The sequence below is a fragment of the Pipistrellus kuhlii genome, unplaced genomic scaffold (genome assembly GCF_014108245.1).
Source record: "Pipistrellus kuhlii isolate mPipKuh1 unplaced genomic scaffold, mPipKuh1.p scaffold_m20_p_1, whole genome shotgun sequence".
NCBI lineage: Eukaryota > Metazoa > Chordata > Mammalia > Chiroptera > Vespertilionidae > Pipistrellus > Pipistrellus kuhlii.
In genome coordinates this window covers 114,025,359-114,084,855 of record NW_023425404.1, presented here as the reverse complement: position 1 = coordinate 114,084,855, position 59,497 = coordinate 114,025,359, and the positions used below count along the sequence as shown (strand labels likewise).

Here is a 59,497-nt window from a genome sequence, read left to right as displayed (position 1 = left end):
GTTTATTTGTTTTTTCTTGCTGTAGCCTTCCACAATTTATGAGAATCACCTGGTAATTAACCCCCAAGATTGTTAGCTCCTCTGATTCAAAAAGCCCTCTGTTCAAATGCTGGCAAGACAAGATAAGCTACTTTCAAGGCTACATTCTTGCATACCCATCATCCCTGCCATTTTTACAACTTGGGGATAATTTGCACCAAGAAGTCTCTAGTTAACAAGTTCCCTTTCCTGCACCTCTTCAAACAAACCTCTTTTAAACTCTTCATAATTTTCACTCTAAACATGTTTTACTGGCTTAGGAAAAACACTGACAAGACACCTCCCTAGGACATCTGCAGACTATCTCAGCCCCAAATCTCCCTCCCTTCCTTGTCGCCTAGCAACAGCAGCCATTAACCTTTAAAAGAGCAGACCACTATTATTACTTGCCCTTGTATTGATTAGCAATGCAAGGGCCCTTTCCCTTCAAGAAAAGTAAAATAAACTTCCTTTCTGCATCTCTTCTATTTGTGAGTTCAAACAGGTCTTAGAGAAGGAGAAGGAGAAGGAGAAGGAGAAGGAGAAGGAGAAGGAGAAGGAGAAGGAGAAGGAGAAGGAGAAGGAGAAGGAGAAGGAGAAGGAGAAGGAGAAGGAGAAGGAGAAGGAGGAGAAGAAGGAGAAGGAGAAGAACAAAAAATATGAACAATAAAATGCAAATAAACTCCTATTGTCAACAATTGAATCTAAAAAACAAAATATTAGGTCTAGTAATACTTAATGTCGTTTTCTAATACTTTTTTTAAATCGAATTTATTTAAACAATACAACAAAATTTAATCAACAATATAGTTGCCGCTGTTTTCTACTACTTGTGCCCAACACTCAGGAAGCATTTTAATCCCTCTGTTGAAAAATTATTGTGATTTTGATGCAAAAAATTCAATACATTTTTGAGGCATTCTTCATTATTAAATTTTTTTCCAAGAAGAAAGTTTTGCAAAGAACAAAACAAATGGTAATCGGAAGGGGCAATATCAGGAGAATATGCAGGTTGAGGGAGAACTTCCCATTCCAACTGGCGCAGTTTTTCAGCAGTGATTCTTGCAGTATGCGGTCGTGCATTATCGTGGTGAAGAATTACGCCCTTCTGATTAATCAGCACGGGTTCTTTTTCTCTTAAAGCTTAGGCTAACCTTTCCAATTGGGCACTATACACTGCACTTGTAATGGTTTGGTTAGATGGTAAAAGTTCATAATGAAGAATTCCTTTAAAATTCCACCAAACACACAACATCACTTTTTTCGCATGCAAGTCAGGTTTTGGCATGGGCTGCGGAGCCTCATTTTTGTCCAACCATTGAGGCCTCCTTTTCAAATTAACATACAGCACCCATTGTTCATCTCCGGTAACAATTTGCTCTAAAAACGGCAAACGGTTTTGACGAGAGAGGAGCGAACTGCAAATTGTGACTCTTTGATTACGGTTGTTGTCGGTCAACTCATGAGGAACCCATTTTCCAAACTTTTGGACTTTGCCAAGTGCACGCAATTGATTGGAAATTGTTTTTTGTGAACAATTTAAAGTTGTCGCAAGCTCTTGTTGGGTAATTTGAGGATTTTGCACCAAAAGAGCTTGAAGAGCTTCTTGATCAAAATTGGACACACGGCCTCGACCACTCTTGTCATCTAACGAAAAATTTCCCTCGCGAAATTTCTCAAACCAACACTGGCATTTTCTGGCGCTAACTGCATCTTGACCAAGAGCACTACAGATGTTTTTTGCAGCCTCACTTGCTTTTCTTCCTAATTGGAACTCGTAAAGCATGCAGTGCCGAATATGCTCTTCATCCGCCATCTTCTTAGCCCTAGTTTTGCAACAAAAAAACAAACCAAACACAAACTTTTTCAAGCAAAACTTGTTAATTGCACTTCACACGTTCTGTAGATACCACGTGTTTGAAGGTTATGTCAATACAAGTCAACGCCAAGCAAGATTTTAAACGAATGTTTAAAAATGACATTAATTATTACCAGACCCGATATACAAGGAGAACAGAAACAGATTCATAGATATAGAGAATATTTGGACACTTGCCAGATGGAAAGGAGTTTGGGATATGGGTGAGAAAGGTAAAGGGGTTAAGAAGTACAAATTTGTTGGTACAGAATAGTCATGGGGATGTAAAGTACAGCATAGAGAACATAGTCAATAACATTCTTATAACTATGTGTAGTGTCAGTTGGTATGAGATTTACTGTACCTTACATTTTACATTTTGTAAGGTATATAATGTCTAATCACTGGGGTGTGCACCTGAACCTAATATAGTATTGTATATCAACTATAATGGAAAAATAAAAAATTTTTAAAAAGAAATACCATAAATAATATTGAAAAATAAAAATAAATATCCTGTAATAATCTGTACCTTAGAAAGTGACCGTTAAGTTAAAATGTTCCTACATAAAGAAGGCTGTCCAATAAGCTTAATATTCAATATTTCATTGTGGGACCAAGTTTATTGCTAATGATCAGAATGAAATATACCAAGAAGTCAATTAATTTAAGAATGTATCCTTTAGGCAGCAAAATATTGATACCTTGGCAGGTATCAAATAATTTGAACTTTTAAGAAAATTTATAATTAAGTTTTTAAATGATAAACATTTGTAAGAAAGTCGGGATTTTAACCAGTTAACTATGGAGGATTTTAAATGGCAAAGAAGTACTATGAATAGACAGGTGGATTCTCAGGGAACAATGAAACAAAGTAAATCCTGATTTCAATGTGGTAATGTTGACAAATAGATGAGCAGGATTGAGGAAATTATTTTTTGTAAGACATGATAAGGAAAGGCAGGAGGAAAGAAGAGCAAGAAAAGAAATTAGAGAGGAAATAAGCATTTGTTTAGAGGAAAAAGTTCTCGGAATCCCCGATGCTTTCATATATTATTGAGTCATTTTACTTTCTCTTCTTTGAAGAGGATTTAGAGAGTATTTTAAGATGTGATGGCAAATTAAAGTGAAAATTGTATGTTCAAAGAATTAGGCATACAAAACAACCACCTCCTCTCCATTTATCACCATATCTACACATCCTTCTATATTCTTGATCTTTGTGAATGATAAAACCACCCATCTACCCTGTTTCCCCCAAAATAAGACAATGTCTTATATTAATTTTTGCTCCCAAAGATGTGCTAAGTCTTATTTTCAGGGGATGTCTTATTTTTCCATGAAGAAGAATATGGTACACATTTATTGTTAAATGAAAATAAAGGAAATTTATTACCTGTCTACAGTACGGTAGTATGGTAGTTGTCTACACAAACCAGACAAACTATGAATCCTACAGTATTAAGAATTTACTCATTTATTCAATGACAATCATGTCATCATCTTCTGGAACATCATCATAACAATCCAATTCCTGAATTTCCTGGTGAATTTCTTGTGACTCCATTTCTTTCAGAATTAGTGGACCAAATCTCTCATGTTTAGCAATAGCACTGTCTTTAAATGAGTACTTCTTGTCAAGGTAGCCTGCTTGCAGGGCATTTGCAATGCAACTGTCAATGATTTTCTCCCATGAATTCTTCACCCAAGTCGCAACTTCTTGCAGTTTAGGTTTCACAAAGTTTCCACGCTGATTTCTCTCCATTCTATTTTCAATGTAGTAATTAATTTCCATGTGCAAATTGTCTTTGAATGGCGTTTTTATTGCAATATCAAGAGTCTGGAGATAGGCATTCCTGCGGGAATCATTATCTGATCTATTTTTCTTTCGTGAAAAAATGTCTTCATGTCTTTAGCTCAGTGAGTGCTGGCTGCATCCCAGACTAGTAGACCTCTTTGGCTCCCTCGCATAACAAGCAGCAGCATTAAATCGACCCACTTCCTTTTAACTGCTTGTGTGGCCCAGGCTTTTTCAGTTTCAAGAATAAAAAAGGCCAAAACACGTTCAATCTTTTCCTTCTTGCTCTTACAAATGATTAAAGGTGGGATTTTAGTGCCTTCCAGACGAATTGCCAAAATACAGGAAACACATGCACTTTCATAAGCAGTGGAGGGAATGTACACTAAGGAGGCACCCTGCTGTTCAATTGTTGTTTGAGATGATTGGCCCATAAACACTGTAGTTTCATCCATAGCAATCATGTTGGAAAGATTGTATTTAGAGAAGTCAGCATCATCAATAAAGGACTTGAATGCAAGTGCTCACTTAATAACTTGGGTATCTTCCAACCTAAACAATGTTGTAGATCTTCTTAAAGACAGTTCACTCCGCTGAAGGAAATTATCCAGCCAGTGTTGTGATGCTTTGAAGTCTTGGGGGACTATGTCAAACTGTGGTGCCATTGCAAGAGCAAATTCTTGAATCTGAGCCCTATTCACAACCAAAGCCTCTGCTCTCCTGTCAACAACCCATTCACAGATCAGGTCTTCCAGCTCAGAAAATAATGGTTGCCGACCTGATCCACACTTGCGCTTTTTAGCATTTCCCTTGTCCACTTGTTCAATGAGGTTACCATACTCTGCTCGCCATTTTCAGACCAATCAGATACTCAACATCTTCTCTTTGCAGAAAGCAGTAAGATTTTGGCCCCAAGAGTCTTCCACGATTCTTTCTTGTACTCCACAGAGTAGCTTTTTCTTTTTGCGCTCATTTCTAGGGGTAAAAAAAGGAAATGGGGTATCAAGGTGGTGGGACGGGGATCACTTAAAATGACACAGGGGGGATCAGAGGGGGGAATCAAGATGGCACAGGAGAATCAGAGGGGGGATTAGCATTTTAGTAACCCCTTTTGATTCTCCTGTGTCATTTTGATTGCCCCCTCTGATCCTCCTGTGTCATTTTAAGTGATCTCCCTACCCTCATCCCTGTGCCACTGAACACCTTCACCAGACATCCCCCCTACCCCTTTATCAAACATTTACCCCCTGGGGCCTGCCTAGGGACTGTCACTGGGCTTGCTGGGGCCTGGATCTGGGCTGGAGCAGGGTCTGCCACTGACTGATAACCTTCAGTCATCATGAGGGTGGCCACAAGCATCAGGTAATGTCACCAGAGACAGACCAGCACTCAGCACCTTCGCCACGTCCTGTCTGCTCTAATCCTCCTGTTCTTCTATATACATCTGTGAAAGTCTCCTCCTCTCTCCAGCCCCTCGCTCACAGCTCACTCCCACCTCTGCTCCGCCTCCACACAGCAGTGACTTCAGGACTTCCCTTAACGTCACTGGTTGCTAGACGCCAGTCGGCGAACCTAGCAACCAGTTTACGATAAATTAATTTTCATTCTGAGACAGAGCCTAGAGGGGCCTTATTTTCGGGGGGATGCCTTATATTTCACTCAGAAGGAAACCTGTAAGTAGGTCTTATTTTTGGAGGATGTTTTATTTTTGGGGAAACAGGGTAGTTCCTAACCCAGAATCCTCTCCACACCCTTCTCATCTAATCTGTCATCAAATCTTGTAAAGCAATTTTCTAAATATTTCTTAATATTGCCTACTCTTCTAGTTCCTCCCCTCCAGTCCATGCTGTGGCCTCCTAAAAGGTTTTGGCTCCAAAAGAGTCTAATGCTCCACCCCCATCTACTTGCCACCATGATCTTTTTAAAGTAAAACATTGATCTTGGCACTCTACTTAAAATCTCTCAGTGACACCTCATAGCTTTAGAAAAGTTTAGACTCATGGATCCTGCCTGGTTTTCTAGCTTCATCTTGACAACCCCATACCTACACATTTTGTTCCTGGCAGGCTGAAGAATACATACTCTACTCCATGCCATAGAATTCCCTCTGCCAACCAACTTACCTATGTACTTATCACTTGTCTTTTAAACTTCAGTTCACATGCAATCATCTCCTCTAGAATGCCTTCTTTAGTCCCTCAGCCTGATTTTCATACCTATCTTTTTGGCTCCCATCTTATAGCTTCAGGTCTAAAACATAATCCTGGCCCAGCCCAAGAGGTCATGGTTCAATTCCTGGTCAGGGTATATGCCCAGGTTGTGGGCTTGATCCCCAGTGTGGGGCAGCCAATCAATGATTATCATCATCATCATCATCATCATCATCCTTCTTTCTCTCTCTCTCTTCCTCTCTGAAATCAATTTTCAAAACCACAATCCTGGTGGATTAGGGGAGAGCCACCCAGGCAATTGTCCTGGAGACTTAATCTTTAAGAAAACATATAGCATTAGGAACATTGCAAAGAGAAAAAAATTGTGTTTATCAATACTAAATATGGTTAGAAGAACTGCTTTGACAAGCTTCTAGAAATCAGGAATATGCTTGAATAGTAATAAATGATTTCTAAAAACACCTGGAAAGAGGGTGTTTGGTTAACTTCTGTGCTTTTGTTTTGCTGGTTAGGTATACAAGTTCATAGTCAGAGCTGAACTGCTTAGGACAACACGGGAGAGGGTATCATTTGCCCTTAGAGGTCCCTCCAGCTTGCTTCCCTTCACTGTGCTAATGTTGTGGTGATCTTTGCAAAAATGTGGTCTCCCCTTTCCCCCAAAGCAGAACAAATGCTTAAGGAACACCAGTTTGAAGTGGAACCAAATATCTAGTTATCTTTCTCAAAGGTACACCATGTTTCTGTCTGGTTCTGATTAGTATATTTATAACATGATCTTGTAACAAGTCAGATTTCTTATCTAGATTCTCCATATGCTTCCCAAATACTAAGACTAAGACTATGACCTTTTAAAAAAATGTTTTTTGTAATAAATCTGAAAAAGGAGCATGTTTAGCCAAAGTGTGTGATTTTGAAGTATAATGAACTGACACCCAAAGTTCAAGATTTAGCAATATTTATCTAGCACTGTCCAGAGAATAATGACTCAAATCAAATAGATAAGAATATTCTGTTTGCTAACGAGGCATTCTTTATTGTGGAATAAGTACGGATAATTTTGAGTTAAAGAGCCTTTAAAACTATCCTTCTCTCTTTGGTTTGACATCATGTTTACCAAGTAAACTATAGATTATTCATTTCTTAGATATTAAGGTATAAAGATTAATAGATGAAAAAGACAAAATCTGTAGTCACTGGAAAAATATATTAGCCATTATGTCAATAAATTTACATTCTAGTTTATATATTACACTTTTTAAGTGTGATTAGCAGAGGATAGGATCTCTAAAACTGATCAGTTGGATGTATATGAACAAAATTGAACCTCCGGACCTCTCACTCTGGTGACTTCATTACAGTACTATCACCCTTTCAGAGATCTTGGGAAAATAAAATTATATTTTATAATTTTCAAAATTATAAAGTTCCTACACATATTTTTATTCCTTTTTGACAAGAATAACCTGTATATTTCAAAGGATGTTTTAGCTTTGATTTTGTCTCTAAAATATCATTTCATTTTGGTACTACTTCTGGCCAGTAGAAAGTTCATGGTTCTGTCCTGATTTAAACTAATATTTTCCTTCCCTCTGCTGCCAGTAAAATATTATTATATTCAACTTTTCTCAAGAGAAAGATGTCCTGTATTTCTTCATAGTAGCCTACAATACTAAAGGGGGAAAGGAGTACCTTTGACCTGATGACTCTTTTTTCTGGAAAATATACAAAATATTATTTAAAATGCTATTAAGGTCTTTCAGGATCAAGTTACATTACTTTATTAGAGAAGAACCCTACACAGATGTGCCATTACAAGAAATTATGTATTTTCTGAAAATGACCCATGTTGACTTGGCAGTTGTTTAAATATTATGTCAACCAATTATATTTAAACTCTCAAGCAGATTGGAAAGTTCAGGAAAAATGTTAATATCAAGGGCAAGTAAAATTATTTTTTGGAAACTTCTGCTTCTTTACTTGAGCTTGTAAAATTTAAAACAAATATAAATTACCTTAAATTTTTTTAAACAGGGATATTGAGTCATGCTCCTTGCTTCATGTTGAAATTCAAGAATTTTCAGATTTTAGAAAGGTAATATTATGTATTGCCATATATTCAGTGTAATAGCAGTAAATGGCTCTCTGAAAAAAAGTTGTATTCGTAAGTTTATTATGACTTTTGCTGATTAAACAATGTATCACAAAATCCTATCTAATAAAAGAGTAATATGCAGATTGACCATCACTCCAACACACAATAGCTGCCCTCATATGGTCAAAGATGGCTGCTCCCATGTGGACAGAAGATGGCCACCACAAGATGGCCAGCAAAAGAGGGCAGTTGGGAGGCACTAGGCCTGCAAGGGAGGGCAGTTGGAGGCAATCAACCCTGCAGGGGAGGACAGTTAGGGGTGACCAGGCTGGCAGAGGAGGGAAGTTGGGGGCAAAAAAAGACTGTCAGGGGAGCAGTTAGACATCAATTAGGCTGGCATAGGAGTGGTTAGGGGATGATCAGGCTTGAGGGCAGAAGCGGTTAGGGGCAATCAGGAAGGCAGGCAGGCGAGCAGTTGGGAGCCAGCAGTCCTGGATTGGGACCCTCGAAGGGTCCCAGATTGGAGAGGGTGCAGGCTGGGCTGAGGGACAGGCGGGACCCCCACCTTGTGCACGAATTTCATGCACTGGGGATCTAGTTATGGACAATGATAAAAATATAATATTCTTTCCTGTAATTCTATATAGCCAATTGATATTCACAGAATGCATTAATTTTGCCTCTTATATCCATAGCCAGCCTATGATTATAATTGATGAAGGAATGTATTTCAATCATGAATGTTGATTGGTATTTTCTTTTACTTAAAATTGTGTGTGGGGGGAATTGGGGCATTGGAGGTAATTGTTCTTTTTTTTTTTTAGCTTCTTTAATTGTTCATTTCTTTTCATATGTATGTATTCATAGATGCATAGAGACATATAAATAAACATATAAATACATATTAAATATATCAGGCCTTACATTTCTAAGTTTTACTGTAGCTGAAAATTTTATGTTGTATTCTCTTATTGTTTAGTTTTTATTTGTCTCTAAAATAGGTTGGATTGTTTGATTTTTAGGAAAAAAAATCGTGCTAAGACACTACTTTTGGACCCATCAAACCTCTCCAAATTCCCCAGCTTATATTTACTTATTTCAACATTTTTAAAGCATATCCAGCAAAATATTTACAAGTTTTATTTCAATTTAAAAGTAAGTTTGGGAAGACAGGATTGAACAAATTTCTTTAAAGCAGGATTAATATGCTAATATGCACTGTAAATCTAAAAAATGAGACATAGGATGTGACATTTCCTAAAACTATTTGACCACATTTTTTCTTTCTTGGCTAAAATACTTAGGTCTTATGAAACAATTTAGAGCAGGGGTGAAGAATGTCCGGCCTGAGAGCTATATAAGGCTCGAGAAATCATTTGGTCTGGCCTTGCCAAGGTATTAGGGATGGGTTAATTAAATGTTTGGCCAAATATAGCAGGCTAATTTTTAAGTTGATAATCTTGTGTGGCCCAGGAATGATGTTATAAATATCCAAATGGCCCTTGGCATAAAAAGGTTCCCCACCCCTGATTTAAAGAGATATTAACTACTCTATAGAACTTGGTATCAGTATCACAAATTCTAGCTATTATTATCACTTAGTACCATATTGGGCAAAGTTGTTAACTGCAAATAATAAGTCACCTGCCGAAACTGGTTTGGCTCAGTGGACAGAGCGTCGGCCTGCGGACTGAAAGTTGCCAGGTTCAATTCTAATCAAGGGCATGTACCTTGGTTGTGGACACATCTCCAGAAGGGGGTGTGCAAGAGGCAGATGATCAATGTTTCTCTCTTATCGATGTTTCTAACTCTCCCTCTCCCTTCCTCTCTGTGAAAAATCAATAAAATAAAAATTAATAAGTCACAATATCCTAACTGGTTTGGCTCAGTGGATAAAGCGTCGGCCTATGGAATGAAGGGTCCCAGGTTTGATACTGGTCAAGGGCATGTCCCTTGGTTGCAGGCACATCCCCCATAGGGAGTGTGCAGGAGGCAGCTGAATCAATGTTTCTCTCTCATTGATGTTTCTAACTCTCTATCCCTCTCCCTTCCTCTGTAAAAACTCAATTAAACATATATTTAAAAAAAAAATAAAAGTCACTGCTAAGCAAGTTTAAGCTTAAAATAAATTTATTAAAAGATAATTAGACAAAAAATTCTCCAAGAAAGCTCGAGAATCGACTTTAGAGACTAGCATCAGGAATACCCAGGTCACACCAGTGGGTTGCTTTTTGGCACAATTAAATTCAAAGTGTTATTTTTTTTTAAGTCACAAACTGACAAAAAAGCAGGTTAAAGACCACCAGCAACAGTACAGTTTGAAACCCAAAAACCAAGTGAATTAGTGCTTACTACTTTAAGAGACTAGGGAATGTTAAATATGTGTTTCAGGCTAACTAGCACATAAGGACCCCAAAAAGTTCAAAAGTTAGAAGCACCATTTATCTCTGAAACTGGGGGTAGATTTAGGGGGAAGTAATATGGAGCTAAAAATAAGATAATTCATTAAAAATCTGTATACAAAGCAATTTGGTCTTAAAAACTGTCATTCATACCATATAGCAGGGTGATTGCTAATTAAGACTATAAATTTATTCTAGGGTGTCTTCAAATGCTGGCATACCAGGCCCAGGTGATGGCAGAAATACAATACTAAAAATAGGGAGAGGTTCCTAAATGAAAAATCTACATTTTGAACAACAACCCATATAGCCTCTTTCTTTCTATTTCTAATCTGATTACAGTATTTTATTTTTTATGGATTTTTTTCTTTATTGAAAAGCTTAAAGACTTTGATACATCAAATAAAACCTATTTCTCGGGGACCAGGAAAGATCAAAACCCACAATGGGGTTGGGGGGGTAGTTAACATGTCCAAGCCATAGCAGAACCCAGAGAATATATTATTTTTAATGAAAAATTCTAGGTGCTTCATAATTGACCTTTTGATACAAAATGACCTATTAAATTTGCAATTTGTGGTTCTTAGTATTGACTTCCATAAGGCAAGCTAGGAAGTCTTCAAACCTTGAGCTGAATTTCATGAGGGGTTATTTGGTTTTTGAATCGTTTTTTTCCTTGCCTAAGAGGTAGCAGCAGCAAGGAGACCCGAGAGGCTGCAGACGAGGCCATCGAGAAGATAAATGGCATGTTCCTCAATGACCACACAGGGTTTGTGGGCAGATTCAAGTCTCAAAAAGAGCGGGAAGCCAAACTTGGGGCCAAAGCCAAGGAGTTCACTAATGTGTATATCAAAAACTTTGGGGAAGAGGTGGGTGATGAGTCTGAAAGAGCTATTCAGCCAGTTTGGTAAGACCTTAAATGTCAAGATGATGAGAGATCCCACTGGGAAATCCAAAGGCTTTGACTTTGTGAGTTATGAAAAACACTGGGATGCCAAGAAGGCTGTGGAAGAGATGAATGGAAAAGAAATCAGTGGGAAAGTCATTTTTGTAGGTTGTGCACAGAAGAAAGTGGAACAGCAGGCCTAGTTAAAACTGAAATTTGAACAGCTGAAGCAAGAGAGAATTAGTCAGTTTCAGGGGATGAATCTCTAAGTTAAGAAGTTGGATGACACCATTGCAATGAGAAGGAAAGTTTTCTCCTTTTGGATCTATCACCAGTGCTAAGGGAATGCAGCGGAATGAGAGAAGCAAAGGGTTTGGCTTTGTCTGCTTCTTAGCTGCTGAAGAGACCACCAGGGCAGTAGCTGAGATGAATGGATGCATCGTGGGCTCCAAGCCACTGTATGTCACCCTGGCCTGGCGGAAGGAAGAGGGAAAGACTCACTTGGCCAACCCTGGGCTATGGACTTTGGTGGGGGCTGGTGCTGCCCAGCAAGAGCTGACTGACAGCTGCCAGTCTGAAGGTTTTCCCACAGCTGTACAGAACTTAGCACCTTGTGCTGCTGTGGCTGCTGCTGCTCCTCAGGCTGTTGCACCTTACAAGTATGCCTTCAGTGTCCGCAGCCCTCACCCTGCTATATCACCTCTGTAGGCACTCCAGCCTGTAGTACATGTGCAGAAGAGGAGCCCCTGTGCACCTCCATGCTGGCTGCAGCATCCAACCCCCATCCTTCCGCCCCGCCCCACCCCTCCCAGGAACAGAAGCAGATGCTGGGCGAATGTTTGTTCCCTCTCATCCAAACCTTGCATTCAAACCTGGCTGGAAAGATTACGGGAATGCTTCTAGAGTACGGTATTTTTCCCTCTAGGATTCCTTTCCAGGAAATCTAATTAGGCCCCCAAAAAAGCCCTATAGATAGAGTTTAGAGTATCCACTATAATGACCAAGCCAAGTGAAGTCCAATAAATGAAAAGTTTCATCAAGGAAATAATTTTTGGTCAGTTTCTCACTACTTGAAAATTAAAAATAAATGGATCACCAAACACTTAAGAAATGTATCGATGGAAAAACAGAAACCAAAACAATCCAAAAGTGTACTTCAAGAGAAACAAAAACAGATTTCAAAAGCACTTTTAAACTGTAATTTAATTTCTTTTAAAAAAATGAGATGTTTACATCCTTGAAATAAGAACACTAGTAGAAAGCTATTAAAATTTTTCAAAGAAAAAATAGCTTTTGAATATTAAAAACATGATAATGTAAATTAAATTTTTAATAGAAGAATTAAAGAGAAATATAAAACCCAGAAAGTGGAATCTTCCTAAAAAAGAAGTATGAATAAATTTAAATATAGAAAAGAAATGGGAAATGGGATAGAAGGTATTAGAGAATGAGATAATGTATCACTTATTTATTATTTCATAACAAATCACCCCCAAACTTAGTGAATTAAAACAATTTATTATTTTTCATACATTTGTTGGTTGACTGGGCTTAGCATATAGGTATTTTCCTCTTTTGCTTAAGGCAGTGACATAATTATATTCTGACTTATAACTTCTTGAGGCTCTAATCCAAGATGCCCTCTCACTCTCCAATGCCTCTTTCCACATCACCTCTCACTACTGAGTAATCTACTTTAAGCTAATTTACAGAAGAAAAAGAATAAAAGGGACATGTCTTATACCCTAGGCCTATATGTCTCAAACATCACTCTGCCACTTTCTATTGGAAAAACAACTCAAAAGACAAACCCAGATTCTATGAGAAAGATAATAGAGTTCACCTGTTAATGTGAGGATCACAGTGTGAATAAAGAGTTTGGAGGGGTTATTGGCCATTGTCTTTATGATCAATCTTCCACACCACATAAGATGACTTCAGTATTTCCAACATTCCCAAGATAGAAGTTTGAGGGGAAAAAGAACAGAAAAGTGGCTGAAACCGGTTTGGCTCAGTGGTAGAGCATCAGTCTATGGGCTGAAAGGTCCCAGGTTCAATTCCTGTCAGGGGCATGTACGTTGGTTGTGGGCACATCCCCGGTAGGGGGTGTGCAAGAGGCAGCTGGTCGGTGTTTTTCTCTCATTGACATTTCTATCTCTCTATCTCTCTCCCTTCCTCTCTGTAAAAAAATCAATAAAAATATAAAAAATTTAAAAAAGAACAGAAAAGTGAAGAAGGGATGGAAAGTTAGAAGATAATATTCTTTTATTTTATTTTATTTTATTTTATTTTATTTTATTTTATTTTTAAAAGAATGAAACTAGATCACCAACTTACACCATACACAAAAATAAACTCAAAATAGATACAGGACTTAAACATAAGACAGAAAACCATAAAAATACTAGAGGCATCCACAGGCAGCAAAATCTCAGACGTATGCAGAAAGAACTTTTTCACCGATACTGCCCCTAGGGCAATGGAAGCTAAAGAGAAAATAAACAAATGGGACCTCATCAAAAGAAAAAGCTTTTTTACAGTAAAAGAAACCATCAACAAAACAACAAGAAAGCCCACTGTATAGGAGAATATATTTGCAAATGTTATCACTGATAAAGGTTTAATCTCCAACATCTACAGACAGCTTATACAACTAAATAAAAGGAAGATAAATGACCCAATTAAAAAATGGACAATGGACCTAAATAGAATACTTTCAAAAGAAGACAGAAGGAAAGCCAAGAGGCACATGAAAACATGCTTAAAGCCACTAATTATCCAAGAGATGCAAATCAAAACGACAATGCGGTACCATCTCACACCTGTAAGAATGGCCAACATCAACAAATCAGCAAATGACAAGTGCTGGCGAGGTTGCGGAGAAAAAGGAACCCTCGTGCACTGCTGGTGGGAATGCAGACTGGTGCAACCACTGTGGAGAACAGTATGGAGCTTCCTCAAAAAACTGAAAATGGAACTTCCATTTGACCCAGTAATCCCACTCCTAGGAATATATCCTAAGAAACTAGAAACACCAATCAAAAAGGATATATGCACCCCTATGTTCATAGCAGCACAATTTACAATAGCTAGGATTTGGAAACAGCCTAGGTGCCCATCAGCAGATGATTAGATAAAAAAAACTATGATACATCTATGCGATGGAATACTATGCTATCATAAAAATAAAAAAAAAAAAGGAATTCTTATCATTTGCAGTGACCTGGATGGAACTGGAGAACATTATGCTGAGTGAAATAAGCCAGTCAATGAAAGAAAAACACCACATGATCTCACTCATTTGTGGATAATAAGGAACATTATAAACTGATGAACAAAAAGATAGATACAGAGACAGTAAAAGAAACAGACTGTCAAGTTACAGAGGGGAGGGGAGGGAGATATGGGGGATATAATAGATCAGCCGAAGGACTTGTGTGCATGCATATGAGCATAACCAATGGACGAAAAACTCTGGGGAGGAAGGGCATGTATGGGAGTGGGGGTGGGGTGGGGATTGGTAAGGTATGACACATATAATACCATAATAAAAAAAAATGAGGGGGAAAAAAGATAATATACTTTTAAATTATCAGAACTGAATGATGTGAAGTTCTAGATGGAAAAGGCCTACCAGAGCTCCAATAGCAAAATAAACAAGCAAAAAGAAACATACTAATAAACACTGTCATGAAATGTTAGACCATAAAGAGAACATCCTAAAAGCTTCTTTTAAAAAGGGTACATTTTAAAAATTAAGAATCAAAATAACAGTAGACTTATCTAAAACAAAAATAGAACATAGAATATGGTAAAACAATAGCTTCAAAATTCCAAGAGGGAAAAATGACTTCTAACCTATAATTCTATACCTAGAAAAACTATCAATCTTGTTTAAAATGGAATATAGTCCTGACCAGTTTGGCTTGGTGGATAGAGCATCAGCCTGCAGACTGAAAGGTCCCAGGTTTGATTCTGCTCAAGGGCATGTACCTTGCTTGTGGGCACTTCCTCAGTAGGAGGTGTGCAGGAGGCAGCTGATAGATGTTTCTCTCTCATTGATGTTTCTAACTCTCTATTCCTCTCTCTTCCTCTCTGCAAAAAATCAATAAAATATTTTTTTAAAAAGTAAAAATAAAAATAAAATGGAATACACTTTTAGACAAGCAATTTCTCAAATAATTACAATCCCATGCATACTATCTCAGAACTACTAGAGGATGGATTCTACCAAAATTAGTAAGTAAACTAAGACAGAGTAAGAAATTAGATCCAACTCAGGATAAAAATGAAAAGACAATGTGAACAGAAAGGAGATAACTAGAGATCCATGGTTTATAGTTGTGTAACAGCCCAAGATCAAACAATTTGCATTGGAATAGGAAAACAGATGGCTCCAAAAGGGACATATTTGAGAAGCTAAGCAAATGAAATAAATATAATTATGAACTCCAAAAATAATACAAAATAAAAAATTATAATACATAATGTAATTTAGCTGTGAATAATATAGTTGTAATAATGCAAACACTAATACTGTTCTAACCCAAAATGATAACATATCAATATTGAGAGGCTAGATGGTAAGGAAATGAATGGTTAGTGGGGCAGGACAGTGGAAGTAGCAGAAATATCTTTCATACAAGAATGTAAATAAATAATATCTAAAGCAAAAATTCAGATTAGCAGTTAAGCGTGTTATCAAAAAATAAGAAAAGAAAAAAACAGAGCAAAAGCTGATTTGAAAATAGTTACCTTTGGGAAGTGGGTATAAGAAGGATAAATACAGAGGATCACTGATTCATTTTAGCTTTTAAAACTATTGGATTTTTAAAATTAGATGTATATATAATTTTTTTTAAACAAAATTTTAAAATAACACAAGTTTCCATTGATGGTAATATTAGTGAGTTGCTATAGAAAACAAAATTAAAATAGAATTATATAATCCAGCAACTCTTCTGGGTATATATTTAGATAAAAGAATTGAAAGCACGGTCCTGAGGAGATATTTGTACACCCAAGTTTATAGCAATAGCCAAAATGTAGAGACAACCCAAATGACCATCAATGGATGAATGCGTAAACAAAATGTGGTACAACATGAATGGTAACTTGAGGACATTGTGCTGAGAGTCACAAAAAGTTAAATACTGTATGACTTCACTAATATGAGTTATCTAGAGTAGTCAAACAGTAATAAAGCATTAGTTTAAAAAAAAAAAAAAAAAAAAAAAAAAAAACTCTCACAAAGCCCAGGCTGGGTAGGTCATTTAGTAGAGCATCATCCTGGTACACCAAGGTTATGAGTTTGATCCCCAGTCAGGGCACATCCAGAAAACAATCAATGAATACATAAATAAGTAGAACAAGTCAATATTTCTCTCTCCCTCAAATAAAAAACAAATACTCTCACAAGGATACCACTGACTACTTTTAGGACTTACCAAATATGAGGATTTATTTAAAATTCATTATGAATTATGTAATTTAAAATTATAATTTCCCCTAATATTTACCTAAAAGATTTAATCCATATTAGTAACTCTGAATTTTATAACCACTAAAGCATCTTAATGAAGTCTATAATGATAACTGAAAAAGTAATGCCACATCTGCATAGTAATTTCAGTGCAGTGACATCTCTAGACAATTGTTATTTAGATGAAGAAAGTCACAAGAACTCAGAATGAGAGCTTAAAAAGAAAAATAGCTAACTTGAGCAATGCAACCTTCTCTAGGATATAAATTCAAATTTTGTATGTAGGGCTTCAGTCAAAATATTGCCAATTGATCAGAACATTGTTATACATTATACAATTTGATTGTTTTTGACAGGTACCTTTCCCAAGACACTGACAATTTTTTTGACTTGGTGTTTTTTTTTTTGTTTTTTTTTTAATCAGAGGAGCTTATTCTAACATTGATTTTTGAAGGAGGCTGTTTTCAAAGTTTCAAAGAGTTAAAACTAATAATTTTATGGTTGTGGAGTACACAGATGAGGCTTACACAAATAATTATTTCATAGGCTTTACTCATGTTCCTTGATTGGGACAAAATCTGTATTATTTATGTTTCTATGAAGTTCACATAAAAAAACAGCTCTTTTTCACTAACATTAAATAGTTTAAATTATAAAATATTTATAAAGGATTTCATGGATTGAAACAGTATTTGCTATAACTATTTTTGAAAGTGAATTTCTGTTAAAACCTAACAAAAATTTCATATGAAACAATTTATCAATTTCAAAACTCTATTTTGATAGAAGCATATATTACAATTTTAATATGTAATATAAAAATCTAATTTCTTCTAAAAAATCTTACAAATTCACTATATTTATGACATTTTAAAATAATTTCAAATATAGTAAAAGCTAGAAATTATAACTGTAGCCTAAAAATTGATAATTTTCATTTCATAAACCATAAATTTTATTTTAATAATGCCATGTTATGATATCCATTCTTACATGTCATCAGAAAGATAACAAATGTTTGGAAGTCCATATTCATTAGCCTTCAATACAAATTTTAAAAAACAGTATAGCCTATTGGATATAAGAACAGATAAAAATCAGATAATCTGAATGTCCATTAACTGTCAAATGAATAGATTGTGCTACTCATACAATAGAATATTACATAGTAATAAAAAATTAATGAACTCTGGCTTCATTCATCTGGATGGATTTTAAAGTTTTTCAGCAAAAGGTGATGGAAGCATACATATAGTATGACTCCATTTATATAACACTTAAAAGGAGGCAAAACTAAGCAGTGCAAAAATACAAATACAAACAAGGGAATGATGAACAGAAAACCTAGAATAGTAGTACCTCTGGAGGAGGGAAGTGAATGTATCAAAGAGGAGCTATAATGAGTATCAAAGTTATGAGTAATATTTTATTCTTAAAGAGAGGTGATGACTACATGGGTATTAATTATTCATCCTTAAATGTATACTTTGTACATACCCTGAAGAAAATTGGAGGAAAGTAGAGACCTGTATGTAGACAACTCTTTTTGAAGAGGCTTCACCTTGATTGGGACAAAAATAAAAAATAGTGAAAAGATGTGAAAGTTTAGATTTTGTTGTGCTCTTACACTTTTTAAGTTAGGAAACAAGAGCTGAATAGTGTAGAAAGGTTACATTGGAGAGAAGTTGAAGAAACAAGAAAGGAGAAAACTGATGTAACAAGTTAACTTAAATAATTGGAAGGAGAGTCCAAAACACACCTGAAGAGATCAATCTTTGAAAGGAGGTGGGATTCTACCTAATTTCAATCAAAGTGGAATAAAGAAGAATAGAAACAGGTGAGCAGATTTATACATTTGGTGATGGGAAACCAAGGTATATCATATCTGATGGCTTGTTCCTCCTCTTGAATGAGGAAAGATCATTAGCTGAAAGGAAAGGATCAAAGTGGTTTTCAGAAAAAGTGAAAGTACCTGAAAACAAACTGACCGCAGGTAAATGCAGGTGCTTTCTTGGACATTTTACCTTACCTATTTCCTTTGTCTCTGCCTGCAATGTATTTCCTCTTCACTTTTTTCCAGAGAGTCTTCCCATCCTTCAATACACACCACATCTTCTGTCCTCTGAAAACTTTTCTGACTATTGCATGGTAATCCTTTCCTTAAATCTTACAATTGACTATATCACTCATGTTTCACTTACTCACAGAATGTCTCGCAATAACTCTTTTGTATTGTACATGATTTTTTATATTGTCTCCTTAACTACAATTCTTTCATTATAGCAAAAATGAGAGCAGAAATTGTCTTTCATTAAACATTGTCCCTCCTTTCAGAAAAAATGTATTCTCATACACAGTGAACATCTGGATGTATTTTCTAAATATGCCATCTACTGAAACAAATATCCTTAAAGGAAATAAAATAACTGAAAGTGAATTTTGAAACCTCTATTATTTTTTTGAGGTTTCATGGAAGGTTTTATTTTAATTTAATAAATCTTTATTTTTCACTTTATTACAATTGTTTTTCCCCCTCATAGCTCACCTCCATCAGGTTCCTACCCCACCCTCTGCCCTTACCTCCCCCTCACTGTCCTCATCGTTAGTTGTATGCTTTTTGTCCAGTCTCTTCCTGCATCCCCACTGCCCTTTTCCCCTTAGAATTGTCAGTCCACTCCCTTTCTATGTCCCTGATTCAATTATATTCACCAGTTTATTCTGTTCATCAGATTTTTTATTCCCTTGAGCTTTTTTTATTCACTTGTTTATAGATACATATTTGTTGTTCATAATTTTTATCTTTGCCTTTTTCTTCTTTATCCTATTTTTAAAGAATACCTTTCAGCATTTCATATAATTCTAGTTTGGTGGTGGTGAACTCCTTTAGCTTTTTCTTACCTGTGAAGCTCTTTATCTGCCCTTCAATTCTGAATGAGAGCTTTGCTGGGTAATCTTGGTTGTAGTTTCTTGCTATTCATCACCTTGAATATTTCTTGCCATTCCCGTCTGGCCTGCATAGTTACTGTTGAGAAATCAGCTGACAATCATATCGGTGCTCCTTTGTAGGTAACTTTTTTTCTCTTGCTGCTTTTAATATTCTCTCTTTGTCTTTTGCTCTTGGAATTTTAATTATGATGTGTCTTGGTGAGGTAGTCTTTGGATTCCTTTTGTTTGGGGTTCTCTGCGCTTCCTGGACTTGTATTTCTTTCATCAGGTGGGGGAAGTTTTCAGTCACTATTTTTTCAAATAGGTTTTCAGTATCTTGCTCTCTCTTTTCTTCTGGGACCCCCATAACTCTGATGTTGGTATGCTTGAAGTTGTCCCAGAGGCTTCTTACACTATTTTAAACTTTTTGGATTCTTTTTTCTTTTTGCTTTTCCAGTTGGGTGTTTTTTACTTCTTTGTATTCCAAATCTTTGACTTGGTTTTTGCAATCCTCTAGTCTGCTTTTAGGTCTCTGTATAATATTTTTTATTTCAGTCAGTGTATGCTTAATTTCTAGTTGATCCTTTTTTTAATTCTCTAGGGTAGGAGTGTCGAACTCAATCAGAGAAGGGACCAAAATCTAAAATCCAGCCTAAATCACGGGCCGAATGGTTTACTGAACAGTCATAAACTGTCATTGTGATGGAAACGCAGCGGAGTGCAGTGATGACAGCGCGGTGCGGGCCACATTGCAAGGCCTGGCGGGATGGATTTGGCCCGAGGGCCTTGTGTTTGACACATGTGCTCTAGGGTCTCATTAAATTTATCAGCCTTTTCTAGGAAATTCTTGAAAAACCTTATAACTGTGGTTTTGAACTCTATATCCAGTCATTTACTTTCCTCCATTTCCTTCATTTGTGACCTGCCTCTTTTGTTACCACATTTTGGCTGCTTCCCTGAGTTGATGGAGTGGCTTTGTGTGCTAGGTGTCCTAGCAGGGCCCAGTGGCTCAGCCTCCCCAGTTACCTGAGGTGGACACGCTTTGTGAGCTGTGAGTGCAATCTTATTATAGTTAAGCCTAGATTGTTAGTATTACTGGGGGGAGTTGACCTCCAGGCCAATTGGCTGTGATGATCAGCTGTGACTCCGCTGGGAGAGCTTCTGTGCTCAGCGGAGTCTCAGGGCAGAGCAGATAGCCTTGGTTTCCCATCAGCCCTGCCCTATGAGGCCCCTGTGTCTCCGTGTCCCGTGGCAATGGCTGCACGCACCTCTGAGAGAAGGCTGCCCTTGAGATTCGTCCTCTGCCAAACAGTCCAGTTTCTCCCCGAATGAGTCTGGGTATCCAAAGTCTCACTCAGAACTGGATTTCAGTGCAGTCGGGAGGTTTTGTTTCCCTCCTGAAAGAAAAAGCTAGCTGCGCTTGTTGCCTGCCCTTTCTGCATGCCGTGAGTAAGCCAGCCACGTATTCGGCCACCCACCCTTTCTGCATGCAGGACTCCATGCCTCTGTCCTCCACAGCTCCTCTGGGTCTCAGTGTCCTTTTATCTTTCTTTCTAGTTGTAGAATTTGCACTCAGCCAGTTTTCCAGTGGTTCTGGATGATGTCCACTCTGTCTTACAGTTACATTTTTTAAAATTGTTGAATGAGACAGCAGTATAGGTGTTTAGCTATGCCACCATCTTGGTTTCTTTCTCAAAACCTCTATTATTCTTATAACTGCTCCTGGTTTTCAGTTTTTGGTTCTAGAACTTTGTTTTATTGTTGACAGCATTACAGATGTCCTTAATTTACACACATCCTTTGCCTACCTCCACCAAATCTCTGCCTTTTTAGAAGTTAAGACAGAAAGCCAAGGTTAACACATAATTGGTTTGCATGTTTTAAAAAATTCATGCTCATTAAGCTATTACTTTTTCTTACAATTTTCTGTCTAAAGTTATACATATGTCTCCTTTTTCCCCAGTTGACCCCCTCCCCCATCCCTTCCCAGCTCATGCAAGCCCCCACCACCTCAGTGTCTGTGTCCATTGGTTATGCTAATGTGCATGCATATTAGTCCTTTGGTTTCTCTCTCACCCTCCCCCCCTCTCCCCTTTGTCTATAGATCGATCTATTCTTGTTTATCAAATTATGTTGATCATTATAACCCACATATCAGTGACATCATGTGATATTTATCTTTCTCCGACTGGCTTATTTCACTTAGCATAACACTCTCCAGTCCATCCATGCTGTTGCAATTGGTAAAAGTTTTTACAATTTTTATTTGAGCTAGTTCTACCAAAAAATGAGGTGAAATGTTAATCAGCGAAGACAAATTCTGTTAGGAAATCCATCTTGTGGTTGAAAGTAGTTCCTTATGCTAACAGTTCCTTTCAGTGACCATCTTTAATTCAGAAATAGAACATCCAGCAAATTCACAAATTTATGGTTAAAATGTATTACTACTAGAAAGAAAAATTAAATATGTGCATCAACTGAGTGTGGTTTTAGTTGTCAAAAAAAAAGAATACTCATCAAAAAGGGAGACAATATGCATAGAAGAATGGACTCCACATAATATAGGGAACTGGTACCTACAACTATAGACATACTTGTAATAAAACTATTCAAATACACTGAATTTTGGAAAAAATTTCTCTTGAAATAGGTAAGCCATTTTATTTCTGAATCCACTTCAAAGTAGGTCTGTTGATTATTACTTCCTGGATTTAAATCAAGTGTCCTGATCCCTTCCATGCTGGCTATACTACCTCACTCTAACTATAAACATCCAACAGAGAATAGAAAACAAAATACTTATTTAATTTGAATGGTGTCACTTACACATAATTATTTGTAGCCCAAATGGATTCTGAGTTAAAAACACTGGCTCTATCTTAGCAGATAACCTACTTCCTCCATACAAATTAGCCATTTGAGCAGTAAATTATGTTTCTCATCAGAAGAGAACTAGTAATGGTTACAAATGTAGTTGTGAATCACTGTGTTTAAATATTTTAATTGCCAAATTAAATACCAGGAATTTTGGTCCACCTAAAAGTGGGAGTAGGAAGTGAAAACTGATGTATCCCTCGTGAGTAAACAGAACAGCACAATAGCACAAGGGTCTGTGCACTATGCTACCTTTTTGCCACTTCTAGATTAAGTGACAGGTACCTTTTAAGGATCCAAGGAGCATGTAGAGGTAGAAAGGTCAGTCCTAGAGTTAGGATATTGAAATTCCAAAAGATAATAATATAGACATAGCTAAATTAAAAAAACAAAAACAAAAACTATTGTACTCCAAATAAATTTTTTGTGATTTATTATTGCATGGTTATTAACAAAAAATTATTTTACTCAGAAAACTTACATGAATTGATTTTGTATTAGTTTTTCCACATGACTCTTCAGGACAATCTCATCAGCTGCACAAACCTGATACTCTATCTTCTCTTGCTGTTTTGTCCTCTCCAATAATGCCTCGTGTAGTGGAGGTAATGCATTGTATGAACTCAATAAATAAAGCCGACTTGACAAAGTTTGGTTTATTTCTTGAATCTTTAAGGCCTTCATGATAGCAGGTGCAAACTTGGAGTAATGAGCTGTCGATGTGACAATCACTGGGCACGTTTTGTCTTGCATTCTATCTGCAACCACTTTTGCAATGGCAGTGTGTGGATCCAAAATATACCTGGAATTGTTGTAGGTGGAGTGAATAGCTGCTAGGCACTCTCCCTCAGAGCACCAGTCGGCTACAAAATCCTGCTGAAGTTTCTCAACTAGATTCTTTTCTATCTGAAAGTGATGCTGCTCTTCTAATTGATTAAATAATTTTGTCACTAATTGTCCATCTTTATTAGCAAGCAAGTGTAAATGTCGTTCCAGGTTTGAAGATTTAAGAATATCTATTGCTGGTGAGAAAGTTTGTGCTAATTTCCTTTCTCTTAGGTCATAATGTCCTGTTTTTATAAAATCAGTCAAAACGTGGTTCTCATTCGAGGCACAAATAAATTTTCGAATAGGGATTCCCATCATTTTGGCATACACTGCGGCTAAAATGTTACCGAAGTTTCCTGTGGGAATACAGACATCCACTGGGCTTCCAAAGGAAATAAAGCCTTGGCTAACAAGATCGAGATATGCAGAAGCATGATAAACTACTTGGGGAAGCAATCGGCCCCAGTTTATGGAATTCGCTGAACTTAAGATTGTTCCATATTCCACAGTAAGAAAGCCAGTAAAGTCAGAATCTTTAAAAATTCTTTTTATAGCTGTCTGGCAAAAATCAAAATTCGACTTGACACCTATTGCCCATCCATTTTCTTCCTGACTGCCAATTATCTGTGCTTTTTGAAAATCACTTATCCCATTCTCAGGGAAAAAGGTGGCCACAGCTATTCTTTGCTTGTCATTTTTATTAAGATTACTAAAACCATTTAAGACAGCACTCCCTGTGTCTCCTGAAGTTGCTACAAGTATCATATAATTGCAACTGGGTGGAATACAGTGTGCAAAAAGATGAGGCATAAGCTGTAAAGACAAATCTTTAAATGATCCTGTTGGTCCATAAAACAACTCCAGGATGAACTGGTTGCCTGAAAGATGCCTGACAGGGGCAATTTTTGAGCAGACAAAGTTTTCCCCATAAGCACTTTCAATCATTTCTCCCAATCTGGCAGCAGGTATGTCAGCAGGATGTATACACTTTTCCAACAGTATTTGTGCTCTTTCTATGTAGGTTGCTCCTACTAATCTTTTCCACTCCCCACAACTTAATTTTGGAAATTCCTTCTCAGGAACAAAGAGTCCACCATCAGATGCTAAACCTTCAATCACAGCTTCACTAAAGAATTTTGTCAAAACCTTCTGTTCACAGTCTTTAGGCCAAATGTGTCTTGTTGAAATGAATGTTTCTGAGTCCACATCTTGGTATCTTTTAACTTCATTAAGCACTTTGTCAGCTACCTCCTCTGGGGTAGCCCCAATTTCACAAAAAACACGGGTATCATACCACTTCTTATAATACTGCTTTCTAAATTTAAGTAAGTCTATCATAGTTGTCCCAGAATTCTGACCTACAATCCTATCTATTTTCATTAACTTTAGACGATTAACTATATCTATTAGAGGTACATCCAGGTATACAATTATTCCATTTTTCTTCAGATGCCACATGCTAGTATCATGCATTGGGTTAGACCCAGTAAGGGAAATCACACTTCCAGATGTAGAGAAGTTTAACACAGCTTTTCCTTCCTCTTCTAAAAATTGTTCATTACCAACATCCTGTAATTTTTCAGACACACTCATATTCCAGGTTTTTTCAAGGATATCATCATCCACATCTATGACACAACAGCCTAGTTTCAGCCCTATTATTCTGCCTACTGTTGTTTTCCCAGCTCCAGGCAATCCCATCAGGATAATATTTTTGTCTCCAACAAGAGAGTGAATTGAGTGACATGACTTCCTTAATTCTGCAAGTGCAAAGGTTCTTGAAAGATATAGCTGTGCATGTTTATCCGTTTTAGCATGTATAAAGGAAAAACATTTCTGGGTTATTTGTTTCAGATGTTGACATCGGTTAAAGTGGAGCATTCTCTTTTCACTTTATTCTTTTGCCAAAGCCAATCTAAAAACTGGCTTTAATCCTTTTTAAAACATAAAAACAAGAAAGGACATTTGGTTACTAATTTCAACAGACTTAAAATCCTCACAGGAGTGAATATAACCATGTCCAGAGTACATAAACTATTTTAAAATCTTCCAAATTTATGGGATATTTTTTAAAAGTATTTGAATCCAGCCGAAACCGGTTTGGCTCAGTGGTAGAGCGTTGGTCTGCGGACTGAGGGTCCCAGGTTCGATTTCGGTCAAGGGCATGTACGTTGGTTACGGGCACATCCCCGGTAGGGGGTGTGCAAGAGGCAGCTGGTCGGTGTTTCTCTCTCATTGACGTTTCTAGCTCTCTATCTCTCTCCCTTCCTCTCTGTAAAAAATCAATAAAAATATATTTTTTTAAAAAAGTATTTGAATCCAAATTCTCATATATTGCATATTACGTCTTTAAAAATGTTTTCAAATCTCAAGACACTGAATACTCAAAACTTTAATAATTTGTAGCAATTAGGCAACAGATACTTTATTCAGAAAATGCCATTATCATAGGTGCTTTTTGAAAAAAATATACGGGTCTAGTAATAATTAATGTCGTTTTTAAACATTCGTTTAAAATCTTGCTTGGCGTTGACTTGTATTGACATAACCTTCAAACACGTGGTATCTACAGAACGTGTGAAGTGCAATTAACAAGTTTTGCTTGAAAAAGTTTGGTTTGGTTTTTGTTGCAAAACTAGGGCTAAGAAGATGGCAGATGAAGAGCATATTCGGCACTGCATGCTTTACGAGTTCCAATTAGGAAGAAAAGCAAGTGAGGCTGCAAAAAACATCTGTAGTGCTCTTGGTCAAGATGCAGTTAGCGCCAGAAAATGCCAGTGTTGGTTTGAGAAATTTCGCGAGGGAAATTTTTCGTTAGATGACAAGAGTGGTCGAGGCCGTGTGTCCAATTTTGATCAAGAAGCTCTTCAAGCTCTTTTGGTGCAAAATCCTCAAATTACCCAACAAGAGCTTGCGACAACTTTAAATTGTTCACAAAAAACAATTTCCAATCAATTGCGTGCACTTGGCAAAGTCCAAAAGTTTGGAAAATGGGTTCCTCATGAGTTGACCGACAACAACCGTAATCAAAGAGTCACAATTTGCAGTTCGCTCCTCTCTCGTCAAAACCGTTTGCCGTTTTTAGAGCAAATTGTTACCAGAGATGAACAATGGGTGCTGTATGTTAATTTGAAAAGGAGGCCTCAATGGTTGGACAAAAATGAGGCTCCGCAGCCCATGACAAAACCTGACTTGCATGCGAAAAAAGTGATGTTGTGTGTTTGGTGGAATTTTAAAGGAATTCTTCATTATGAACTTTTACCATCTAACCAAACCATTACAAGTGCAGTGTATAGTGCCCAATTGGAAAGGTTAGCCTAGGGGTGTCGAACTCAATCAGAGAAGGGGCCAAAATCTAAAATCCAGCCTAAATCGCAGGCCGAATGGTTTACTGAACAGTCATAAACTGTCATTGTGATGGAAACGCAGCGGAGTGCAGTGATGACAGCGCGGTGCGGGCCACATTGCAAGGCCTGGCGGGACAGATTTGGCCCGCGAGCCTTGTGTTTGACACATGTGCGTTAGCCCAAGCTTTAAGAGAAAAAGAACCCGAGCTGATTAATCGGAAGGGCGTAATTCTTCACCACGATAACGCACGACCGCATACTGCAAGAATCACTGCTGAAAAACTGCGCCAGTTGGAATGGGAAGTTCTCCCTCAACCTGCATATTCTCCTGATATTGCCCCTTCTGATTACCATTTGTTTCGTTCTTTGCAAAACTTTCTTCTTGGAAAAAAATTTAATAATGAAGAATGCCTCAAAAATGCATTGACCGAATTTTTTGCATCAAAATCACAAGAATTTTACAACAGAGGGATTAAAATGCTTCCTGAGCATTGGGCACAAGTAGTAGAAAACAACGGCAACTATATTGTCAATTAAATTTTGTTGTATTGTTTAAATAAATTCGATTTTAAAAAGTATTAGAAAACGACATTAATTATTACTAGACCTAATAAATCAAATTAGTATTTCTTTTTCCTGTAATGAAAATAGTTTTATATTTTATAACCCATATAATAAGGGTTGTTTAATGTTGGAATGTTAGTTGCTTAGAATTCGCAAAAAGATGATTGTTTTTATATTTAACTTCTCTTTAGTTATATGAACATGTTTATAGACTATCATGTTACTCATACATTTCTTAGATACAGTATTCACAACAGAAAACCAGGATAAAATATTTGCTTATAAAATGCTTAAATAACTTTCCAAACTATCGGGCACAGGTATGATCTTTTATTTCTATGTGACTTTTCTATGCATACTATTAAGAATCATTCTTACATATTCTTCATATTGAAGATCTTTGAAAATAAGCTAGAATGAAAGTTATAACATTATGCAAATAGTTAAAGTGATGATAGGCAGCAAGGTCAAAGGCCACATATCTATAACCTTATCTGCATGGGACCATCACTTTGGTCTCTGTTCTATAAACATCATCAGTGAAGAGACTTAATTCAAATTCCAGACTCCAGAGTGATAGATAAAAAAGAATGTTATCAATGACAAGAGGGAAAACTTATTTTGGAATCCAAAGTAGCTTTGGATACTGTTCAAATTCTTGCTTTTAGAAATATACTCACCATTAAAACATAAATGCATGCCAGACAAGTAAAAAATTTAGTCACATATAAAATTCAAATTAATACTTCTGCAACATTCATTTAAATTGACTAAGATAATTTGACCACTACACAGTGGGGCTTTTCACACATTCTGTAATAGAACCAAAATGCAACTAAACCATATTAAATGTTAGATGATACACTTAAATATGTTCTGAAAACTTTAATTTACTATTCTGATTATCAATTCAACTCAAACTTTGTTCTATAATTAACCATTTAAGCCATTTTAAACTAACACTGAATTTAATTTACAAGTTAAATTGCAACTGTCAAGAGAAGGAATACATTTCTTTATTTGGCTTTTCAACTTATATGTGTTGTGCTTAACTCCCAGTGACTTGTAAACATATGATACACACGTACCAATCTTGATGAAGAGTTTGCAGATGCTGAGACAAAGTCAATCTTTGCAAAAAAATAGTGGAGTCTATAATGGAAAAAATGTCAAGTTAATCATAACTGCATACAGTATCACAAAATTCCACACATAGACTATTCTATTATTATAATGCCCATTTGAAATATTTAAAGTGCAAAAAAAAAAATTGTCCCTTTTCATGTTTTCCCAAGTCTGTTATTAAAAGATGAAGATACTGCTTTTTTCAACAGTATCTTATCATAGAAAATAATTTTACTAAACCGTATTGAAGAAATTTCTGCCATCAAGCTATATAAAATACAACCAAATAATAAAATATATAAAATCTTTCACAATGACACCTAAAATTTTAAGAATTTAACTGTATATTTAGCGATCAGAGGAAAATAAATCATGGAATAAAGCTATGAAATGAGAATCTGAATCAAGACATAATTTGCATCTATTAATACACACTTGTAAAAAGCACAAATGAAGCACTTGCTACACACAGGTACCTCTTGGCCATTTAAATTAATTTGTAATAAATTCAAAGCATGTATCACAGTGGCTGGCACACAGGGATATTCATATGTATAGTAACATTAATCATAGTCACTCAGTGACAATGGCCTAAAAAGATATAAACTGAATCAGGATTTCTTAGCACAAAGATTAGGCATATTTTGTAATGGTCTTGTTTATTTATAAGCCTTCAGAGAAAACAGTGGTACTCATGTGTAAATTAACTGTTTTGACATACGGTACACAGTCTAATCCTTTGCCTAGAGTAAACCAAGGACCAGAGAACTATATGCTTGAACCATATCAGCGACTTCTTTTATTAAATTGTATTCTAATATTATACACTAGCTAATTTTGAGGGACTGTATATAAGACAGCCTTATTAACCTTCTAATCAAAAGACTTTTGCTTATAAAACCACAATGTCTTCTTTTTTTATTTCCCAATGCATAATTTTTGATGTATTAGTAATAATTCCATATTACTTGAATAGCTGGTTTGTTTTTATGGACATTTTGTCTTTTTTTTTTAAATCCTCACTTGATGATATTTTTTTTTAATTGACTTTGAGAGAGAGAGAGAATGAATATGCATATGAGAGAGAAATATCAATCAGTTGATTCCCATACCTGCCCCAACCAGGAATGGAACCCACAATCTTTTGGTGTATGGGACTATGCTCCAACTGAACCACTTAGCCAGAGCTGGACACAGTCTTTTAACTGATCTTTCTTCCACTTTATGCTGGTTACTACAATACTTAATATCAATTCCATTAAAAGAAGACCGTAACACAAACGTGTTAACGTTACTTTATCTTTTGTAGCCCTACTTTCCCTTCTTTTAATATGAATTTAAAATAGAAAATTATGGCCCCAGCTGGTTTGCTCAGTGGATAGAGCATTGGCCTGCACTGAAGAGTCCTAAGTTCAATTTTGGTCAAGGGCACATGCCGAGGTTGTAGGCTCGATTCCCTGTGGGGGTGTGCAGGAGGCAGCCAATCAATGATTCTCTCTCATCATTGATGTTTCTCTCTCTCTCTCTCCTTCTCTTCCTCTCCGAAATCAATAAAAATAAATAAATAAGTAAAACAGAAAATCATGGTCCTGACTCGGTGGCTCTGGTAGTTGGAGTGTTTGTCCCACATACCAAAAGGTGGCGGGCTCAATTCCCAGTCAGGCACATACATAGTGGGGATGCATAGAGGAGGCAATGATATTTCTCCCTCCCTCCTCTCTCTCTAAACATCAAAAAGGCATATCTTTGGGTGAGGATTAGAGAAAAGGGGGAAAAATCATGACAGTTCAATTTATTAATTCTGTATCAATACTATTTCATCATAAAAATCTTCCTGACTCTAGAAAAAAATGCTAAGTGTTAGCACATGTAACAAATATTGTCTTTCTAAAGCAAAATAAAGATGAATTCTTAAGCTACATACTAATTTTGCTTTTATAAAATTTAGCCTCAAACTAATTTTAGGACTTCAACATCCACTGCAAGCAAAGCAAATGACAAGAGAACATGGAATGATGCCCACAGCATGTAACTTTATCTAGAAACAGAATTTTACTTAATACAGTCAATTCTTGTTATTCATGGCACTTGTGTTCTGTAAAGTTACCAAGAATATTAACTTAGTGAATATTAAACCACTGCTTTTGAGAAATACATAACCTTGTTTTATACATGTTTCTGTTTAAAGACATCTTATTTAACATATATAGTTGATTCATTACCAATGCACTCCAGCCAACAGCACTCTTAACTCATGCCTGAATGAAGCTAATCCAACCACATTCTCTCTGTGAGGCACTGATAGCACTGTTGCCTGGGGAACACCAGGCAGCACTTCAGCACTCTGCTTGGGGGTCATTTTTAACAGCAAAATCACCAACTAGAAGCACAAAAATGTGAAAAATGTGGCACTAAATAGAACATGAAAAGGACACTTGTCTACAGTATTAGAGCTGAAACAAGAAGGCACGGAACATGCACATCAGACAACTCAAATTTTTCACCACGGTGTGCATGTCTGAGAATGACTACAAAAGTGTTGCATGTATTAATTAGAGATTATAAATAAATTTTCGCCAGAATTCACAAATATGGAACCTGTGAAAAGTGAGGATCAACTGTATATCATTTTCTCTTCTGATTCAAAGCCATGTTATTAGACATTTTTAAATTTAATTATATGTTAGCATGTTTTTCAGTATAATGGTCATGAACAGGAAATTTTTCCTTAGCCAAAGGACAAAACTATTTGAAATTAAATGAAAGTCAATCACATAGGAGTCAGAAAGCAAAAACATTTTCTTAAAGACCAAATCTCTTGGCCATAATAAAAATTACCTAGTTTTTAATTCCTCTGGGAAATTGTCAGAATCCTCCTAGTCAAAATGATTCAACATTTTTCACCCATTTAAAATATTTGCTATTATAATTCTCTTCCATAATAAAATAAGACATAGTACTTCAAAAATTATCTCCTGATGAGAACTGGCTATATAGTTCAATGAACTTGTTTGTCATCTTATACTAATGCAATCTCTAAATTTCTCAGATGTCTAAACCTAATCCACTATCTTATGAAGATACTGAGGTTTTTAAAAATTATTTTAAATTATTGCATTTTATAGCATTAAATTAATTTCCAAGTAATAAGAATAAAAATATACTAGGACCATGGCCTGCAAACTGCGGCTTGCAAGCCACATGCGGCTTTTTGGCCCCTTGAGTGTGGCTCTTCCACAAAATACCACGTCTTGGGAGAGTCTATTTTGAAGAAATGGCATTAGAAGTTGTTTAAAAACTTTGGCTCTCAAAAGAAATTTCAATTGTTGTATTGTTAATATTTGGCTCTGTTGATTAATGAGTTAGCCGACCACTGTCCTAGGATATAAACTAATGATGTGTTTCTGGGGGGGGGGGTCGGGGGGGGGGGAAGCTCTATGGCTTCTGAACAAAAATCCTCTCAACAAGCTCCTACTTCCATAGGAATTGGAAGTGGAGAGGGTGAAAGGATCACACACCCCATGCCACCTGGTAATCACAGGGATTTTACAAGTTCCTACTCATTGCTTTTACCTGAGTATCAAAGCTGACTAAGCATTTCCTGTTGTCTCCTTTTGCTGTTAGATATCCTCTTAATGGTCTTGAGTATTTAAATCAAGCCTTTTTAAAGTACACTTTTCCATTTTATAACTTAGAAAAATATTTAAAGTATATTTGTCTTTATAAAGCATTTATTTTCCTCCCAATTATCATATTCGTATTCCCACCTACACCTATCTTATTCATCTAAGTAGATTCCATTCATCTTTAGGAAAAACAAAAAACACCTACTTTTTATGTGAAACCATTTATAACAAGGGTCGGTGCCAACCACAACCCACAGGCCAAATTAGCAACACAATTTTGCTTCCATTTGTGCATTTGTTTAGTACTGCCTTTGGCTGCTGCTGAGCTACAATGTAGAGTTGAGTAGTTGCAAGAAACCATCTGACCTGGCAAGGCCTAAATATTCATTAACTAGCCCCTACAGAAAAGGAGCATGATCTCTGACGGCATACCAACACTAATCTCCTGTGGACATATTGGACACAGGCATTTCCTTTGAACAGGACTGCCGTTTTGAGGAAAATATAGAAATTAAAAATATATTCTTTGTAAACTTACTTTCAAAAAATCAAGCAGAATTACAGATCAAGCATCTAAGAAAAAAAAAAAAGTTCCTTTCCAAATGATTTAACAACTTCCATCATGATTGTAAACTAAATATACTATAGTGAGATCTTAAATTCTGCTTAGTAATTTTAAAACCACAATAACTATACTGACATCAGTGAGAACACTGTATCCAGGACACCAGGTAGTTAAGGTTAGCTAAGGCCAGTTGGTACTTATTACCTGAAGACATGCTTTTCTTTGCCCTCAGGGAAGTGATTAACACAAACCATCCCAAGTGTTCCTTCTAATTAAAAAATTTGTGGAAGTTTTGGCCAATGACTATCTATTTGGCTAACGTTATTATCATTCTGAGTCCTAAGTTCAAATCTTAACTTGTATGGAGAACAGAATTTTTCTTTATTCATGCTAAGCAAAAATAAATAAATAAATAAATAAATAAACTGAGAGAACCTAACTTGGCGCGCTCTCCCATCTTGGAGCATCTTTATTCTCCTTAACAGAGTGGCCACTGTAAGGTGGTTCTGACTATCTTCCTTCCCATATCACATTGCCAACATGTCTTTTAGAGATGGGGATGGCAAAAGCTTTTAAATGAATTTCTCTCAGCAGTCACCCGTGTGCAAGTTGGTTTATGTGGAAGATCGATCAAATGGGTTGAGAACGGACAAAAAACCGCTTCTCACAAAGACAATTTTCAAAAATGGACACCAAAAAAAAAAAATAAATAAATAAATAAATAAATAGGCAAAATTACAGAGCCCATATAAAAGGCTTCCTCTGGTTCAGGCTAATCATTTAAAAAACAAGTCCAGCCAAAACCGGTTTGGCTCAGTGGAGAGAGCGTCAGCCTGCAGACTGAAGGGCCACGGGTTCGATTCCAGTCAAGGGCATGTACCTTGGTTGCAGGCACATCCCCAGTGGGGTGTGTGCAGGAGGCGGCAGATCATTGATGTTTCCAACTCCCTCTCCCTCTCCCTTCCTCTCTGTAAAAAAAAAAAAAAAAAAAAATTAAATCAATATATAAAAATTAAAAAAATTAAAAAATAAAAAGGCCACACCCTAGTGGAGAAAGACCTAAGAGGATGGGACCCATCAAGGGGGAGACGGGCGTAAAGCAGGGAAGCGGAGAGGCGCAGGGCCCAGGGAGGAGCGGGGAGGCAGGTGGGCCGCAGGCCTGGCGGCCGCGGGCGCCCACCGAGCACCGCCAGCCGAGGACCGAGGCCGGGGCAGCGGAGAAATGAGCGGTGATGACCAGGCGGCGCAGAGAGGGGAGGGCGCGAAGAGGAGAAAGGCATGCGATGGGGGCGGACTCATGTAGGCCTCCCTTTCTTTCTCCTGCAATAACTCACCAAGAAAACCACACTGAGAAGACGGGGAAAGAGAGAGAATAGGAGGGGGTGTCCAGGAGCAGCCAGTGTCGCCTCAGAATCGAACCCCAGATCGCCGGCCCTGGCCCCCTGACCACAGCCCAGGCCACGACCTCTCCAGGACCGCCCCCCCGCGCCTGCGCATGCTCCGGGCAGCCCTGCGCTCCGGCGCGCGCGCCACACCCACCTCCAGGGCCGCCCGGCACCAGGCACGTGACTCCCGTCAGGCTCCTCCCACGAGCTATTTCTGGCCCCTCCCCTACCCGATCCGCTCTCCACGTGGGCCGTGCGTGGGCGTGGCCTCGGCCTCTGGCCCCGCCCCTGCCGGGATGGGGACCTGCGCGCCAGAGCTTTATTGTGTGACCTCAGCACGCCCGCTGGGCTTGTGTGTCTGACTTTCTCCATACATACAGAGACAGAAAAAAAAATTTTTTAGGTGGACGCCGTTTTGCACCCCTTGGCTCCCAAAGGCACACGTAAACAGTGGTGTCCATATTGAGCTTTTAAAGAACGAGCTGCGGTGACGGGAGAGGGGAAGCAAGGTTTGCAGCGGGGGCCACCCACTTCCCCGTTGCCTAGTAACTGTTTCCACGGCAAACGCGCGGTCCAGACGCTCAGCAACCCCAAGAGGAAGAGAAAGGATAGCTGTCCTCCTCCCAAGAGAGGAAGGCGAGAAGGGGCCCAAGGGGAACTGTGTGAAAGAGAGAAACCTTAGTCCCTTGAGAAGGCAAGAGAGTAGGATAGGAAAGGGGAAGCAGTGAAGAAAGGGACTGAGATACTGGTATTTTTTTTTTTTTTAAGTAGTTTGGAGGAGCCCTTTGGTGGCCATGGATCCAGCATGCCCTTCTGAGAGCATTTACAACCTCATACCCAGTGACTGGAAGGAGCCTCCCCCGCCTCCTAGGTATGTGGGCCATCCAAGATTATCGCTTAAAACAAGAATGCGGAATAATTCTTTTATTTCGGGGTTAATCAAAGCATCATATAACTTTTAAAAAGAAATAAAAAAATACTTTTGTCTCGATGAAGTAACCTTGAATAACTTCTTAAAGAAAAGTATCCAAAATGTAGCTACTAGTATCTCAAAAACAGAGAGGGTGATCCAGTGCCATGTTATGTTAGTCTCCTATAATAGGGCATGTAACTGTTTTTGTAATTTACCTGATTGTTCACACATGATATATAATAGTGTGAAATTTCTCGTTGAAAAAAATTACAATTTTATTGTCCAGTGTTAGGATAGTTCACAGTTCACTGTTTTATTTCTGACTGCTCTTTTTCTAAGGGTGTAGTACTTATTTTCTCCCCAAGATTATTGTCAAGTATAAATTTGTTTCTGAGCCTCAATTTTTTGATCAGTAAAACAAAATAGACAGACTAGATAGTTTCTAAGGTCTTTTACAGGTCTAATAAATGGAAGGAAGAGTGGATGGAGAACCAAAAAGATCTAACTCAGTTAAAAATTTTACATAGGTGATAGGACCTCCTAAACTCCCCAGTTTCAAAAAGGTCATCACTAAGTAAACATCCATTTATGCTCCTTTATAGAGACTTAGAACTTATTTACATCTATGGGGAGAAAATCAGTAGGAAATGGAGAAAATCTTGTCTCTCCTAATACTTGGCTGTCTTTTACCGTTCTCCTTTTCCTGATTTACGTGAAAACCACATTGAAAGAGCACTGGGCTAGGAGAGAAAAAAAAACCACAAACATCAACAACAAAAAACAGGGGATTCAACTAATTGGTTTGGGGATCATGAATAAATTTTCATTTGAATCTTTATGGCCCCTTTCAGTCTAATGGTCAGTTATTTTTACTAGTAATCACTTGGGGTGCATATCATCTTCAATAAGTTCCTATGTTTAATTTTTATATTCCTCACACAAGGATATTTTTCCCATTTATTTTTGAGAGAGAGTGGAAGGGAGGGGAGGAGGGGAAGAGAGAGAGAGAGAAATATTCATGTGAGAAAGATACATCACCTCCCTAAACTCCCTAACGTGCCATGACCTGGGCTGGGGAGCAAACCAGAAACCCTTTAGCACACCCACTGAGACTAATCATTGAGCACCACCGGCCTGAGTATCTTTGCTTTAAGCACCTACATTGATTTCCATTAGTTTCTCAAAATCTAGTAGAAATTGGAAAGGGGGATATAAAGTAAGAAGATATAACACCATTGCACAGTTTATGAGGAGTGTTCAAATTAACTATTGGTAAATGGACATTTGGTCCAGAATTCCTGTATATTGTACAAGATAAAGTTCCTCCTTTCAGTAACCTGGTAGATTGTGTTTTCTATAGAGGGCTGAATTTGAATGGCATGATACTGTATTAGGTGTTCTGTTCATTGGTAAATTTAAAAGCTTTACTATGCATGTAGGTGATTTTTTCAAGAAATTTTATAGGAACACTCATTCTTCATTGGGCAAGCATTACCTGAGCTCCTATTAGGTGTACAATATTGCCCTTGAGAAGTGTTGCAGTGAGAGCACAAACTTTTTGGTTTGCTCTTAAGCAGTGTGTGAAAAAAAAAAAAAAAAAAAGGAACTTATGCCCTAACCAGTTTGGCTCAGTGGATAGAGCGTTGGTCTGTGGACTCAAGGGTCCCAGGTTCAATTCCAATCAAGGGCATGTACCTTGGTTATGGGCACATCCCCAGTGGGAGGTGTGCAGGAGGCAGCTGATGGATGTTTCTCTCTCATCGATGTTTCTAACTCTCTCTCCCTCTCTCTTCTCTCTGTAAAAAAAAAAATCAATAAAATATATATATATTTTTTTAAAGAAAATGGAACTTATGGTGAAGGGAATAGAAGGCATCCAAATGTGATGCCACAGAACTTTCTCTGTTAAATCAGCCTACACTGTCAGGAGGAATGTTTAATTTGATGCCATGCACAAAAAACCACTAATTCACAAAAAACAGAGTATAATCAATCACAATTTTTTCTCATCACATTAACACAAACTTGTCCTGTCTTAATCTCCTTACTGATAGTAGAAATTACATAATCATAAGAAATGTGTTACACTGTAAGGCTTATCTGTGTTACTGAGTCATAAACCCAGCTTCAAGAAAGCTCTCTGCAGCTCTTTGCAAGACTAGCAAGATGACTGTCCAGCTTTCATACAGAATTGGATTCCTGGGAGAAATTTAAAAAAAAATTGACTGTACTGTGATCTCCCATACATCAGCATGTAGTTTCCTTGGCAAGCAAAAATATAAACATTAAAATATTGATATACTAAATGAAACAAATATGTTACCATATAGATATATGTAACCAAAGAGGGGCAAAGAGCAACCTTGGCAGTTGAACTATATGCTGGGACTTAAGATATAAAAATGTTAAAGTCAGCCTTGGCCGGTGTTATCAGCCCTGAGCACTGAAGAGTCTTGGGTTTGATTCTCAGGTAAAGGCATGATTGTGTTTCAAGTTCCAGCAGCTAATCAATGTGTGTCTCTCACATTGACATTTCTCGCTCTGTTTTCTCTCTCTGTTTCTGTCTCCCCCCTCCCCCCTTCTCTCCCCACCTCTTCTCCCTCTCTTTCTCCCTCTTCTTCTCTCCCTTTCCCTCTCTATAAAAAAAAAAAAAAAATCAATGGAAAATATCCTCCGATGAGGATTAACAAAAAAACCCAACACATGTTAAAGTAAGGTGACCAGACGTCCAGCTTTTGGCGGGACACAACTGATTTTTAACAATTTGTCCCGCGTCCTGTGGCGTTTTAAGAGTCCTGATTTTTGGAAAGAGGGACTGTCCCGCCAAAAGCGGGACGTCTGGTCACCTTATGTTAAAGTCAATGGAAAACCATTAATCAGTTTTCAAATTTTCAGTTGCTCATGATGTATGAGATGGTTTCCAAGATCTTCACCAAATTTGTGACCCTTCTATTGATAACTTATTATTTAATATCTGTAATCATTCTTTCCCTTTTGTTGAAAGTGATATCAAATATGGCCTGAATGGTGAATTATGATCTGCTTTCCTTGATGCACAGTACTTTTATTTATGCATCCATTAGCATTATGACAGTCACGCCCTATCATTGTTTCACTTTGAAATTCCCACATGAATTAGGATTAAGTTTATTCTCGCTGATCTTACACTTGTGTAGATGATTCTTTTTTATCTAAACATCATTAATCTATGAATGTAGTTTTGAATTTTGAATCTTTCATATACTCTCTTAAACACCCCTCCCTGCTTTGTGATATTTGCAGATCTAATGTCTTTTATATCTCCACCCATCATTGAATAGAGATAGTACTTTACACTTTTTATTTATTTATTTTTTAAAATATATTTTACTGATTTTATACAGAGAGAAAGGGAGAGGGACAGAGAGCCAGAGACATTGATTAAAGAGAAACATTGATCAGCTGCCTCCTGCACACCCCACACTGGGAATGTGCCTGCAACCAAGGTACATGCCCCTGACTGGAATTGAACCCAGGACCCTTGAGTCCACAGGCCAACGCTCTATCCACCGAGACAAACCGGCCTTGGCATGTACTTTGCACTATAATAGGCCACTAGATATTTCCTTCTAGACTGACAATATGTTTTTGAGGATTTAGTCAGTCATCCAAATGCATCCATTAATCAGTTCATATTTCTCTACCTTATCAGTAACGATTTAATAAGAAGCTTTACTAACATCAAGATGTATATTATGTCTAAGGTATTTTCCTGATTTGTGAGTCTTATATTTTTAAAAATTATCTTGATGCCCTAGCTGGTTTTTCTTAGTGGATAGAGTATTGGACTGTGAACTGAAAGGTCCCAGGTTTGATTCCAGTCAAGGGCACATGCTTGGGTTGTGGGCTCAATCCCCAGTAGGAAGCATGCAGGAGGCAACCAATCAATGATACTCTCTCATCAGTAATGCTTCTGTCTCTCACTCCCTCTCCATTCCTCTCTCAAATCAATAAAAAATATCTTAAGTAAATAAGTAATAAAAATCACCTTGAAAAAGTTGCTTTCCTATTAAAAAAAAAATCTTCATTTCAGTGACCTAAAACTCCAAATGGCTCATTCAATCATTGCTGCTCTACAAATTTTTAGAAGCTCTTTGAAAGTGATATCAGGCTCATCAGTATGGAGTTTCTGGATACATGCATTTTGAAAATGAAATATTTAATGTCATAAGCATTCAGTAGTTGTTTCCTTTTTCTTTTTTTTTTTTTTAGTTGTTTCCTTTTTTATGCCTTTCTAGTTTTCAGTGGGATAATTCTGACATGTAATCAGAATTTCATTTTTGGAGCTTTGCATTTTTCTTGGATTACCTTCCATTTTATTCAATTTTAATACTGTTATATCTGTATTTTCTGAAGGTTTGTAACATCTTATTTAAAGTCCAATTATGTATCTCAGTTTGCTAAGCAATCTTGACTATTATGAAATTTTAGATGACATAGTTACTTTCTTCTGAGGTTCTTATCTTCTTTGCTAACTAATTATAGCCAGTAATTGAATTGGGGAAAGCAGTAGTCTTTTTAAATGAATTTATATTTACAGAGAATTTAGAATATCCAAATGTCTTTGTTTTTAGCATAATGAAATTTTACGCTAAAATTCCCATTCTGTAATGCATGGTCTTGGACAGTTTTTTTAAATTAGTGCTAGAAGTCAATATTCAGGTTTTTCATCTAGCTATCCCTCTCTGCAGACTTACACAATAATAATACTTACCTTCATCTCTTATGTGTTTTTCAAGCGCACTCTCATGCTTATATATATTCATTCTTGACATAAACATATATTCTTATATATATACTAATAGCTCTGCGCATGAATCCATGCATCAGTAGCTCACCAGTAGCTCCCTGCCGCCCTCCCATAGCTCTCCGCCCGCTGCTCCGCCCCTCCTGTAACTCCCTCTACCCTTCCCCCTTCATAGCTTGCCGCCTTGCCCCCTCCTTTAGCCCTCCGCTGCACTTTTGTAGCTTGCAGCCCCGCTTTCCTGCTGATCCCTGATCCTGTAGTTATGTGGTCGGTAATTATGCTTCACGGTGTAACGCCATTTGCATACTACATCTTTATTATGTAGGATACTCATTCACAGTTCATATAGATTCCAAAACCAGGAAAAGTAAACACATAGATTAAGATGTGATGTAATTAATAGAATCACCTAAAGAATGCAGAAGGGCCCTGGCTAGTGTTCTCAGTGGTTAAGAGCATCCGCCTGCCGACCTAAGGACTGAAGGTTCAATTCCTGGTCAAAGGCACATATTTGAATGGCAGGTGTGCTCCTGTCCCAGTCAGGGTGCATATGGAAAGCAACCAATCGGTGTGCCTCTCTCACATCAATGTCTGTCTCTCTCTCTCTCTCTCTCTCTCTCTCTCTCTCTCTCTCTCTCTCTCTTCTCCCTCCCTCCCTCCCTCTCTCTCTCTCTCTCTCTCTCTCTCTCTCTCTCTCTCTCTCTCCTCACCTCACTCACAATGTCTGTCTGTCTCTCTCCCCACCATCCATTAATCAGTTCATATTTCTCTACCTTATCAGTAACGATTTAATAAGAAGCTTTACTAACATCAAGATGTATATTATGTCTAAGGTATTTTCCTGATTTGTGAGTCTTATATTTTTAAAAATTATCTTGATGCCCTAGCTGGTTTTTCTTAGTGGATAGAGCATTGGACTGTGAACTGAAAGGTCCCAGGTTTGATTCCAGTCAAGGGCACATGCTTGGGTTGTGGGCTCATTCCCCAGTAGGAAGCATGCAGGAGGCAACCAATCAATGATACTCTCTCATCAGTAATGCTTCTGTCTCTCACTCCCTCTCCATTCCTCTCTCAAATCAATAAAAAATATATTAAATAAATAATAAAAATCACCTTGAGAAAGTTGCTTTCCTATTAAAAAAAAAAATCTTAATTTCAGTGACCTAAAACTCACTTCCTCCCTTCCCTTCACTCTATCTAAAAGCAATACAAAAATATCCTTGAGTGAGGATTTTTTTTAAATGCAGAAGAATTGAAGACCTGGGAAACCAGTAACAAAAGGGATTGTTGGAGAAGATACCTTTTTCTTCAGGATTTTGTCAGCAAGGAGGATGGCAGCTTCCATCTGCATTTACTGTCTTAATGTTTGTTCATTATGGGTTACTGATTCTCATTTAGATTTCTATAGGTATATATAATATGTGGTATATTAGCACCTATCTCTGACATTCACATGTACCTAAAAATGTTGAGAAGGAGATACGCCAAAAATACTTCTTAAAATTAATTGTCAGGAAAGTTTGTGAATAAGTGAACTTTTGTGAGTGATTCATTTTTTAGAAGTTTATTACATTCTAGAACAAGGTTAAGTTCTTAAACATACATATACATCGTGGTATGAGAATTTATGTATTCTCATACCACGATTTATGTATATTCAAGTCAGGAAAGTATGTCAGTCTATTTGTGTTTGTCTCTTGTAATAATGATTTATATACCATGATTCAGCTTTTTAGAGAATAAGACTTTCTATTAGGATACAGGTAAAATCAAGAAAAAGGTCAAACAGGTGTGTTTTTTATTTAAGCAAGATGAATATCCAATAATAATAGTAACAATAAGAATACTACTAATAAAAGTGATGATAATATTTCCAATGTATTGGTGTTTATAATGTGCCAGGAACTGGTCTGTTTTATACAATAATTATTTTATTTAATTCTCACAAGAACCCTATGATATGATCAGTTTTAGGAAAGAAGAAACTCGGGCCCAGAACATTAGGGTAGCTAGAATGAACAAGAGTTAAGGTTGAATGATTAGTCTGACAATAAAGCATATAACTTTAATCAGCTTGCACACTGCTTTTAATCTGAGTAACTAATTGAAACAAACCTAATGAGTACCTGTTGCTTCAATACCATATGTATTTTAGTCTTCAGATAATTTAACATGTATTAGATACTATTATTTATTTAAACATTTCCACATTGAAATAAGATTTTTAAAATAAAGATATTAAAGCAAATAAAAATAATGATAGAAAAATAAAATAATACCACAAATGAGCATGAAATTCCTTGTACATGAAATGTATGCTTTAAAATATTGTAAGTTTGCGTGAAGTCTGGTATAAATTTGATTCAGTGCTAACTAGAAACTGGGCAACCTACAAAGGAAGAATATGCTTCCCTCTAAAGGTCACTTACATTGTAAGTCTCATTTTTCCAGAAGACAAAAGCAAAGCATTAGCTGAAAAGTAATCTTGATATGAAGCCAGGATTATACATCCTCCTTGATTTGTAGAGAGGAGAAATGATGCGTGTAATGTAAAAAAGATTTTAGCTGTAGTTTTACATTAAATACACTGAGTTTCATATGTCTAATATTGCTCTCATTATTGACCAGTGGCCATATGCCAAAACATAACAAAAGCAAAAAGAAGCATGGATATGATGTGTCTGGAGATGATGTATGCAACTATCTACACTAATAAAAAAGAAATATGTAAATTGACCACACCTTCCAGACACCTACCAGCCAATCAGGAGTGAGTATGCAAATTAACCCACCAAACATGGCAGATCGATTTGCATATGCAGGTGCTGAGCACTCAGGGATTGGACTGTGTGAAGGCTTCCACACCCCCATTGCCATGGTGATGATGCAGGTGTTCCGCAACCACCCCAGCGGCTCCTGGCAGAGTATGAAGGCAGAAAGGTGGCTCCAGGCCAGAGTGAAGGCAGTGCTAGCAGCCAGGGGAAGGAAGGGCCATTCTTGCACCAGTCTTCGTGCATCGGGCCTCTAGTTTCACTATATTGTTTAATTCAAGGAATAATTTATCTGATTTATACATGAGTACTGTCCAATAAATATATAAAACAAAAAATATTTAAGAAGAAACAGACAAATCTACAATTGTAGTCAGAGATTTCAGTAATTAATAGAACAGTACAAATTAGTTTGACCTAATTGTCATTTATTGTACACTCCAGCCAACAATAGCAAAGTACACTTTCTTATGTAGTATATATAGAACATTTGCAAAGATATACCATACTTTTTCCATAAAACAAAATTCAGAAAATTTAAAAGATTGAAATAATATAAGTAGGAAATAATTAGAAATCATTAAGATATCTGAAAAATCCCAAAATATTTGAAAACCAAACAAAAAAATCTAAAGTTCCTTAGTCAAAGATGTCAGGAGGCAATTTAAAAAGTATTTTGAGCTTAATAAGAATGAAATCATTCCATGTCAAAATGTGTGGGATGCAGCTAGAAAACTATACATAGAGGGAATTTTATAGCTTTAAATACTTGTAATCATAGGAAAATATAAAGGTTTGAAGTAAAATATCTAAATTTGCACCTTAAAAACTAAAAAAGAAAAGCAAATTAAACTCAAAATAAGTAGTAAAGATCAGTGCAGAAATTATTGAAATGGAAAATACATAAACATTAGAGAAAATCAATGGAAATCTGGTTCTTTGAGGAGAGCAATAAAATTAATAAACCCCTTGCCAGACTGATCAGAAAAAAAGAGGGGATGAGGGAGAGAGAGACTGGGACACACACACACACACACACACACACACACAGATGTGGAATCACAATTGGTGCTTCATATATGCAAAGAATAATAAGGAAACTACTTTCTTAGGGCAAAGCTTCTGAAGACAGGGCTCTGACAATTATGCTTTATGGCTATTTTTCACGGAATATAGACTTACCTAACTTAGACATGTATATCACCTTTTAAACTTTAAATAATTTTTACTAGAAATAGAAATGCTGCAACTTCTTTTAATTTTAGGTACATATCAGTTTTTAAGAGAGCTGTACAAGAGGACATGAAAAAATCTAAAACTGCAATGAAAACTATGGGACCACCAAAAGTTGATGTACCTTCTCCAAAGGATTTCCTGAAGAAACATTCAAAGGAAAAAGCTGTACCACCGAGTACGTTTTAGCACTCTTTTTAATATTAACAGGAATGTATTTTGTTACAATTCTGAGGGCCGGACCCAAGAGTAAGGTGCTGTCAGGGTGGTTTTCTCCCAGGCCTCTCTTCCCTTGTAGGTGGCAGTCTTTTCCTGCCCCTTCACAGGGCCTTCCCTCTGAGTGAGTCTTGGATTAGGGCCAACCCGAATGACCTCATTTTAACTGAAGTACCTCTTTAAAGATCCTCTGTCCAAATGCAGCCCCAATGTGAGGTTAGGTCTTCAATGTATGCACATTGGGAGAACACAATTCAGCCCAGAACAAAAGGTAAATCTAGTCCCTAGACTTTTAATAAGTAGAGGATGGGGCAAAAGTAGGTTTATAGTTGTGAATACATGAAACAGAGATTATTCTTGTATTATTATTTATTAATGATTATATTATTTATTTATATTACAACTGTAAACCTACTTTGCCCCACCCTGTATTTTTTTTAATAAATGATAAAAATTACATAAGTTCATAAAATGCTCCAACAATGAAGAAATAAATAGTCAAAGTCCCTCGTAATTGTGATGGGGTTAAGATTTGAGTATGGTTTTTTAAGAGAGTTGTTGCCTTTGGCCCTTAGTGGGGGGTAGGGGTTAAAATGTAAAATTATTTTACATTTTAACATATTTACAAGCCTTTTTGATGTGGCTCTGTCAAAAAGGATGAGTTGGATTGGTCAGGTTGAAGAGACTATGTAAAAAACAACAGTTTCACCTGCTGCTAATGAAGAGAATTGGTATAGAGAAATAAAATAATTGTGCATAGCAGTTATTTTAGGTGAGCTGCAATCAGGTAGGAGTGAATAGGAAACTTCAATTATATCGGTAATGTTTTATTTGTTAAGCTGTATGTGAGGTACCTTATATTAATAGTAGTTTTAGTGGGGAAAAAATAGATTCTTGGACTTTCAGTACATCAAGTTTTTTTATTTTATTTACGGTATGTGGTGATTTTACAGTACCTTTCCTCTGAAGAAACAATTGTTCATAATACTGACAATACTCATAAAAAAATTTTAAAGTTTGAACTTTTTTCAATGGGAAAGCTGATCTTTGTTGTTGAAATTTTTATAAGAAAATATTTTCATAATAACTAGTTAAAATAGTTAGCTAACATATATTTGGGTGCTTATTTTCTTCCCTTAGACTTTTATACTGTTCTTCAAAATGTTAATTAAGTTGCACTTAATTTTTACACTTATGATAACTGATTTTTTTATCTTGAACATTTGAATATATTGTAATGAAACTTCAATATACTAGTGGTAACATATCTAGATGTTATAGATAGCACCAAGTAGCAATGTTTATAGTTTAATATTAACAAGGAAATGTTATATTTAACAGAAAAAAAGTTTGATCGGTTAGATACCAAAAAGCCTCCTGTGCCATTGAGGACTGATCATCCAGTCATGGGCGTGCAGAGTGGAAAAAATTTTATCAATACAAATGCAGCCGATGTCATTATGGGAGTGGCTAAAAAGCCTAAACCAATTTACGTTGACAAAAGAACTGGAGACAAGCATGATCTTGAAAATTCTGGACTAGTTCCAAAGTACATCAATAAAAAGGTAACCTTGTGATATATTAATTTTAGACCTGAGGTTCAAATAATTTAAATGTAATATTCATAATAATTGTCCATATTATAAGTAATAGTGCTCTCACTGGACAAGTTATCTAAGGGTTAACAGTTGTCATTCTTCTGAAATCTGTGTTTGGTGCAAATCTTGAAATGACTACCATATAGTTCAATAGAGGAAAACTATTTTTCTTTCATTTTAATTTTTAATATATTTAATAATTATAACGAACATTCTCTAAAATATATTAATTTTAGGTCAACACTCATTAAAAGCACAGTCATTACTATAAATCTAAAAGGAATAACTTTTCAGAAGAGCTTAAGATTTAGTCACTAGGTTTCAGTGTCTTATAGCAGAATGAGAGAAATGAAGAATAAAACAACTTTAGAGCTATCCATCCTGTTAGATTAGTGTAGCTAATTCACATTTTTATTTCAACTTGAATGTATTCATTTGCTGTTAGTTTGAAGTAAAACAGACCTTGAAAGTACTTGACAGTAATCTAGTCCTTTAGGGACCTTCATTTCTATTTGAAAAGGTACTAATCAGATGAACATATAATTTCATTGGTGAAAATTATAGAAGCTTGGGATCAATTGTTTAAATATAGATGACCTTTCAAATTAAAAAAGCTTACCAAAAAATACCTAATACAAAACCTATTTTACTTTGTATACTTCCTATATAATAAAAGCCTAACATGCAAATAAACCAAATGGTGGAATGACTGGTCAGCGGGGTGTGGGGCTGGTGAGCAGGTGGTGCCAGGCCAGCCATGGTGGGTGCCAGTGGGCAGAGGGAGGGGGTGGCGATCAGGAGGTGGCAGTGATCAGCAGTGGCAAAGGGGTGATTGGGGGGGAACCAGCTGCTCACCTACCAGTGCCGTCCCATCCCCCCTGCCCTCCCCAATTGGCCCACTGGTCACCTCCCACAGAGGGAGGCCAGACTGCAGCTTAGGCCGGCTCCCAGGAGGGAGCGGACCTAAACTGCAATTGGAAATCCCCCAAGGACTGCTGGTCTGTGAGAGGGTGCAGGCCAGGCTGAGGGACCCTCCCCCTCCCAGTGCACAAATTTTTGTGCACCAGCCCTCTAGTATAGAGCATAAAGGTATTTGAAACACACATGGTAAATATGAGTGCAAAACCTTAAAAAATAATAATCCTATATAATAAAAAGGTAATATGCAAATCAACTGGTCACTATAACACACACTGACCACCAGAGGGCAGATGCTCAATTCAAGAGCTGCCCCCTGGTGGTCAGTGCGCTCCCCCTAGTGCTGCTCAGCCAGAAGCTAGGCTCATGGCTCACAGCTCATGGCTGGTGAGTGCAGCAGCAATGGAAGCAGCACTAAGGATGTCTGACTCCATATGGGGAGCAGAGCGGGCCTAAGCCATCAGTTGGACGTCCCTCAAGGGTTCCCAGACTGTGAAAGGGTGCTCGCCAGGCTGAGGGACACCCCCCCACACACACACTGATTGCATGAATCTCATGCACTGGGCCACTAGTCTATATATATAAAAGGCTAATATGCTAAGTGTCCCTCCCACAATCAAACCAGTCGCAATGACATGCACTGACCACCAGGGGGCAAATGCTCAATGCAGGAGCTGCCAAGCTTCAATGACTTGGCAGTAGCAGTTCTAGGGTGATTCACCCTGAAACCAGAGAGAAAGGAGTCCAGTTCCTCACGGGGCTACACGATTCCACCTTCGGCTGTGGGTTATGTTGTTGCTGGGGCACTGTAAACCCCAAAACTGGTTTACTGCACACTTGCATTTGCATTCCACACTCTGTAGGACAGCAACTTTGCAGAGTTCTGGGACCCCTCAAAGGATGTTGGAGAGCTGGTTCAGCCCATTCCCCACAGGCCATACCAAGGGACCCCACTTGCTGAAAGGACTCTGCTCACTCCACAGATGCCAGGGAGGGACCATGGGAGGCTGGCTCCAGGGCATGGCCAGCCCATCTCACCCAGGCCCACCCCTCCAGTCACCTTCTAATTAATTTCCTTTCAATGTGCATGAATCTGTGCACCAGGTCACTTGTACAAAATAATAAGGTGTGGTAAAAAAAGAAAGAAGGAAGAAAGGAAGAGAAAGAAGAGAAACAAAATTGTATGAGGGGCTTGTGTTGAGGTAATCCAGTAATCTACCATGAGAAGTCCCGTGCCTATTCACAATCAAACAGGAACCTTAAGGCTGTTGTCAGAGGACACTGCTTGTTCCCTGAGAAATTGTCCTACTGTATGCTAAGGCACCTTTGGAAGATGTTAGCAGTAATGTAGGAGTTAATAGCATGTGCCGAATAATTTATTTTAGGCTTCTCCGGATACTTCCTCAATCTGTGGCCCCTGGAGGCTGCATGTAGCCCTTATCCCATGAGGTATGGAAAAGCAGAAATCTCACTTTCCTGGCCCTTCAAAGCTATTTTCATTCCATTATTTCTCCACCACCACTTAAAAACTCTTCTCCTTTGATAGTAATACCACCAACTGCCATATAGTCTTCCCCTGCTTGTTGCAACCTTCTGCCTAAGTTGTCCACTTCAGTGTATTTTCTGCCTTGAACAGAAAATTGGAAGTAAAAATACATTACAGAGACAGAAAAATATTAAGTATGTCTACCTGTGCTTGTTTACCAAGCCATACAAACATCATATTATTGTCCCCTTGTTGTTGCTGGCTGAGCAATCAGGGCTCATGCCAAACTTACTCAACTTACTTTTCACTTATCAGTTATGTTTTTCAAAAATAATCTATTATTAGTGAGTGAGGTCATAAGTCCTTTTTAAGGGCAAGGTCATTTGTAAAAAGTGAGTAAATCTCACGTTTTAGTTCCAAATAAAATATTTGCCCATTTGTGCAATAGTAGTAAAGGGATCATTTCAAATTTTACCTCTGCCACTTACTTAACTCTATCATCTTGAACAAGTTATTAATTTATCACAGGGTTAGAGTGAGGATTAAGTGATATAAAATATATTAAGCACTTGACATAATAAATAAAAATTAATAAAAATTCAATAAAGAGTAGATATTATAATATATGCAATTATTATTATCAATAGTATGCATTATTCTTCAACGATCCAAAACATAGGAATATTTCAGATCACTGAAGCTTTTAGCTATTTGTGAGATAGCTGATTTTCTTAAAATGTATCATATGATTCCCTTTATTAAACAGAGTATGCCAAATATAATTTAATCTTTTTGATGGCACAAAATCATTATTATGACCCTAAGTAATTGTACTGAGCTATAATGATGTGTTTCCCTCAGTGTTTTCTGGAATGGATTAGACTGTTTACCACTTCATTAACTAATAAGAATACTGTGCTCTTAGAGTTTATTTGTAGAGTGCTTTGCAACTTTCCAGAACACATTCACAACTAGGATTTCTACCCCTTTTTCAGGCCTAATTGGTTGGGTTATGCTGAGGTAACAACTCCCACATTTCAGTAACTAAAAGCAACTAAGTTTTATAGTTTGCTTGTGCCACATGTCCGTTGAGGGTTGTTGGAAGCTCTGCTTCTTGTCCTCATTTCACAACCCAGGCAACCCCAAACATCTCCCATCTCTATTCCAGACAGAAAAAGAACATGGTAAGTCATCCATTAATTCTTTTTTTTTTTTTTTTTTTTTTACAAAAACCTGCATCTGTTTAATGTATACAATTTGATGTGTTTGAACATATGCATACACCTGTGATACAATCACCACAATAGGGCAATAAACATATCCATTATCTCTAAAGGTTTCCTTGTGCTCCCCCTTTTTTTAAGGTAAGAAAGCTTCACATGATGATATCTACCTTCTTTTTTTTTTTTTTAATATATTTTATTGATTTTTTTTGCCCCCCTTCCTCCCTCCCTCCAACCAATGGACATAAAACTCCCCCAGAGTTTTATGTCCATTGGTTGTACTTATATGCATGTATACAAGTCCTTCAGTTGATCTATTAAAACCTTCTACCCAAAAGGTACAGAGGTCACTTCCACTCACATTGGGCAAGTCAAGTAACATGCCAAGGGACCTTCAAAGGGATCAGGAAAGTGTTGTCCTACCAAATTCCCAAAGAGAGAAAAGCCAGAATATTTCTGAATAGTTTTAATGACTATCATCTCTCTGAACAACTATTTCCTGAGAGAGGTCTTTCCTGATTTTGTTATTTATCTAAATTAGCTACTATTCTTTCTTTCCCCTTATTAACTTTTATTTTACCTTGGAATATATATAAATATATATATTAGAGGCCCAGTGCACAAAATTTGTGCGCAGGGGCTAGGGATGGGGTTGTCCCTCAATCCAGCCTGCACCCTCTCCAATCGGGGACCCCTTGAGGGAAGTCCAACTGCCTGGTGGGATTGGGTCTAAACGGGCAGTCGGACATCCCTCTCACAATCCAGGACTGCTGGCTCCCAAATGCTCACCTGCCTGCCTTCCTGATTGCCCCTAACCGCTTCTGCCTGTCAGCCTGATCATTCCCTAACCACTCCCATGCCAGCCTTATTGATGTGTAACTGCTCTCCTGCCCCCAACTTCCCTCCTCTGCCAGCCTGGTCACCCCTAACTGCCTTCCCCTGCAGGACTGATCACCTTCATGCAGGCCTGGTTTCTCTCAACTGCCCTCTTGCAGGCCTGGTCCCTCTCAACTGCCCTCCCTTGCAGGCCTGGTCCCTCTCAACTGCCCTCCCTTGCAGGCCTGGTGCCTTCCAACTGCCCTCCCCTACTTGCCTGATCACCCACAATTGTCCTCCCTTTTAGGCCTGGTCCCTCCCAACTACCCTCCCCTGCTGGCCATCTTGTGGTAGCCATCTAGGGGCAGCCATCTTTGACCACATAGGGGCAGCCATAATGTTTGTTGGAGTGATGGTCAGTCTGCATATTACTTTTTTATTAGATAGGATAGAAGCCTAGTCCATGGGTGGGGGCTGACTGGTTTGCCCTGAAGGGTGTCCCGGATCAGGGTGGGGGTTCCCTTGGGGTGTGGAGCGGCCTGTGTAAGGGGCCTGTGGTGGTTTGCAGACTGGCCACACCCTCCCAGCGACCGAAGCGAAGGCCCTGGTATTTGGGATATATTTACTTTTTACAATTGAAACTTTGTAGCCTGGAGCAGAGCCAAGCCTCCTGCTTTTTCCAGCTCCATGGCTACGGCTACCGCCATTTCTGTTTGGATTTGTTTACCTTCTATAATTGAAACTTTGTAGCCTTGAGTGGAGGCTTAGGCCAGCAAGGGTAGGCGGAAAGCTTGGCTTCCTTCTCTCTGTGGCTGTAGCCATCTTGGTTGGTTTATTTGCATAATTTGCATACTTGCTCTGATTGGCTGGTGAGCGTGGCTTGTGGGTGTGGTTTGTGGAGTGGAGTGATGGTTAATTTGCATAATACTCTTTTATTAGGTAGAATGAGTATATATATACACACACACACACACACACTATAGGCCTGATGCATGAAAATTCATGCACTGGAGGGGGGTCCTTCAGCCTGGCCTGCACCCTCTCACAGTCTAGGAGTTCTCAGGGGTAGGAGGCAACCCAACCCGGTGATCAGAGGAAGGCAACGCCCCATTACACCTCTGCTGCTGCCACTGCCAGCAGCACAAGCCTCAGCCGGCCCTGGTTACCTGAGCCTTGGGTAGCCTTCCTTATTGGCTGTGGGCTCCGCCATCTTTGAGGGTGGAGCAGTCAATTAGCATATTCTCTCCTTATTGGCTGTGGGTGCCACCCTCTTTGCAATGGTTTGAGGATCAATTAGCATGTTCCCTCTTTATTATTGTAGATAGGATATATATATATATATATATATATATATATATATATACTATTTTATATCTTATTTTTGGTGAGTTTCTTTCACCATGGAATGCACATTTCATGAGGACAGAAATGTTGCCCTTCTTATTCACTAATGTATCTAGCACTAAGTACAAAAATATTTTTTAATAAACAAGGAATAGTTCTGTTTCTCAAAACAGTGATATCAATCACACATATTCACTAATCTCAGAGAATCACAGCTGATTAATTCACTATGAGTCCTTGTAAGCAGCCCAAGATTTTGCATTTCCCCAAACAATTTTCTCATAAAGCAGATGTGCTTTGTATCTTTCAAGAATTGGTTTTGATGATGCCTTGAAAGTAAGTATCTTATTTAACAAGACCTTGTGAAAGAGACCTCAAGATATTTAAGATATTTCAAGGTAAAAGCTGAAGTAGTACAAGAAATAAAGAAAAGTCAGCTCTCAGGGGTAAAGTAAGGGCTGAGTCATCAGCCAGGAGCAGAGTCTCAAAACATTAAGAAGAGGGAAGACAAGCTGCCACAAATAACAGCCCAAATGGTTTTAAAAGACCAGAATCAACTAGTTCACAATAGAGGGAAAGTCACTGAATTTCGTCAGTTTGCAGTGTGGTAAGTAAAGGCTTTAAGTCTGTACCATTTCATTAGTATGCAGATGCATTTAAGAGTGCATTCAGGATATTGATTTTTTTTTTTTCCTCTGAAAAATTCTAAGGATTATGGTGTCACACCTGAATATATATGTAAGCGGAATGAGGAAATGAAAAACGCCCAGGAAGAGTATGATAACTATATCCAGGAAAGCCTCCAGAAAGCAGCTATGAAAAGGCTCTCTGATGAAGAAAGGGAAGGAGTGCTGCAGGTAAGTGTCCTGTAATTTCCGGTTCTGTGTGGCTCTTTAGAACACCTCTTAAGGAAAGGTCTGGCGCCAGTGGTTAGTAATGATTGGCAAAGCAGGCACCTTGACTTTGAAATTCGATGGCTCTCTTTTAGTTAGGGTGACAACTACATGCAGCAAAGATGACTCTTCAGGGAAAACAAAAAGTTGAAATATAGGGATTATTACCTGTTTCCAATTTGGTGAGCTGCTGTTTTTTCCTGAAGTAGTTAGTGCTGTAAGGAAGCCCACCTTCTTCTTCAGCAAACATGCATGCACAGAAAAAGGAGCATTTTTATTTTTATCCTCATGTCTCTGAATATTTAAAAATAATACCCACAAAATAGACATTTCTCACTAGATGGAGCTCTAGAATAATTGAAACTCTCCCTAGACCAACATTTATTTTTCTTTTCTATAAGACAAATGTTGATGTTTTAAAGTAACCAGATGTAAGATTTTACATGTATTTTTCTTATTTTGAAAAAAAAAACTTAAAGATAATATTTACAGAGTGTTTGATACAAGATTTTATCTGAAGCACTTAAAATATTAGGGATGTGAGCAAGGTTGTATTTATTAGCTATGTATTAATACCTACTTGTATTCTTCTATAGTCATCCCATCTCTTCTAGAAGTAAAAGTAGTACTTTACCTATTATTTTTGAAAGCTATCTACAAAGCCATTTCTAGTGACCTTTTAAAAACATAAAAAAATGGTTTTTTTTACCACATTTCTGTTGATAAATGGACTCATATGCATTATAAATTCTTAACAGTTAACAATGCCTCGATAATCATCAATAAACATTTTTAAAATGCCTATCTCACGTACAGTATCATGCTAAGCCCTGAAGGTATTAAGAAGGGTATGTGAACATTTCTGCTGCAGGAATATTGTCATTTAATTGATGGATAAATTAAATTATATGTGTGTGTATAGAGCCTAAGTTTCCAAGGATACAAGAAGGTCATTAGCTGGGCCTGAAACTGCAGAGTAAGAGTGGATCCAAGGAGTGGCCTAAGGGCAGAGACTGTACTACTGTGTCCCTTGCATGACAGCTGGCTCCCAGGTGCCTGACCCACTGGCCCGTATGAACACGGGTGTTTCCTAATGGTGTCCTGAAAGAGGAAAGGAAGATGGAATGGCAGGGCACTGACAGATCTGGAGGCAGGGCTTTCATCTTAGCTTTGGCCCCTCTCTCTATCTCTCTCTGTTGCATCAACCATTTTCAGAAAATACATGCTTTTATGAAAGCCAGATTTGTATATCTAAATGATACTGAAAAATAGGGAAAGAGAAAAAGAACTTCCCTTAGAAGGAAAAAGTTCTTCAGCCCTGCATCTTTTTGGCTGTAACATATAAACTGCCCTCAGCTTCCTAATATAGTCACTACAGAATTTCTTTGTTTATCCTTTAAGTGACAGATCCTCCATCAGATGCCTGATTAGCCAGGAAGGGTAGTAGTGTAGCTACTGTGAAAACAAAGTCACTAGCTATGCTTGTGACAAGCCCTGAACCAGGCTTTCTCCCATGGTTGAGTTGCACATAGTTCTATGACAATGTGGTTGTATGTCCCTGAGCCGCCACACTCTCCAGCTGATTCTTTATAAAATGACAGTCTCATTATACCTGGAAGAGATCATCTGGCCTAACAACCCTAAACTTCTCATTTTAGGATAAGGGTATAAAATGCAAATATATTAAGTGGACTAATTTGTTCATTCAATCCATGGATTCATTTATTGAACATCTACTGTGTTCTAGGCTCTGTACCCAAACTGTAGTGAGCAAAACAAATGTAGTCCTTAGCTGAACAGGGACGAAAGTCCAGATTGGCCAAGTCCCAGGCCAGTATTTTCCCACTGCGTTATATACACGTGCATAGGAATTAGCCAAAGACAGCTCTGTCGGTCAGGGCTGCAGCAGGAAATAGAAGACACTCAGCTGGGATCTTAAGACTTTTGAAGGAACTATTTACAGATGTGAAGCAAGGCTAAGGGAACTGACAAGGAACACTGAGGCCCGCAGGACTAAGGACAGTGGGAATCCACCACCACCTGAGGCTTGAAGGTAACAACTGGAACCTGGAAGATGGGCCACTTGGCAGGTGTTATCACAGATGGATGAGCCAGAACTAGTGTCAGGTAATGTTAAAAAAAAAGAAGTAAAAGAAAGTTCCTACCTGTCTCTCACACCAGTGCCACCTTTGGCCAAACTGGGCAGAGACTGGAGGACAAAAGCGCTGGGGACTGGGAGATAATCTACAAAAATCAACCCACGCCACCACACGCCTAGTCACAGTGCAAGACAAGGTGAGGAATGGATGGGATAAGAGAGGGGTACAAAAGGGGCATGAAACTGAATGAAGGCACTATTTTATGACCGCTTCTCCCCATTTGAAGTTTTTCCAAAATTAATCATATTTCAGCTTAAAAATAAAGGAGAGAAAATTTCAGAATTTAAAATAAGGAAGAATCACTATTGTTGCAATGGATAAAAGATTTTTTAGATGAGATAAGAAAAGTCTTAAAAAACAGCTAAGAGATTATTTCAATAATATGAAATATTAGTTACATTTAATGGCCATTCTTGGCTATTGACTTTGATCCAAACGTTATTGTACACAATGGAAGATAAAGAAAACTATCCTTCCAAAGAAAATATGGAGGAAAAACTATAGCTGCTGTGACCACAAATAATATGGAACTATCACCCAACTAAAAACTTAATACATTTAAAAAAATAATATCATCCAACTAAAAATAAACAACCTTTGATATTTGTAGTGTATAAATTTCCTCTCTGCAATAGATACTCCTGTGGAGCATTGTGGGAATATATTTCCCATCTGGATTATAGCTCATGTACTATTAAGAACTATTAAGAATTGTACTAAACCATCCCCCTCTTAAAAATTTAACCTGGATACTTTTCCTTTTATGTTCCTCCTTTTCCAAAGCCTTGATATAATCTCCTCAAAGGTTCAAAATTTATCTTTTTTTTTTTTTTCAACCAACCAGTTCTAAGTAGTATGCCCTATCTTATCATTACTTTATTTTTTACCTCGGCATGAAAATAACTCATTGAAATTTTATTATCTCTGGAAACTTTCTACAAGATTAAATTTTTACTATAAGGGTTTATTATGAAGGCATTATTATATAAGACACTTCTAATCTCATAAACCTAAATGCAGGGTCATGATTTACAAGGACCATATTATCAAGACAATACTTTTTTTGTACTTTCAGTTTTACTTTTTTGTTTGTAAAAAAAAAGAAAAACTTATGCATCCTTAGTGAATAAAAGAAAGTGTTAATTTACAAAATTTCATTGCATGAATTCAATTAGCAGTTTAATACCATTTTGTCAGTGGGGCCTCAGTGTACTGTGATAAGAAATTGTAACAACACAGAGATAGAAATAACCTTTATTGCTCCTAAGAGATCCCTAATTTTGAATTGTTGGTTACTGAGAATATAAAAATTAACTACATTATTAAATTAGCATGTGTGTTACATTTAATGACATTTCAGTAATTTCTAGAATACATTAATGGAAAGTATAGATCCCTTGGCTCTATGGAGGAGGAATTCTGATTCATTGAAAGAGACATAAAAGATATTATCTTATGAAATTGAATTTTGGTATTTTGTACAATTCCATTTTGTCAAGTGTAAAAAAATAGAACCATGCAAGTCAGAGTCAAGTCTTTTGGTGTGTGTTTTTATGTTGAAGAATGAGGATGATGGTTTGAAAAGAAAATCCTAAAGAAACATTTTTTTAAATGTTTAAGAAATAATTTTCTGTTCAAAAATGTTTTTTAATGTCTGAGGATATCAATTCTAAGTTGTTATTTTTACCAAAAAGCATTTCCTGTTTGCTTAGTTCTATACTATTCATAACTCTGCACGTGCATATTTGATGGTAAGACAAGTACAGTAACATTAAAAACAGAGCAAATAAATACTCCCACTGGGATCTGAGCACACAGTTGGGACAGGGTTTGGCCTCTGCACAGTATTAGTTGTTACCGTGGCCAAGTAGTTGATAAATACATATCAAATTAAAAGTCACTTTTTGTCTGTTTGGTTTTTTTTTTAACCTATTTAAATTTCCCTTACCAGTGTAGTCTTCTCTATCATTTCGTTTACTTTACAATTTACTTTACTTTGGCCATTGACTTTAGTAGTTACCGTTTCCTTTACCATTTGCAGGGGCTAAAAAAGAACTGGGAAGAGGTGCATAAAGAGTTCCAGTCCCTCTCCGTCTTCGTGGATTCCTTACCGAAGAAGATCCGCAAGCAGAAGCTGGAGGAAGAAATGAAGCAACTGGAGCATGACATTGGTGTCATTGAAAAGCACAAAGTTATTTATATTGCCAATAAGTAACGATGGATTTTTAAAGTATAGTAATTTTAATATAGAAAAAAAAATGGAAAACATATAAATGAAACTAAGTTTTTCAAAGAGGAAAATGCTATGAAGAGAATAAAAACAGTCTTTACCAAAATGCATAAGGAATGTTTAAAGATTAATGGGATTTTTTTCTTGCACAAGAAAACATTTTTTAATCACTATCAGGGTTTTCATGTATAAACTAAGATTTAATGTTAACTGTTCCAGTTCTTTAGTGTAAGTATTACTATTATGTACTTGTTTCACATAAACATTAATTTCTGAGCCCTGAAAAATAAACTCAGCACTCAGAACTTTACATTTTTCTACACTACATGATTCAAGGAACACAACATTAAACTCTTAAGTATTTTGAATTGTAAATAGTGGCATATCCTTTTTTTTTACTACACTAAAGTGTTTTTTGCATATTGTTTCAGAGTTCCACAAATTTAACAGCGTATAATCTCTGGTCGCTCTGGCATTTGCAGTGATTCCCAACTATAAATATTTTCAATATCCACAATGCATGCTGCAAAGCTTATATTTAGATGAAGAGATATTAAGAAGATATAAAATCAAGAAGACAACTTATAAAATGCATCATTAAAGAGAACAGCCTCTTTCCTAACATCCAACTTTGAAAAACTTTAGTTCTCTAAGGCAGTGTTTTTCAACCTTTTTTGGGCAAAGGCACACTTGTTTCATGAAAAAAATCACGAGGCACACCACCATTAGAAAATGTTAAAAAAATTTAACTCTGTGCCTATATTGACTATATATAAAGTAATTCTCTTGAATAGGAATCAAATAAACACAAAGAAAGTATTTTATAATTACTTTATTATGAAATATTAAGTAAACAAAATAGTGAAAAATTATAAAATTCTTGTCTTGTCTGCACCTACGGCACACCAGGCAACATCTCGCGGCACACACAGCGGTTGAAAAACGCTGCTCTAAGGAGTGGAGGGAGGTGGGGGTGGTAAGTAATAAACAAATAAGTAACAAGCAAACAAAAAACAACTTTGCTACTCTAGGTGCTTTATTCTATAGTTCACTTCATGTATTTAATTAAAATGGGATGTTACTTTTTTTTTTTTTTTTTGGTCCTTCCAATCTATGAGCATAGCATGTATTTCCATCTTCTTTGATATATTTTCAGCAATGTTTTGAAATTTTCATTGTACAAGCCTTTCATCTACTTGGTTAAGTTAATGTCTAAGTATATTTGATGCTATTCTAAATAGAATTGTTTTGTGATTTTCAGACTGTTCATTGTTAGAAATGCAACTGGATATTTAAGTTGACGGAGGGAGGGAGGAAAGGAGGGAAAGGAACATTGATGTGACAAACATCAATCAGTTGCTTTCCCCACATTTCCCAAGTAGAGATGGAACCCACAACTGGGGTATGTGCCCTGACTAGAAATTGAACCTGCCACTTTCTAGTGTAAGGATGACCACCCAACCAACTGAGCCATATCTGCCAGGGCAAAGTGCAGATGATTTTTGTGTGTTGACTTTGTATCCTGCTACTTTGCTGAATCCCTTCCTTCCTTCCTTCCTTCCTTCCTTCCTTCCTTCCTTCCTTCCTTCTTTCCTTCCTTCCTTGGTTTCTTTCTCTCTCTTTTTTTTTTTTTATTAATCTATTGACTTTTTAGAAAGAGTGGAAGGGAAAGATGGAGGGGGAGAGTAAGAGAGAAACATTGATGTGAGAGAGACACATTGATTGTTTGCCTCCAGCACACCCCAGCCAGGGCCCAGATCTAACCTGCAACCCAAGTACATGCCTTTGACCAGGAATTAAACCCAGGACCCTTCAATGATGTGCAGGCCAATCACATCATTGAACAAACTGGCCAAGGCTCATGCATTATTTCTAACAGATTTGTGTGTGTGTGTGTGTGTGAAATATTTAATAGAGTTTTCTACATATAAGATCATATAATCAGCAAACAGATAATTTTACTTCCTCCTTTCTCATTTGGATGCCTTTTATTTTTTATTTTTTTATTTTTTTTGACTAACTGCTCTGGCTAGAACTTGCAGTACTATCTTGAATATAAATGGTGAAAGCAGGCATTCTTGTCTTGTTCCTGTTCTAAGAGGAAAAGCTGTCAGTCTTTCCCCATTGAGCATAATGTCTGCTGTGGATTTTTAATTTGTGAATTTTGTTATGTTGAGATAAATTCTTCTATTCCTAGTTTTGTGTTCATGTGTGGTTGTGTGTGTGTTTTATAACTAAGAAATATCTTTCATCTGAATGATCAATGAATTCTCTCCTAGTTATCAAGCTATGTGGAAAGACAATTCATAACCAAGAGGGCATCTTGACTAGAACCATGTTAACAAAAAAGAAATTTAGACTATAAAAATTTCTACAGCTAACATTCATCATTCAACAAATACTGTCTATTGCTTGCAAGGAACTGTTCTGATTGCTCGACAGAAAAATGAAATAACTGTGTTGGAAGACAGAAATAATCACACAAATAATAGTACATTTATAATTATATTTCAATATATTGAAATTATTGAGTTGAAAAAAAAAGTAGTAAGCTATACTAGAGAATATCAAGGTATTCTTAAATCAGATTTTATAGATAAGGAGAAGCCGTTCTAAGAATGCCTTTCTGAGATCTGACATTTCAAAACAGACTAAAGAATTAGTAGAAGGTTTGAGAGATGGGGAAGAGAAGAGCTGTGAAGGGAAAAGAACTCCAAGCAGAAAGAATAAAATGTCTGAGGTATCTCGGGTTGGAAACCATCAGTCCATAGGAGAAAGGCAGCATTGGGGTGGGATTGTACTTAGATACAAGCTGAAGATGAAGAGGGAATCAGGGGGCACTGACCTGTTTTAAGCAGGAAGGTGGCCTGATGCAATCAATATTTTTAATGCTCACTTGCTACATAGATTGAAATGAAGGAATGAATGCATGGGAAAGGCCAGTTAGGAGACCATCATAATCTTC

General features: G+C 37.3%; 2 protein-coding genes and 1 pseudogene across 4 annotated transcripts; 2 read left to right on the top strand and 1 right to left on the bottom strand.

Moving 5' to 3' along the window:
* Positions 1 to 5,013: 5,013 nt before the first annotated feature.
* LOC118719405 lies at positions 5,014 to 11,933 on the top strand (annotated as a pseudogene).
* Positions 11,934 to 22,916: 10,983 nt separating this feature from the next.
* Positions 22,917 to 34,029, bottom strand: THNSL1 (threonine synthase like 1). 3 transcript variants are annotated; one of them, XM_036460155.2, is made up of 3 exons: positions 33,896 to 34,029; positions 28,334 to 28,397; positions 22,917 to 25,268 (listed from the first exon to the last, which is right to left on the bottom strand). In XM_036460155.2, the coding sequence occupies exon 3, from the start codon at positions 25,213 to 25,215 to the stop codon at positions 22,984 to 22,986; it is 2,232 nt and encodes a 743-aa protein (XP_036316048.1). In that variant the 5' UTR covers positions 25,216 to 25,268; positions 28,334 to 28,397; positions 33,896 to 34,029; the 3' UTR covers positions 22,917 to 22,983. The 3 variants fall into 3 exon arrangements, with proteins under 3 accessions (XP_036316048.1, XP_045444112.1, XP_045444109.1); XM_045588156.1 differs by lacking the exon at positions 33,896 to 34,029 and adding an exon at positions 33,442 to 33,462; XM_045588153.1 differs by lacking the exon at positions 33,896 to 34,029 and adding an exon at positions 30,593 to 31,495.
* Positions 34,030 to 34,063: 34 nt separating this feature from the next.
* On the top strand, positions 34,064 to 57,186 carry ENKUR (enkurin, TRPC channel interacting protein). The gene is made up of 5 exons (XM_036460170.2): positions 34,064 to 34,817; positions 43,682 to 43,827; positions 45,207 to 45,430; positions 51,961 to 52,107; positions 56,344 to 57,186. The coding sequence occupies exons 1-5, from the start codon at positions 34,741 to 34,743 to the stop codon at positions 56,515 to 56,517; spliced, it is 768 nt and encodes a 255-aa protein (XP_036316063.1). The 5' UTR covers positions 34,064 to 34,740; the 3' UTR covers positions 56,518 to 57,186.
* Positions 57,187 to 59,497: the final 2,311 nt, after the last annotated feature.

Coding starts and splice junctions, on each gene's coding strand:
- THNSL1 (XM_036460155.2), bottom strand. CDS start 25,215: ATGCTCCACTTTAACCGATGTCAACATCTGAAACAAATAACCCAGAAA.
- ENKUR (XM_036460170.2), top strand. CDS start 34,741: ATGGATCCAGCATGCCCTTCTGAGAGCATTTACAACCTCATACCCAGT. Junction 43,828..45,206: donor GGAAAAAGCTGTACCACCGA/GTACGTTTTAGC, acceptor TATATTTAACAG/AAAAAAAGTTTGATCGGTTA. Junction 52,108..56,343: donor AAAGGGAAGGAGTGCTGCAG/GTAAGTGTCCTG, acceptor TACCATTTGCAG/GGGCTAAAAAAGAACTGGGA.